Source organism: Agelaius tricolor, unplaced genomic scaffold (assembly GCF_023055355.1).
Source record: "Agelaius tricolor isolate 1412-34295 unplaced genomic scaffold, bAgeTri1.0.p SCAF_1, whole genome shotgun sequence".
NCBI classification, from domain to species: domain Eukaryota; kingdom Metazoa; phylum Chordata; class Aves; order Passeriformes; family Icteridae; genus Agelaius; species Agelaius tricolor.
Genome location: NW_027269261.1, coordinates 108,275,738 through 108,347,826, shown reverse-complemented (window position 1 = coordinate 108,347,826; position 72,089 = coordinate 108,275,738). Strand labels below are relative to the sequence as shown.

Below are 72,089 nucleotides of genomic sequence, written 5' to 3'. Positions count from 1 at the left end.
CTTTAAATAGGCCAAAGATCCAAACCAAAAAATTTTCAGATAAGACAAATTTGGGTTTTCATCAATGCTTGAACTCTAGTTAATGAACATTAATGAATTAGGATGATTATATTATAGACTGGTCAAAAAATAAGAAAGATTTTAGTAATTTGAATGCAAAGCCCAGCATCTCAGTCTCAGGCAATGATCAATGTGATTTGTGAAGTGAATGTAAAACATATAGTGATGCTTGGTACATTCTCCTGGTCTACTGGCATTTAAGAGACAAAGTTGTATCCAGGACTTGGTGTTTAACAGCCTTTGGCAAACTTTTTTTCCTAGGAACTTGTTTAGCTGCTCCTCTAACTCATTTCTACTTTGTGTTAGTACAGTGTCCTGTGTCAATGAGTTCTGGTTTCCTTTGTGCTGTCTGCAGTAATCCTTCCTTTTGTTTATATTGAACATACCTGGAAATTTCACTGATGCTCGTAATCACTTGGTTTGCACCTTTTCTCTGCTATTCCTGACTTTACAGAGATCTATTATACATTCTTCCTCACCCCCAACTCTGTCTTTGGGTGTTTAGAAACTCCTCAGATAGGAGCAGTTTCGTAACTTTGACTGTCCCTGACATACTTTTTCACTCTTTCTGAGCTGGGTGAGGAGGCAGAACTGCCTACAGTGCTCAGTGGTGCAATGGCATTTTCTATTTGTTCTTTATTTTCCATTGATTTACCAAGGAAGATGGATCATGCTTCCATGTAAATACCATGAAAGAGATGATGCCTGCATGAAGGTAACACCTAGTGGGAGGCTTGACGTTCCTTCTACCATACCCAGTGTGGATCATCTGCTCTTCAAAATAAAATGAAGTCACATTTAATCCATGAAGGAATTGGCTTACGAGTCATATTAATTAATTAACAAACTAGTTAACTGACACAGCAGCCAGTAATGGCCCTTGTTTCTAAATGAGGGTTGCCATATGCATGTCCTATTGGAAATGGTTCCTGCCCTTGGACAGCTCCTTAGCTATGACTGGGAATTGCTTGGGAGACCTGTGCCTGGGTGAGACTTTTCCAGGGACTCCTTGAACAATTTAGCAGTACAGACACCTTAGTTGCAATGACCAGCAACAGTCCTAGGCACAGACTGACTTGTAGAGAGAGAAGCATGGGGTGGATAAAATTGGCACTGTGGTGTATGTTAAGAGTGGGTGCAAGTCCTCTCAAACCTCTGATGTTGCTTCCCCGTGCATTTGCACTGTATTTGGAGCAGAAGGAAAGCGTTCAAAAATTAGATGAGTCCAGCTCTTTTCTTCTATAGTAGACCTAGAATGCCTAGAAGATATAATATTGTAAGAGAGAGATGCTTAGGAGTGAGCAGTGCTGAGGTCCTATTTATGTAGAATATATATTTTAAAAAGGAGATGATTCATGTTAATAAGCCATTAAGTATTTATAAGGTAAGCCAGGAATCAAGATCAGGTGTTGCACAGGGGAGTAGAGGATTTTCTGCGATTTAAGATTAGGAATAATCAGGATTAGATACGGACATTAAACCTTTGGAGCACACAAGTTCTGCAGAGTTAGCATATCCAGAAATCCAGTTTGCTTAACAGCAGGTTAAATAATTTTTAACATACATAGCCATGTATAAATCAGGTCTTGCATGGGGAGAGATACCTCCCCAAAATTTTATTTAAATATTACACAAGGGTATAATTTGTATGTAAGTAGATCAATACTAATTCCTTTATGGTTAGATTTTGATTCTCTTATTCACAAGGAATCTGATGCCCTGGCTATATATAGAAAACTGGCCAAAAATATTATTCAACTCCTGTTCCAGTCTTATTGATGGTATTTTTTTGAAAGACAGAAAAAAATATAGTATTTCTCTTTTATATATATATAGCTGAGTGTAATTTGTAGATTAATATGTTTAGATAATAATTTTTGTTCCTTGTTAAATTATTCAGGTGCAGTACAAAAATCAAAGATTCAGCTATCATAAAATAGCTATCATCTGCTTTTATGAATAGCCAAAAACTAGGTCATTGCAAGAAGTGGAAACATTGCAGTGGTCTGTCATATTCTATATTTTTACGTGTAGGTAATACAGTATATCATTAATGTGAGATCTGGCACGTCTTATTCTGGAACACCCTAAATTAAGTTTTGTCAGCTGTGAAACTTGCCAAGGGAGGTAGAAGCCAAGCACAGTCTGTGGGTGCTAGGCTGTCTTAGCAACTTTTATGTGACAGCTCAGAAAGTCTCTTGACCTCATGACCTAAATATCCTTGCATATGACATGAAAGTTTCAAAACTCTGGTTTTCTGCTTTGTACGTCTGGGTCAGCTCCACAGCGCATGATCTTGGTGCTCCATGCAGCCCTACAATTAATCCAGGATGGGTGGCCTGAACACAGGGCTCTGCTGGGAGAGCCTTGTTCATGGGAAGCTCGTTCCAGCCCCTGGAAGACAGCAGCCATAAATTAAACTCCCCTGTAGTGCTTATCCCCTGCAGCCTTCTGCTGCTGCTGTTTCCTGTGCATTCCTGTCTGCTTGTCCCACGTGGCTGCCAGCACCGTGAGCAGGGTGCCTTTGCTCCGTGCTGCCAGGTGCCCTCTCTGGCACCCCACGCGTGTTTCAGGCAGCAGAATGCCGGAGGGTGTCACTTTCCCTCGCTTCTGTAACTCAAGTTACAGAGAAACAATGTACGAGTAAACTTCACCCAACAGTCAGTGGCTGTGTGCCACTTTTTGGCTATGGCTATGGTTTCTAGCACTTTGTAATAGCTGTTTTTATCACGGCTTAATTTTCCATAAGTTAATCTTTTTATACATACATTGTCTTCAGAAAAGCTGAGCTGTAATTACGGAGGGTTTGTCCAAAGCATATGAAACAGACAATTCATCCCACTGATTTCTCTGAGGTGGCCCCAAAGAGCTCAGGGAGGGAAGTGAGTAACAGCCTGAGATAATAGCTCAGAGTGATGTAAACCATTCTGCTTCTTGTCCTGCAAATCCCTTCCTTTCTTCCCAGGCTTCACACCCCCTTCTTGCTCCAAGGAAGTTATGCAGATGATAATATAAGCAAGTGTGACAAGACTGGCTATTCTATGCAGTTATTTTTCCCAACTGTTTATATGCTTTAGATTATTAACTCTTCACTTACAAAGTTGCTCTCAGTTATAGAGCTGAATTCTTTGACAACAGGCACAGCCCAATGACACACTTCTCTGAAAAATAATAGGAATTATAAGAAAGAAAAAATACTATAATAAGAAAAAGTAATAGTGTTGATATATATGATCATTATATACTTGTGTTCTAGTGTGCCTAAAGTTTGTCAGGTGTTTTGAAAGCAACAGAGCAGGAATGACCTTCCCTCTCAAATGTGTAGATGTCAAATCATCCTTTAAAACTGACTATCTCCTGGCCCATGTTCCCAAGCTATGGTACCAAACAAAGATCTACCTACAAGATACATCCCCCAAACTAAACTGCATCTGTTTTCTGGATCCAGAATCCCACAGGCCAGGTCCAGCTGCAAACCTGAGTGATCAGTTCCCAATGGCAGGGAGGACAGGGGAGGCCACAAGGTTCAGGAGCACCCAGAGGTATGTGCTGTAAAACAGACTCCCCAGCTACAGTTTTGCCCCTCAGCAGGTCCCTTGTTGCACAGGAACCTTGCCATACATCCAAATTCAGGGAGTAAAAAGGTGAGTGACAAAGATGCTGAGAGGTCTGAAAATTTCAAAATTCAAATATGGGTTTCATGCAGTACAGGAAAACACACACACACACACACACACACACACACACACAAGAAATCTGGAAAATCATATTTTTAATAAGTTTTTGGAAGCTAAACCCAGGATAACACCCCCAATCCTATCCTTCCATAGCCTTGCCACAAGGTTTTAAAAAGACACCTTATCTTATGGTACACAACATTCCCATTTGCTTGGCTGGCTCTTCAGGCACAGTCCTTAGCCCCATCCTGCCCTCTGGAAAATGCTCTAGTGCAAGGAGAAAAGTGAGACAGAGGACTGGTAACACTCATCAGGTCTGGGTTGGTTTGTTTTCTGCCTGTGTGTGTTTGGGAGGTCCCAAGAGATACTGGAAACTGATGCAGGGTAGGTGGATGACTGTAGTGGTTATGGGTGGGCAAGTTTTTAAAATAAAAGTGGCAGAATAGAAGATAAGGAATGTGATGGGCAATCTTAGGAATGTAGGGCAGGAAATGCATTCTGAATTAGTGTCTTGCCATGGGGGAAGGTATACATCATCTATCATCATCACTGTCAATGGTTAAAACTGGCATTGACAGAAGCATCCATCTGTGACTGTCGTGGTTTAACCCCAGCCAGCAATCAAGCCCCACGCAGCCACTCACTCACTCCCCCACCAGCTGGGGAGAGAATTGGAAGGGTGAAAGCCAGAGAACTCAGGGGTTGAGGTGAAGACAATTTAATAGGGAAAGCAAAAGCCGAGCACACAAGTAAAGAAAAGCAAGGAACTAATTCATTGCTACTCATGGGCATGCAGATGTTCAGCCATTTCCAGGAGAACAGGGCCCCATCATGTGTAACGGTGACTTAAAATAAAAATGCTACCACTCCAAACAGCCTCCCCCACTTCCCTTTTCTTCCTTCCACTTTATATTCTGAGCATGGTGTCATATGGTCTGGAATATCCCTTTGGTCACTTTGGGCCACCTGTCCTGGCTGTGTCTCCTCCCAATCTTCAATGAATCTCCAATGTCCTTTCCAGCATGGCAGCATGAAAAGCAGAAAAGGCCTTGGTTCTGTTCAAACCCTGCTCAGCTATAACAAAAACATGTCTATATTATCAGCCCTGTGTTCAGCATAAATCTCAAACAAAGCCCCATACCAGCAACTATGAAGAAAATTAACTCTACCTGTGCTGAAACCAGCATACAATTCCAGTAATTCCTGAAACATACAACTCAAGTCATAGCTTACAACAGTTTAAAAGCACATCCACTACAATCTCCACCCCTGGTCCCCTGTGGGGTCACAAGTCCTACCAGCAAACTTGCTCCAGAATAGGCTTCTCACAGGGTCATGCCACATCCTCCTTCAGGCATCCACCTGCTCCAGCATGGGGTCCTCCATGGACTACATGTGTATCTTTGTTCTCTTGTGGATTCACTTGTCGGAACCCAGGACATGCCTCTGATTGCCATGGAGAACTTGAGACCCTGGTGAGGGGCTCAGAGACCTTGGCACGGAGTCAAAGACACCTGTGCCTTCAATTTCAACCCATGGAGAAAATTGCCAACTGTGTGTGAAGATTTACAAGCCAAAAGAGTTTGAGTACAATAATAGTTAACTTGTCACAGGGTGAAAAAGTTTTGGGGATTTAGAATGGGGGTTCAAGAGGCAAGATGGAGGAATCTGGGCGTGTCCTGTATTCTTCTTCTTCTTCTTGTCCTCCATCTTCTGCTGTGATGGTGACACTTCTGGATTGGTTTAGAGTACAGACAGACTGTCTAACAGAGGTGACAGGTATTGCAAAATTATTGTAAATAAAGTACATGTAGTTTTTAGTATAAAAAGCTAACACTGCCCCAAGGGTGGTCAGTGTGCCACAAACCGACCTGCTGGACTGACCTCAGCGGGCCAGAGAAAGAATGTATTAGATAAGAGAAAATAAACAACCTTGAAAACCAAAGCTGAGGAATCTCGATTTCTTCTTCTGTCATGGGGCTGGGAAAAAAGACTCTTTAAAATCTCAGGAGCCATTTCATTCACTCACCCATCACAGTCCCTTCAACTCAAGTTCACATTGGAGCTCCAGCCTGTCCAGCAGAGCAGCACAGAACACAGCAGCAATGCCTGGCCACCTGCCAGCCCAGGCGCATCGCCACGGCTGTTATCAGAATGTTCCCAGGCACAACAGAGGGAGCTGATAAGCAGTACAGCAGCAGTGAAAGTGAAAAGCAGCCAATAACCAGCACAATACAGTCAGGAAGGCAAGCCCATGGAAGGAAAGGAGCCTGCTCATTACTAGCTAAACAGCATTATCAGATGTAAATTCAGTCTGCCACATCCTAATCAAATCTACCATTATCTCAAAGTCTTTGAACCCCACATTGGGTGCCAAAATAAGACATGGTTTAACCCCAGCCAACAATCAAGCCCCATGCAGCCGCTCACTCATTCCCCCACCAGAGAGATCAGGCAGAGAATCTGAAGGGTAAAACCAGAGAACTCGTGGGTTGAGACAAAGCAATTTAATAGGGAAAGCAAAAGCCAAGCACACAAGCAAAGAAAAACAAGGAACTGATTCACTGCTTCCCATGGGCAGGTATGTTCAGCCATTTCCAGAAGAGCAGGGCCCCATCTTACTTAACAATTACTTGGGAAGACAAATGCCATCTCTTCAAATTTCCTCCTTCCTTCTTCTTCCTTCCACTTTATATACTAAGCATGATGTCAATATGGTATGGAATATCCCTTTGGTCACATTGGGTCACCTGTCCTGGCTGTGTGTCCTCCCAGTCTTCAGTGAATCCCCCAATTTCCTTTCCAGTGTGGCAGTATGGAACACAGAAAATGCCTTGGCTCTGTGCAAGCCCAGCAATAACAGGAACATTTCTGTATTATTACCCCTGTGTTCAGCACATATCCAAAACACAGCCCCATAAGAGCCAGAGTGAAGAAAATTAACTCTGCCCCAGCTGGAACCAGCACAATAACTTTGTCTTAAAATGGTAAAACCAGAAAAGCACATCCTGAGAAGAGTGAGCAAGAAAATATCATTTAAGAAACCAATTAAGCATCAGGCAAGGAAAGAAAACTCTCTATTAATGGAGTACAGTAACTCTATTAGCTGTCTTCAATGAAACTTGAGCTTGGGTTATACTGACTAATGTAAAGATACCCATGAAACCAAGTGCTTCATGAGCTTCCAGTGTAAGGGCTGGGGTGCTACACTACTTAGTCTTGTGACATGAACAAGATTTTAAATGATGAATTCTAACAGAGTGTGTTTATACGTATTGAAAAATATAAATATTATTATCTGACTAATCTGAAAATTGATTTTTTTCTGTTGGAAGCATTGGACTTTCTGCAGAAATTATGTATGTTAGATATATTTTTAGATAAGTTCTGAAATTTCATTGTCTTGCTGACATTTGCATCGCTCCAGTGGTACTCACTATAAAATAATTGATGAGCACTAAATCAATGTAAGTTAACCTCTGAGTCTATGATTCTGCAGCCCTTGTGACTGTGTTACTGGCCAATATGTCTAGCTGCTTTCCAGAACAGAAAGTACACAGGAATGATCTGATTATGAACCAAAAAGTAGACAAGATTCCAAGCAAATTATAAGACAGAAGTTGAGAGAAACAAGAAAAAAACAGGTTTTCATCCTTTATCTTTTTACTTTTAATATTTGCAAAGGATTATTGTAAGTAAAGGATACTGTTATAATAAATTATGTATAAGGAAAAAGCTTTAACATCCCAAAACATTTTCCCTCCTAAATTTTGAAACATCCTACTACAGCCCATTCATTTTACAAAGCACAGAACAGATCTCAGCAGAACATGAATCATCTTTCAACCAGGCACACAACCTACGTTTGCAGCCATGCTTGTCCCAGATGGCAGGAGACTTTCAGCCACGGGACGCAGGTTCAGACAACTGGAGGCTCCACATGAGAGCATCATCTCCCTTCCTGCCCTGTGTGAGTGCATTTGGTATGTCCCTGTTTTGGGATTACTATTAGGCAGTTGCAGAGTGGTGTCTCTGCTCTCTGTCATCTTCTCACCACTGAGAAAACCAGAGCCAAACCCCACAGCACCTTTAATCTGCATATTAGGATGCCTGCTCTCATCAGAAAGCAGAAGAAAATGCCCCAAGGAAGACTTGCAACCATCAAAGAGTGCATTATGAAACCTGAAGATACAGAAGGGGAATTAAATTTTAATAAAGTAACTTTAGTAAAATTGCTTTCTGTTAATAGCTGAATGCCAAGAGTCGGTGAACTTCAGTCAAGTGGTTTGTAAGGCTGGAGGTGTGAGGTGCAGGGCAGGCTGGCAGCCTTGGGGAGGATCCCATAAGATGGCCTGTCTGCAGTGAGCCAGTGAAGAAACCAAAGATTCCAAGTTTAATTTCCTGGTAAGTGTTGTGGTGCCTTGGGATATTTCAGCTACAAGATGATTTGTAAGGGGTTTAATTGTGTTATGGGCAACCTGTCTGTGATTGGTGAGGAAGCAAATGCTGCAGCTTGTCATTGGATCTCACAGTAAAGGAAGCAAAAGCAAATTTGGGTCAAAGCATATTTTGGTGTTTTGTCTGTATTTTCAGAATCTGGGAAAGATCCTGCTGGAAAATTGCCTTTTATCGCTTCAACTTTTCGAGCACAACTGGAAGATTGTATGGACTGCAGAAATGAAGGGTTGAGCAGAGGCACAGAAGCAGACAGCAGTTTTGCTGCAGATCAGAGCAGAACAAAGCATCACAGTCTGAACAACCAGCAGAAACAACAACTGTGACTGCTGGCAGTAGCTAATGGTAAATCTGGTGAGCAAACAGGTAGCAAATACAAGAACAGTGCTGATGTGAGTAGCAAGAGGTAAATAAGAGTGTCCCTCAAAATAACCCCAATGTAGAGCACAGCTCCTTTGTCAGGGCTCAAATGGTGAACCATGAGGGAATGGATTGTAAAGTATTCCAGGAACAATGATCAATACCTGTCACTTGGATGTATCTGAACCTGGACTGGAAATGGAGATTGGACTTTCTTATGGTCTTGCAGACATTCAGAACTGTTGGATTAGAACATGGTCAAGACTATTAGGAAAACAAAAATAGCTTTACAGAAAAAAGCCCGAAGTCTATATAGTCTGATGAAAGACGCTTGGAGAAAATGTGTGGAAAAGGGCAAGTGGGGAGGAACAAATCCCTGCTATGTCTGTCCTGTGAGTCCCCAGCAAAAGGGTTAAATCTTCTCGAAGAAACAAATATGCACAGGGGATATATTTGGATCTGATCGTTCATTTTCATGAATATGTTTAAGACTATCAATATTATTCCTATATCACTTCCTCCACAAATATTTCAACACGATCAATAGTTTTCCCCTGCCTAGTTACTTACCAGAAAGAAGCCAATCAGAATAATCTGCTGTAATTCATTAACACTGACATCTTGTGGCTGCTTTTAGGATGACGCCTCCTGCCCGAACTTAGAAAAGACTGAATTTATCCCTCGGCTTAAACAGCTACTGTACATCCTCTCTATGTTACTGAGGATGTATTAGACACACGATTCTGAAAATTATGCAGTAGCCCCACCAGGGACCTGAGAAAAGAATTAATGCTGTATCAAAATTTAATTATCTTTTTTATTTCCCCTGCAGAGCTTTATGGTGTTGAATTGTTAATGCACAAAAGCATTCTTATCACTGCAATCACAGTCTCTTTAATCTTGTCTCTGTTTACGTGATAATATTTATCATCTCGAATATTTTTAGAATTGTTAGTAATCCTATCCTAGAACACTGAGCAAACTTCGTGGCATTGGCTAGAGTAACAATGGGGTCTCCTTTGGTTTGAAAGTCTCTTTAATGATGTTCTGTCTTTTGTGAGTTAAAAGTTACCATGCCCAGCAGAATGTGTATAGTGAGACTTGCCTTTTGCATATATTGAATCAAGACAGTTTCTGGGACTCAGGTGTGCTCTCCAAGGTTTCATCATGTATTTTAGTGTGATGCAAGGGTAAAAGATGCACATCCTGTCTCTGCAAAATAGGATCCATTACAGAGAATACTATTTTTGCCAGTCCAAAGACTATAGAAATTTCCACATTATTTTTTTAATCTCAGGGATTGTGTTAAGAGGCTCAATATTCACAGTCTTCTAAATTTTAAAATAGAAGTTTCTTTCTTCAACAGATGTTTGCAACTGGCAATGTGTTGATACCAGGCTAGAACATAATTGGGACGTTTATCTGAAGCTCTGCAATCTTTTATTGGTACTTGATTAGCTTGTTCATAGGCATCAACAGTGTCTGCAGGAATGCTTTACATGAGGTCTGGGATATCAAGGGGAGCCCACCTGTGTAGCATCAGCAGCAAGAAACAGAGAAACAAGCAGAACAAATACCTTTAGTCACTTTATCTGGTGAGGATAGATCAACCCTGTGTATGCAATTAATTCATTTATTTATTTGCTTGAGAAAAGAAAGGAGGTTGCCTTCCTTTGAACTTTTCTGACTGACAGAATGCTTCTTTGTCTCCCAACAACTATAAATAGCTAAGTTTTAATATACTCCCAAGATGAAAATGAGCTGATTAGGACCAAATTAATAGATTTTGCTTGTCCTTCAAAACAGAATCAGTTCTAGAATGACAGCAAATAGTGTCAGCCTGAATTCAATTTTCACAGGGTTAACAAGGACCTGAAACAGGGAGAGATAACGAAAACCTCAGTATAGCACAAACTCAAAATTTGCAGCAAGTGGAGCAAAATAATGGTTCCACTGTTCATTCAACATTTTTATGTTGTTGTTCAGGATGTAACATAGTATTTCAGCATTTTTCACCTTGCAGGTTTCCTTCTGATCTCTGCTTGAGTGTAGTGGTGATGAGTTACAGACCTTAAGTTATGTTTATTGTTGAAGAATTGTAAACATGCATGTTCTAAAAACATGCATGAGAGAATATAAAGAAATGGCCATCATTATGTGGAGAAAAAAAACTTTCCTAACATCTGCAGAGAGCTCCTGCTGCACAGAATAAACAAACACAACTAACCAGAGAAGTGGTAGGAAAAACATGACAGCCAGAAATAGTCTTGCAAGAACAACATCACCAGTGTTAGAGAGACAAGGACAGAATGGTTATTGATTTTTTCTTGGCCAAGCAGGTGTTTAAATACTTGGCTCTTCCCTGATTCCACCTAGACTAATACTGAGAGAATCATAATGATTAGCAGGAAAAAAAAAGCCTTATGTTTATATCTTACTTGCTCTTTGGTATTTTTTTTCTTAAAAATGCTTTGTGCAGATGGGTTTTCTAAAAGAAGAGCAATGATATTTTTTATATATGAGATACAGTTGTGAGCTTTTCAAGCTCCAGTAAAGACAATGCTAACTTCAGGGCTTTGACATTATGAAAATAGTTCAAAGTATTTTCACTCTAATCCTTGAGCACTTTGGATTTGTTTTGAGGCACATTAAAGCTTCCTTTTGAAAAATTAATGCAAGGGAGATGTAGCACAAATATAGCAGAAATAGAATTGGTAGGAGCTGCTTCAGACCAGGAGCCTGGGTGAATTAGACAAAGAGAAAGTTTAAAAACATATCTTCAAGCCTGGACATATTATTTTTGAGAAATATCAGCAACCCAGTTTTAAGGAAATGTAGGTAGGCGTCAAGTAGCATTAACTGCTCCACAGAGGATAGAAATGGATGCTGCACAAGCTGTAATTGATGGTCCTTTAGTTTAGAAATTTTCACAGTCTATGTAAATCATGTGGGTCATAAAAATAGACAATAACATTTAAAAACTTATTTAAAAAAATTATACCTCTTTTTCAGCAGTACCATCATTTCAGAAAGAGAAACCAGGACATAGTATAGTTTATGCAGCAAAGCAGCAAAGAAATAAAAGGCAAGATAGTTCAACAAGGCAGATAAAATAAAACCAGAAAAAGTGATGGGGAATTTTTGTGATGTCCTGAGCCATAACTGCTGACCTGTCAGTTGGCAGAATCAAAGCAGCTGTGGTGCTTTCAGGGCCTTCTCTGAGCAATTTTCCCTCCTTGACAATTTTTTTCATCCTAAAATGAAAAAAAAAAAACCAGTAAAAGTATATACAGTTAATATTTTTCTAGAGCATGGTTTCCAGTGTTATCTAGGGCACTAAGTTTGTCCATTAAAATAATATACTAAAATGACTTCAAGAAATCCCATTAAGTGATTATAAAGCCAGCATATTTTTACATAGGATCATATTACTTAAAAATAAGACAAGGCATAAAAATAATAGATCTTATTTTGTGAGTTTTTAATCATTATTATTATAATGAATTATTGTTAGCATAATAATCAATAGAAAATATTATTTTATTATTAATAATTAATGCAGCCTCTATTAGTATTGCTTTGGCATCTGTAGGAGAAAAAATGAGGATCAGAAATCAAATCTGAAATCAGCCAAGTTCACATTTCTTTTGACAGTAGAAATAAATGTAGAGATAATCCATATTACTGTAATTGACTTTTAACCCTATTGACAAAAAAGTGGGGTTGTATGGATTGTTTTTAAGATAGATATGCAAATTAAAAATTGATTTCCAGTACAAATAACACATAAAAATTAAACAGTTTAAAGCTACATTTTCTTACCCTCAATACTAATGATAACAAGGTGAAATGTAGATTTTGGAATCCAAAATACCTCTGGAAAAACAAGGATTCTTGTATACATGTATGAAGCTTATCTATCCAATGATGAAAAATGTTGCCTGAAGTTTCACAGTGGTAGCATTTTACATGGCCAGATACAGTAAAACACAGCTGCATGAATTAGTGTACAGGACAGACATGTAGCTGTGGTAGCACTGGAATTCTCAGAGATAGGTACAGAGCCTCTGTTACTGATTTCACTGGGATTATGCACAGTTCTCTGATTGCAGTGCCCTTGATCTAATTTCCTCAATCCCAAAGAGTATACATCCAGCAATAAGAATGGATCATTTTTGGGATCACTGAATGGATCACAGGGCTGGAACACCTCTCCTATGGAAACAGATTGAGAGAGTTTGGGGCTGTTTGTCCTGGAGAAGAGAAGGCTCAAGGGAGGTCTTCTGGGGCCTTGCAGCACATAAAGGGGGCTTGCAAGAAGCCTGGAGAGAGACTCATCACAAGGGCATGCAGTGATAGGACAAGAGGGAAATGGCTTTAAGCTGAAAGAGGGCAGGTTTAGAATAGATACAGGAAAAAATTCTTTAGTGTGAGGGTGGTGAGGCACTGGAACAAGCTGCCCAGAGAAGCTGTGGAGTCCCATCCCTGGAGGTGTTCAAGAGCAGGCTGGATGGGGCTCTAAGAACCCTGGTCTAGTGGAAGGTGTCCCTGCCCATGGCAGGGTGCTGGAGCTAGATGACCTTTATGGTCTCATCTAATCCAACCACACTTTGATTCTATGAAGACAAGCCCCCTCAAGAGCAGAGGAAAAGCACACATTTCCTGTGAACATCTTATGTTCTTTGATGGTAACATGGGGAAGAGAAAGATAGTTGAATATCTCTGTGAATTAAGTTGATCTCCACTACAATTCTGCAAAGGTCCTCAGTTCTATAGCTTCATCTTCATGGCAGGCAAGTCCCAGCACAGTAAATGAGGGCAGTTTTCAACCTTAGTCTGCTGGCATGTCCAGAAGAAGCTGACTCAGCCCACAAGGAGCACATGGCTGTTGGGAAAAATGGCTCCAAGCCACACTCCAAAGATGTGCTGACTCCTAACCCTGCAATGCAGTGGAGAAGAAAATCTCTGCTGGCAGAGCTCCTTCCAGGAAGAGCTCAGATTGCACTTAGAGCTCACTGCTAGGGAATAGAATCAAGGCAAATGGAATTGCAGCAGGAAGAACATTGGCTCATGCCTGTCTATCTTGGGTATCCCTTAAAAGTATCATATTTTTTTCAGATTTTTAGGGGATTCCTTTATGAAACATGGACTACCGTGCTATCTTGGCTTGTATCAGAAACAGTGTGGCCAGCAGGACCAGGGCAATGATCATACCCTTGTACTCAAAAATGGTGGGGCTGCACCTTGAATCCTGTGTTCAGTTTCAGGCCCCTCACTACAAGAAGGACATCGAGGTACTGGAATGAGTCCAGAGAGTGGCAACAAAGCAGGTTAAGGGTCTGGAGTACAGCCTTCTAAGGAATGGCTTAGGGACCTGGGTTGTTTAGCCTGGGGAAAAGGAGGCTTGGGGGGACCTTACTGCTCTCTGGAGTAATTACCTGAAAGGAGTACATCAGGCAGGGGCTGGTCTTATCTCCCAAGGAACAAGAGATAGGATAAGACCAAATTCAAACGGATCCAAGCTGAATCAGAGGAGGTCTAGATGGGGTATTAGGATAAATTTCTTCACCAAAAGGATTGTCAATCACTGGAACATGCTGCCCAAGAAGTGGTTGAGTCACCATCCCTGGAGGTATTTAAAAGTCATGGAGTACTGGTACTTAGGGACATGGTTTAGTGCTGGACATAGCAGTGCTGGGTTAATGGTTGGACTCAATGATCTTAGAGTTCTTTGCAGGCAAAATAAAAAATTATGCTCTTTATCTATTTCTAAGTATTTACTGATATTTTCCCTTTCTTCAGAGATTCAATATTTTTTCAAAATAGTCCTGTCTCACAGGACTTCTTGTAAATTAATAGGGCCTGTTGAACTGAATCCAAGCAGAAACCCCTTTTATTTTTTTCGTAGAAGGAGACCACAAACTATAGATGAAATGCACTTTCCCACATATTGAATTTGTTCCTGTATTTTAGTGTTCTGTGATGACAGAAGGTACAGTTTAGGACTGGATGCTTGAGCTCAGCACTGTCCAGAGAAGGCTCTTTGTGAATAACTAGCAATCTAAAGACAGAAAAAAACTGAGATCCAAAGTTTACTAAGTCATTGTGCCACAAATTTTTCTTGGCATTTAAACACAGAAAAAATCAGTATCAATTCCTCACTTCTTGCTGTAGGCTAACTAGCATAAAGTTCTTCTAATTTTGTATGTCTTTGTGAAAAATGTACAGAGGAAAAAACAGAGTGAAAGAGCTGAATGTTTTTAGTTTTACACAGTACTGCATTCCATTTCTGACAACAATCTGTGTTCCTCCCAATCCTGAAAACAAAATAATTCTTATCTCTGAAGAAAAGTTTTCTTGTAGAAAAAAAAAAATGCCATGAGCACCAGAGTTCTAACTGTAAAGGATGGTATTATCTTTTTTGAAAAGAGACAGTCTACCTCTAGTCCTTCCTGAGGCTGCTCACAGCAATGAAATTACTCTACACACATAGCAAGGACAGTGTTTCTTTCACAGGGCTGATAATTGGTTTGATTTCATTCACTGTGAAAGACAAGTTTGACCAATTACTTGTAGGCAGTTGAATATGACATCTTCAGATATGTAAGTGCAAGGAACAGATACATTGAGGTCCCCTTATCTCAGTATTGAAGGGAACTCTGATGACTGCATTCAATGAGCAAATGACTTAAACCTTAGGTGGTAACTTGGGAACCTTAATCTTTCCTTGAGATGTCAATTTTTTCCTTGACATCAAGAAAATTAATAAAATTTAGAAATATTGCTATACCTGTCATAGTATAAACAAATTAATCTAATTTTACTATTTTCAGCTAATTTTGCTCACTTAAAAGTTCTCCATTTAAGACTTAGTCTTACTACAGATGTCTTACAAACACCTCCAAAAGTGTCCAATTCTAGTGCAATACCCATTTCTAAACTGGACAGAATTAATTATCATGCAGAGGTGCCAGTTCTCCACAGCAGTCAATATAGGCATGGACAGCTGCAATACCACTGGAAAAGCAAACTGTTCAAGTAGAAATTTCCTGGAACATACTAAAAGCTCATAGAGTCAAGCTGAGACGTTTTTGGAATGATGAAGTGTACTACAAAAAAAGTGTACTACAAAAAAAAAGAGAAACCTTAGCCATATATGCAGCCCTCAAACCCAGTGGGTGGATCTGGAATTAGATCATCCTCTGAAAGGGATACTGAATGTTGTGACCATTGACACTGACCACTGAGATCATGTCACCCCTACCTGGATTGCTCTCTGGCCTCCACTGGATTTTCCTTCCTTGAAGTTTTATTCAGTCATCAATTAAAGCAGTTATTGAACATTGTAGATTTCTTCATGCTGTAGTGGAAAGAAAGAATAAGGCTACAAAGCTGCAAATGCCCATCCATATGTCCTATCTGTTTGGGAATGTCTTGGCAAGTAGAATGAGTTTGTGCAACAAACCTGAAATAGGAGGGAGAGAAGGCAGGGATGTTCAGAGTGATGACATTTGTCTTCCCAAGCCATCACTACACAAGGTGGAACCCTGCTTTCCTTGGCATGGCTGAACACCTGCCTGCCCATGGGAAATGGGAACAAATTCCTTGTTCTGCTTTGTGTGCAGATTTTGTTTTACCTTTTAAACTGTCTTTGTCTAAGGCTCTGTGCAGAGAGGAGCCTGTGCTGCAGCAGATTTGCTGGCAGGAGCTGTGACCCTGTGGGGACCCACACTGGAGCAGCCTGTTCCTGAAGGCTGCACTCCATGGAAGGGACCCATGCTGGAGCCTGTGGCAGGGATATATGTTGGAGAAGTTTGTGGAGGACTGACTTCTGTGGGAATGACTCCACACTGGAACAGAGGAAGAGTGTGAGATGTCCTCCCTCTGGGGCAGAAGAAACAGCATAGAGAGTGTGTGATGAACTTACCACAGCCCTCATTTCCTGCCCCCCTACACTGCTGGTGGGGAGAAGGTGGAAAATTTAGAAATTTAGGCATGAAGTTGAGGAAGAAGGGAGTTGGGGGGGGGGGGGAAGAGGTGGGGAAGGTGTTTTTTTTGTTTTTTTAAATTCTGTTTTTGTTTCTCATTAACCTACCCTGATTTGATTGGTAATAAATTAAATTAATTTTTTCCCCAGGTCATATCTTCATGACATTCATTATTTTTCCACTTCTACTTTGTCCTGTACAGTGTTTCTTTTCCAGATAGCAGAGTCCAAGTCAGCTCTCACTTACATGGAATCCAATTCACAGGGCCTTTTGCAATAGAACAAGAGGTCATGGTTTTAAACTGAAGAAGGGTTGACTTAGATTAGATATAAGAAAAAATGATTTTTACAATGAGAGTAGTGAAACGCTGGGACAGGTTGCCCAGACAGGGGGATGCCACAGACCTGCAAACGTGTAAGGTCAGGTTGGACAGTGCTTTGAGCAACCTGATCTAGTTGAAGACATCCCTATTCATTGCAGAGAGGTTGGAATAGGTTACCTTTAAAAGTCTATTCCAATTTAAACTATCCCATGATCCTTGATTGTCCTTGTTGTCCTTTCTGAACCCTTTTCAAATCTTAGATAGCTTTTCTTCATTTTTCCAAGTCAGAGTCATTGGAGCATTTTACAGAATGAAACAATGAAAGCATCACACAGAACCAGATCACAACAGATCCCTGTGGAGTCCCATATACCTTCTTGCATTTGGAAGTTGATCATAAATAAAATCTTGTTAGGGTATGTTTTCTTTACATTCAATTTTTACATATTTTTTATTCTCACTTTACAGCATTGTTATGTAGCCCATACTCCTCTGGTTTGCCAAGATTATATCAACACCTGAAGCATCATTAAAGCCAAAATACCCAACACTGAATGCTCCTTCACGCCTGACAACATGTATTATTGTCCTAGAACAAGAAATGAATTGACAGGCTCATGCTGGTAGTTGTTTCCTTGCACAGTTCCAAGTGTCTATAGATTTTGTGCTGGCACTAGAAGGGCAGTGAAGCTGGTGAAGGGTCCTGGAGCACAAGTCCTGTGAGGAGAAGCTGAGGGACCTGGGGTTGTCTGGCCTGGAGAAAAGGAGGCTCAGGGGTGACATTATCACCTGAAAGGAGGTTGTAGCCAGGTGGGATTGGTGTCTTCACCCAGGCAACCACGACAGGATGAGAGGACATAGTGTTAAGCTGCACCAGGGGAGGTTTAGGCCGGACGTTAGGAAGAAGTTCTTCACAAAAAGGATGATGAGGCATTGGAACGGGCTGCCCAAGGGGGAGGCAGAGTCACCATCCCTGGAGGTGTTTAAGAAAATTCTGGGTGCGGCACTTGGTGCCACGGTCTAGTTGACATGGTGGTGTTCAGTCATAGGTTGGACTCGATGATTTCAGAGGTCTTTTCCAACCTGATCGGTTCTGTCATTCTGTCCCGCTTAGGTGCGTTTGCAGCCCCATTCCCTGCCGTGCTTCCGGGGAAACGAGCCCGCACGGGCAGGATCACCGGGCAGGGGTGGCTTCAAAAGGCATCACATTTTTATTTTTATTTATAACAAGCAGACGTTTAAAGATCCATTTTCCATGAGTTTGAAAACCCATCGCCCACACCCCTTTCCTTCCTTGGGGGAAAAGCGAACTGAGGGAATTCGCCACCGCCCCCAGCTCCGCCCCGCGCATGCGCGCAGGATCCCGGGGTGGCGGCGGCCTGGGCGGCCTCGGCGCCGCCAGCGCCGCGATGGGCTGAGTGGGGGCGGGCGGTGGCAGCGAGGGGTGTCCGCGGCTCCGGGCTGGCCGCTCCGAGGATGGAGAGAGCCATGGAGCAGCTCAACCGGCTGACCAGGTCCCTGCGCCGCGCCCGCACCGTGGAGCTGCCGGACGGTAGGAGCAGGGCCCTGACAGAGCGGTCGGTCCAGGCGGCCTCCGCGCCCGGGCCGGCGGGGATGAGTTGAGGCGGCTGGGGAGGATGGAAACGGGCTCTCTCCGCCTCTGACGGGCTCCGTTTGTTTGTTTGCGGTGCTGACAGCAACAGCGGCTCCCCTTCCTTCCCCCGCTGCCTCCGTGGCGGGCGCGGGGGATCCCTGCCGGGGCTGCCGCCCTGAGCCCGGCGAGCGGGTCCGCGGGGTGCCAGACACCGGCTGCATTCGCTGCTAAATCCTTCGCCAGGTGCCTCGTCGATGACAGAGCAGCGATGAAAAGTCTTCGTGGGGTTTTTTTTTGGTTTACTTTTGTTTTGTCTTTTAGCGGTGCTGAATTTTGTTTGAAAAGGTATTGTAAGTCGCTGTCACCCGTCACCGCCTAATTTTTTTTGGCTCTAAACCACTTCTACATGGGTGCTGGTCCCCCATATCAGGATGGATTTGAAAGCAGAGCTTCAGGCTCTTACGGCAAGTGGTTTGTTTTTCCAGCCAGGTCCAGTTTTTGGGAGGACTAACTGTAAAACTCTTGGACGTGCAGAATTCCTGTTCTTGTGAGTCATGTGCGGTCACTTTGCTTTCTTCAGTGTTTACTTTAATGGATGAGCTCTTGGCTGCCTGTCTGCCGGCTTTCATCTCCAGTGGTGGAGGACAGGAAGTCATATTCTGGTTTTTCTGTGTATTCCCTCTTTGGACTTCCTGGTGTCCTGCTGAACTGTGCTACTACACCCTTCACTTATTGTCACCTGTCAGTTCCAGTGTCTTGCAGTGCAGTTGCTCATAAATTTCACTTGACAGGCAAGTTTCAGGCAGATTTTGCTGCTGCTTGCAAGCCTTTGAATGGCAGCAGTGAAAATGGATGTAATACTATTAACTTAAGCTTAGACTTACAGAAATAATGGAGTAGCACCGGTTTAACTGATTGAAGATGCTAATATGAATAACACTTTGCACAACCTGTATCAGTTGGAGCTGCTTTAAATTTACTTCAGTACTAATGTAGGCAAATTGATTATGAATTTTGTCTGTTTTCTTCACATCTTGGGAAATTTTATCTTACACTTTATAGGTAGTTATGTCTGTGGAATGGCAGTGCAAGTGCAAGCCTTGAGACCTTTGGAACAAGTACTTCTGTCATCCTGTAGTGCAAGTGCAAGCCCTGAGACCTTTGGAACAAGTACTTCTGTCATCCTGTAGTGCAGAAGGAGTGTGAGTTCTATGCATTCCTTAGGAATTGCATGAAACGAATCAGTGGGACTGATATAAGGAGATAAATGGCCTTAAAGCTTTCCACACTGAAGTGTCAAACTGCATTGCAAGAAGGTCTCTGTTCAATGGCCATCCAACTTTGGGTCTGTCTTAGCTCGTTAGGGATTTTCTTTCTTGACCTTGGTGTTCCTTAGGTTCATGCAGGTCTGCCCAAACTCTTCTTGAGAAGCAGGTTTGGCTTGTAGTATATTGTTCCAAACATGTACTGACAAGATCAGCTTGGAATATTCCACACTGGTCTAGGATAATATGTAGTTTGGTGGGTTGTTGTGTGCTGTGTCTGGCTTCTTGAATTATGACTCCCCCTCTTTACCCCCACTGTATTTGAATAACTTTAATTTGAAAGATACATTGTTTACCCCTCCATCCTTAAAGTGAGAGTCATGGTTCTCTCGCAGGAAATTGAGATGTATGTTTGAATTTACTTATGCTGAAGAAGGCAATAAATCCCAATAAATGGAAGTATTAAACTTCCACTGCATATGCCATAGCCACTAGGGTATGATGTGCACAGTACTGACATTTCTCTGAGATTGTGATCTCTGCCAACTTCATGATGGTATCTCTGAGGAAATAAAGTAGTCAGTGTATCTTGCCAGGGCAGGATTCTAGAATGATGAATTTCTAGTGGTTTTTTTCTTAAAGCAAGTCTTAACACCTGAGTCCAGTGCCAGTGAATACCCTGAGCTTCCAAGTAGAACTTTTTTTTTTTATCACTCTCCCAAAGTATCCTTCAGCAACTGTTTTGTGGACACGTGAGAGGCTGCACACAAATTTCTGGATGCTACTATTCAGGCTCAGTGCCTGAAAACTAGGTCTTGCAGCCCAAAGCTGTGACACTATGCTTGGTGTACCTTTTTTTGGTCTTTATATGATCAAGATTTGAAAAGCAAGCAAATAAGTTCGGTGAGTCCATGAGGTGTATAATGCTTTTTCTCTACCTGCTGTCATGCAGTTTGTGCCATTTGGAGGTTTTTTTTTATTACTAGAGAAAATAATCACCAAAGATAGCCATAAAAGCTCCTTAGTCCCACACCCTCTTAATTACTTCTTACAGAAAAACTCTGGGAAAGTCTGCATGTGCTCCACAGTGTAATTTCTGTTAATAGAATAGCAAAAAGCTTGGTTTTGTAACTCTGCCATAAATGCCTGTTATGGCCCAGCTACACTTGTATTTAACTATTGACTTTTTCTAGATCACTGCACTTGCAATATAGTTAAATATAGTTCGAATCAATATTAAGCATTTCAATTAAGTGTGCTGATATATTTAAAATTTTTTTTCACCCTTTTTTGGTGTCTTGTATAGGGCCTGGTTGTGGAAATATATAAGGATGTAATGTTTAAATTTAGTTGATGTTCTTAAGTTTGGTTTTTTGTTTCGTTTGGAAAGCTTTATCTTCCTGCCCAGAGCTCTTTGAAACAGAGCTCGAGATTTTTTATTTTTTTTTTAGTTTGTGTATACTGGGAGCTAATCATGGATAGATCTCGAAAAAGTGCTCTAATATTTTTCACAATTGATATTTATTTAGCATCTATTTAATTTTGTTTCAGGATTCTTTCTCTCTGTGTCCCCTCCCTCCCAGCTTGTTCTTTCCCCAGCAGTCAAATTCCAGGAGTGTGTGTTGGAGATGGAGTTTTTTGATGCTCACAGAACTCTGCCATGAAACAATTTGTAGATAGTTCAAACTTGAGCTTGGTGATGGTTGGTGACTCTCTGCAATGTTTAATCATAACTTGGTGTTTTGAGAGGCTTGTTTCTCTTGCACCATGTGTTTGCTATAAGCAATGTTGATTTTTTAAAATTTCGTTTTAAAAATTTTATAGCTGATGAAATGTGATTTGAATTTGACTTATCTCTCTCCAGTGTTCAAAGGTAATAATAATAATAATAGATTGTTAGAAAGAAGCATTGCTTCTTTCTTTTGTTAGCTAGGGACACACAACTTCAACTAGCTGATAGCAGCAGTAACCTTGAGACAGTGTAGAACAATAATAACAACAAATAGCACAGCTGCAGCATGATAACAACTTCTTGGATTCTACTTCATAATTCTGAAGAATCTTTATTTAAAATAAATACAGTAAATGTCACCTTGCCTACCTAGTGGAAGCAGTGAATATGTGGAGCATGATCTGTAAAAGACATGAGGTACTATGCTTGTTTGGGACTGGTTTAATTCTTCCCATTCTTGGTTGCTTTGTAACTTTCGATTGATGAAGGTGTTGAACAAAAACTTGAAAATAAAATTTTGTGAGAACAGTCCTGTATTTCCATATCCTGAAGCCATATACCTGGGTTATCAGAAAGCATAGCCCCTCCTGTCATAAGTTGGTATCTACATGAACAATCTATGGAGATTGTACTCTCAAAAATGGGCAGCTTGTTGAAGGGAAGAATTACAATAATTGTCCATAATAAAAGAAAAAATTAATGCACATTAAAACCATTCATAATTATTATATGTTAAAAGATTTTAAGTTTTGTCAAATTAATCTTCTAAAAATAGTATTTTATTTCAGGAAGTCTGTAAGTGACCAAACAGGCTCATCACAGCCATGCAGATAGCTGGCATTTGCAGCAGTAGTGATGACAGAGTCTGTGTGGCTGAATGTCAGTGTGTTCCCATCACTGACATGGATCTTTGTCTTCTGGCCTTTTTTTGTTCCTTTCAAGTGTGAAATATGAAACTTATTAGAGATTAAAAAGTAAAATGAAATTTATTGCACTCAGGTATTCAAGTATAGAGACAAAATGAAATGGTTATGAAGTAATTAAGAAAAGTCACTACTACAAAATCATAGTCTCAGGACTATGGAAGTCACCTTGGAAGACAGGACACTTCCTTCTTTTTAAAATTAAATAGTTAAATAGTTTTGTTTTGTTTGGGTTTTTTAATGCACATCTCTTAAAAATTTGTATTTAGTTAACAGAATTGTCAATTCAAAGAAACTGATACTCCACTGAAAATTCTGTATTTTTTACTTTGTAAAAGAAAAAAAGCCACATTGGTATTTCATATATTACGATTCTGTTAATTCTCTCTTTTATCTAAAAAAATGTGATTGCTTTTTCTTTATAATGAAACTTTGTGTGTGTAGAATCTCTGTAAAAAAATATCTATTTCAAGTGGACACTTAAAAATGTAAATAAGTGTTGCTACATACATTTATTTTACATAAAAGATATCTTTATGGTAACAGAGTAATTAAATTTCTTCCCAGATAATGAAACTGCTGTCTATACACTGATGCCGATGGTTATGGCTGACCAGCACAGGTAAGAGATTCTTTAAATTTACCTTTTCTTTTTTTTAAGGTCTGAAAAACCCAGCCTGTTTGCTGAAGTCCTAGCTCCTAAAGCACTCTCAGAAGTCCAGCTGCTGAATTGCTGAGTTGTCACTGACTGTGTGCATCCCAGCTTAATTTTACCTGGTTTGATTTATGCCATAGATCGGAACTGGGATTTGTTCTGTTGAGGCACATGGGAAAATTTGTCATAGGATAAGAAAAAAAGTGTTGTTTTGTAACTGTGTCTTAATTCTGAGTGTTTATTTATGGGTGACATAGAAGCTCTTAGTCTCATTAGACATCTGGAATTCCTCAGCTGTTTCTCTTACTGAGTTGTCCTCAAAGTGCTTGGAACCAGAGGCTGTATAATGCAGCTAAGTGATGCTTCCTTCACATGAATTTTTGTAGGGAAGCAGTCAGTAACTCTTACTGCAAGAGAAAGCTGCTTTTCCAGCCAGGATAAACATTTGTTCTGCTATGTAGTATTTTGAGATCCCATGCAAGGGTTTTAAATTATGTGATCAGCCCATTACTGGAAGTTGAAAGGTCCTATTTAAATTTTTTATCCTGATCTTATATCCTTCTACTTCATCATCATGATTTCACATACCAGTGTTCCCTCTGAACTTTGCCTATGTTTGGGAAAACTGTTGGATATGTGGTTGGGATGATTGTGATAAGGGGGAAAATGGGAATTTATATTTTGTTTAAACCAAAGCTGTTGAAATGCTTGTTTTTAGTATTTGTAAAGAAGCTATTTGGTTGTTTGGTCTAATTCTTACTAGTTTACATACTTACTTACTAGTTTGAAACAGTTACCCAGTGTCACAGTTCATTTTTTATGTATAGTAAGAAATGGAAAGGTATTCTTTATCAGCAAATGCTTAAAAACTATGTGATCTCTTAGTAATTAGTTGTATGGAAAAGAAATAGTGATTAAGTAAAGAAATAGAGTACTTGTGTACAACTTAGAGTATGAACTTTGCTTGAATACTGTGAGCTATTTTAAAATTAAAAAAATATTTTTCTATTTGAAGGTCTGTCTCAGAGCTGCTGTCAAATTCAAAATTTGATGTGAATTATGCCTTTGGACGTGTGAAGAGAAGTTTGCTCCATATTGCAGCAAAGTAAGACTTACTTGAGTCCAGTCCAGAAGTTAACAATGAAAATATTGCCACAAATCTAAGGCACCAATGTAAGCTGGAAAACTCTATAGTGTCAGTTAACATTTTGTTTTCACACTTTTTGTATCTTGTTTGTTCTTCCTAGTAATGTCCCTGCCTCATAAGGAGGATTTTACACATGGTATCAAATGGCTCTCCAAATTCCAGTGAAGGAAGTCTGGCTAGCTTTTTTACCTTTCTGTGAAATCTCAAGTCTTTTAAAAAAAATGGAGCCACGATGTGCATCCTGTATAGCTGGGTTACTCTTGCCTTTGTAGAGGCCTGAGAACTCTCATTTGCAGGTGCTGATTGTTTTTGAGGTATTCTAAAACAGTGGGAGGTGTTTGGATGTTTGTTGGGAAGCAGCTGATCCAAAGTACTTCATGTGACCATAACTAAAGGGAATATAACTCAGGAGCTCACTTCTAATAAATTTTGTATCCTGGCTAGAGGGCTTCAGTGCAAATTTTGATCTACATTATTTATTGTTTGTATAGCTCTTCAATGGGATGACTCCATTTAAATGTAACTCTGCCAAGAAACAGACAGGTTACCATCATATAAATAGAAATTAACCAGATAGTGTTTGACATGACCTTTCAGGAAACTAAACTTTAAACTGATGAATGAATGCTCTGTATTTATCTCCCCTTTTAAATATATTGAAAGTTCTTACATTTAAACAGTTGAAAAAGTGCAAAAAACAACAAAAAAGGAAATAGTAGTAGTACTGCATATATATACCAGTATTTGGTCACAATAAAGGTGGAAATTCCAACTTCTTAAACAGACTATTAGAAATAGCTGTTTCCCAACTATTTCATCTAAGAATTACATAGTGCTTATATAAAATTTACTTAAGGAAGTACTTACAAAAATACAAGCAAATTTTTAGCATATCTTTTAGAATTATATTTGAAAATACATGGTAGTTCCTGATTCTAAAGATACAAGAAGTTGTGTTACACTTAGTTTCTGGATTGTCTTTTATCTTGATTTAGTTATTGGGTCACAAAGGGGTCATCAAGCTGCTGGTTTTGCAGCATACTGTACAGTTAGTCTTCAGTTTCTTTGGGTTGCTGTGTAGCAGTTCTGATGTTGGGAAGATTTGTAAAAATTGATTAGCTGGTTGCAACAGATACAAAAGTACTCTATTTATCTTTTCAATCAGCTCTTCCTCTTCAGGAGCAAGATAAATATGTAATGCAGAGTTTCTGTCCTCTTAGTGGCATTGGTTATCCTGAAAAGCTGCTATATTATGTAAAGTAAAAGAGTTCAGCTCTTTATTACAGGTTCAAAATTGCTAGCAAAGAAATATTTGTACTAGCAAATAAATATTTGTACAAGTTTTAGAATTTTCCTGATATTCAAACTTCTAAACATAACTTCCAGACACAGAAGCATAATAAGCCCCAAGAATCTCTAATGGAAAATTCGGTCCTGTTAATAGATTAGGGATGAGGGAGGTGAGAGGAAATTGAAATCAAAACTTAAATAGTTTTGTTTATAGTTTAAAGAATTAACAGTCCTAAAGACTCACTGTTGTGTTTTAAAGTCATTAAAATCAAAGAGAAGGCTGGCATTTATTCATTGCTACCAGTTATATTTGGTCACTTCTCACTGCATTAAGTGACTATCCTTTAGCTTTGTGTAGCCTGAATTATGAGGGTGTAAAACAATTTTATGTCAAGATGTTCTAGTGAGTGTGATCTGTACATAATATTGCTGTTGTCTTTATGCCAGTATCGATTGGTAAATATCCTTGTTACAGTTTTACCCTTTCTTATTTTCTTTTAGCTGTGGATCAGTTGAATGCCTTGTTCTATTATTAAAAAAAGGAGCAAATCCAAACTATCAGGACATCTCAGGATGTACTCCACTCCATTTAGCAGCAAGGAATGGGTAAGTTTTTAAAATCTTTAAACTCTTAAAAAATTTTTGCCTAATGCACTTGAGCTGGCATGTTCTGTAATATTTTTGCATAGTTAAAAAAATGCCTTTGGTTTTCACTTTTGAAAATAGAGAACATGGAGGTTAAAATCCTTATTTTGAGTATTCACAGAGTAATATTTTATAAATAGTAAGTCATGTCTGAAATACCAATTCCAGTACCAGTCATTTTAGTGTTTTCTGTTAATCAGGGGTGTGGTGGTGTTGAAAGGGGTCCCAGGACCAGGGAAGAGACGAGAATGTTGACTCCATGTTTCAGAAGGCTGGTTTCATTATTTTATGATATATATTTTATTAAAGCCATACTAAAAGAATAGAAGAAGGAATTTCATCAGAAGGCTTGAAAGGAAAGGAAAAGAATGGAAATGGAATGATAATAAAATCTTGTGAGTGACCACACTGTCTGAGACAGCTGGACTGTGTTTGGCCATTAATTAGAAACAACCACAGGAGACCAATCAAAGATGCACCTGTTGCATTCCACAGCAGCAGATAATTATTGTTTACATTTTGTTCCTGAGGCCTCTCAGCTTCTAAATCCTAAGGAAAGGATTTTTCATAAAATGTGTTTGTGACACAGGGGCATAATGATTCTTACAACAGTAATTGAACAAGGGATCCGTTCACCTTCCAGTTAGCTGAGTAAGAAGAGGTTTTGTAGGGCTTGGAGGGGGTCAGAGACTTCTGATTTTTCTGAGATAGTGTCTCTAAGAAAATTTTTCCTGCAAGAAAAGGAATACAAAATTGGCACAGTGTTAGGAGAGAGGCAGAGAAAGAACTCTAAACCAGCAAGCAGGTACCTTTTTAAGATCCTACTTCTGGAACTGTAGTATGTGAAAACATGCAGCTGTGAAGGTAATGTTCTCTTTTTTCTTTTTAGGACATGTGTGTGATACAATAACTGAATTGTATCACAGCTGGTACTTCAGGTGAGGAGGTGGTAGTGTTTAGTGGCTTCTGGGTATGTGTGAGGTCTATTTGTAGGAGGGGAAAGAAGCAGGCAAATGGTTTATGATGAAATGCAGAAAAGCACACAGGAGACAGTTATGTGGAAATGAGTTATAAGAAGGGTGTGAAAGGTACCAAATAAAAAGGAAAAGCAAAATAAATTTGTAAAGGTAAAGCACTTAGAGCATTAAAAATGTTAAAAAACCAAACAAAACATGAATTAGGAAAAAATACCTCTACTTTTATTAAGAAAGTGCTTGTACTTAACAAGGATTTGCATAGTTTTACAACGACTGTCTCACTAGGTAATGATTTAGTGGCGTACTGTAACAATGTCCACTGACATGTACAGGCAGCGGTGAACTTCATGGACTTCTATTAGCTGAACTCAAGCTTTTTGTCTTGAAAGGGTAGTTCATGCAGAGCTGAAACTGTTAGAGTAGTGGTTAAGTGCTTCTGCACTTTCCACAAAAGCAGCTATGATTTTAGCTCTATGTTGTTGTTTGCTACCCTTGCACTGTCTGAGACTCTGTGAAGATCAGTTCTCTCTTTCACAAGCTCAGTACTGTACTCTTTATAAATTGGAACCACCTGTTATGCTTAGAACAATCATAAATTAGAGTTAGTGGAGCTCTAAGAAGATATTTAGTCTTTGTAAGTGATTTTCCCTGACTGGATTTTAATGTGTTCTTTTGCTTACAGCCAGAAAAAATGTATGAGCAAGCTGCTGGAATACAGTGCAGATGTCAACATTTGTAATAATGAAGGCTTGACTGCAGTAAGTGCTATTAATTATCACGATGTTCATAAAATGAATGAAGAACTTGGAGATTCTTGGTTTTTAAGCTTTTGCTATCTTACACATCAAACCAAGCTGCTGTGTGTCCAGTGCCATCAAGAATCAAAAAATGTGATCAAAATACCTAAGCATATGATTGTATTGTTCAAAGCTTCTCCTAATATTATGCAAAGCTTCTCTTTGTGAAAGTGTTGACAATAATACAGCCAGGCTTGAAATAATTTTTATGGTATATATATACACCATTGCTAAAGGTGTGTGTCATCATTTTGTATTTAGATTCATTGGTTGGCTGTCAATGGACGAACAGAATTGCTTCATGATCTTGTTCAGCACGTCAGTAATGTAGATGTTGAAGATGCCATGGGACAGACAGCCCTTCATGTAGCTTGTCAAAATGGACACAAGACAGTAAGTTTCTAACCTGTATGAACACAATTGATTTGTGAAGAACTTGGTAACGCCTCAAAGTTGTTGTGGTTTTGTTATAAACTTCAGAGTAGTAATGCACATGATAATGGCTACAAGTGTGAAGAATGCTGTTGTTTGTCTTAGTATTGACTGCATGCACTTCTTTGGGAGCAGTTTATTCTTGTGGAGCTGATTGATCTCAGTGCCTATGGGAGTTGAGATGACTTACTGTATGCTGTTCAGCTCTTCTGCAGTGCTGTTATTGGCTTGTTAATATCAAGTTTTTATGTAATGTTAAGTGTTTGAAAATGTTTTGCCTTATTTTTCAGAATATGTTTAATTCATAATTGTGTAAGCTATTATGTGATTTTGAAATCTGAAATATTAATTTACTGTGAATAAAAAATGAAAACAGAGTTGGATCAGTTACAGTTTAACTTTAGAAGCAAACAAGTTCAAATAAACTCTTCCATTATTGATCTGTGTGAATAATTTTTATGTCTGGCCTTGCATTAGGGCTGACTATTTATATTCAGAGTATAAGTTTGGATACTTTACTTGAACTGCATTAGAGCCCTATAGAGTTATACAGATTGCCACTAGAACTATTTACTACTAAAAAGAATAAATTGTAATTCTGTCTAGATCCTTTCTGTTGTTTGTCATTGCTGGATTTTAGAAGGCCAAATTCTGAAAAACAGTTACCTATAAATATAGAAAATTTATGTGACTGAAATACAACACAAGTTATTTGAGAGTCTGGTCAATGTTTTCATATTTTAGACATGCACTAAATATTTGCAAGCCAGCAGGGTTTTCCACTGCTCTTTTTCTAAAGGTGATGTTTTGTTCTCTTGTAGACAGTGCAGTGCTTGCTGGACAGCGGTGCAGACATAAACAGGCCGAATGTTTCTGGGGCAACTCCGCTTTATTTTGCTTGCAGGTTATATACTTTTAACTTTTGAATACTAACCTAAACATATTTTTTACCCTTTTGCAATAACTGATTAGAAGTTACAAAATACAGGAAATATAACAGCTGACTGGTGTTTAATCTTGTCTCATTTTTGAGTGTAGTTTAGTGTCTTATCAAAATACTTAGGTTAGGACTGCATGCTTATGTACCTCTTTCTAACAGACATGTTAAACACATACCTGTTCAAGTTCTAGCATGAGTCATAAATTGATGACTGCTGAACCCTTTTCTGAAAAAATGAATTCTGCCAACTTAGATTATTTTGAGTACAATAAAACCAGAACCTTTTATAAGGCAAGTTTGGCTATTCCTTAATGTACGGTATGGTATTACAGTATACATGAAATGTGCATATATGTGTCAAAATTACAATATTGAATTAAAATGACATTGTTGCTTTGATCAATTATGCTTTCTTGATAGTTATATTTCAAAATTAAACACATATGATAAATGATCTTTTGTTTAATTAGAGCATTTCTGCAATTTGTTAGAAACATGTACAATTTTTGCAATCCCTGTGCTTTGATTACAGGTTAAATGGTTCACATAAGATTAACTGTTACTATAAGCAAACGGAGAAATGGACTGACCTGCTGGTCTGCAAAGAGTTACATTCTGGGAGCTGTGGTCTCTGGAGTGTTGACTTGTGGCAGTTAAGAAGGGAAGTGGAGAATAAATAGCTGCTAGCCTTGGTAATTGATTTAGGGACTGGTATTTGTACACACTTTAAAAGAAGTAAGCAGCTTGTCATGGCTTGGAGGTTTTTCACAAGAAGGGAATGTGGCAAGTACAGGAGTTATATTCCTTAGAAATTACCAAATAGAGCATTTGGCAGGATAGAATGAACAGGGTGTGTGCTACAGCAAACCTGGAAAGAAAGGTTGTAGGTTCCTGATGACAGGGAGGGCAGGATGTGGTAGCAGTGGCAGGTGGTAGCTGCAGGGAGGGTATCAGTATTCAAAGTCTGAGTCTGAAGCACCTGTTTTGTCAATGTGTTGGGTTGTGCCCTTAGTCTAGAGAATTACAGTGAAGATGCTGCAAGCAGGCCATTAGTCTTAGCTCCTTTCTGACCTTTAGTGTTTATTTGCATTGGGATAAAGTCTGGTACATTAGATTAACCTGTTGGCTTCCTGGGCTGGAAGGACAGGACTGAGGAGCACTCATCTGTGAGTTAGTGAGAGAATATTGAGTGAAGCTCCCTCTTGGCCCTCAGCTGTTAGTTGTCACTTTACCTGTGCACTTTCTGAACTGATAGGCTGCACCCATCAGGCTGAGGATGCAGGCAGCCTCTTGTATGTTCCAGGATGCCAAATACTCGTATCCATTGGTGTAAAGGGTGTACTGCAAACAAGCTTGAGGATTAAAACTTCCCTGAAAAAAACTGTATCTCTAACTTTAATTGCTATATCTTTTTTTATCAGTCTTTCATTTCACCCTTTAGATGCTTCTCTGTTATGTTTGGCAGTATGTGCACTGAATGCTGGTGAAGGCAATATTCAAGTAATTGTTCCATGTGTTTTTAATGAAGTAAATCTCTGATCACCAGTACTCAATTTCTCATTTTTTCAGAAGAAAGGATTTGGGAAAGTGTTGAGAGGTATAAATAGTTGGTTTTTCTTTTTTCTAGGCAATGCTGGCATGTTGGGAATTTTTTTACTCGATGGAACTAAGGGTCCTATACAACCTATAAGCAGATTAGTGAATAGACTTTGAATGCAAAAGTAAAAATCATGACTTCTAGAGGCTATGCAAGACATTATAGATAGAAATTAGAGCCATTTGAGTGATGTATTTATCTCTTGTACAAAAATAGAATTATCAATAAAAATATGTTGCTAATATTTTATTGATGATTAAAGCACAATTAGATTGTTTTCCCCCACATATGGTAGAAGTGAGCAAAGAACTTGGCAAAGATAACTTCCTCTGTGAAGTAAATTAGGATGTAAATTGAGAAAGAGCTCTCTTTTTGCAGGAAATGCAGCTCATAAATATTTGAGGCAAGGCTAAGATGAATCATTTCTGAATGATGAGAGTGACTCTGACTTCATAAATAGCCTGAATTTTGCACTACTCTTTTGCAGTAACTGTTTTCTTCTAGCTTATGTTGGTTTTGTTTGTTAGATGCAATAAAGACAGATTTATGACTCAGATCATAAATGCTCTCTTAACTGTCTTTCTTCTCTTTTGAATAGCCATGGTCAGAGAGACACTGCACAAATTCTTTTGATGAGAGGAGCCAAATATTTACCGGACAAGAACGGCGTTACTCCACTGGATCTCTGTGTACAGGTATTAAGTTAGCAACAATTTTTCAGTGAATTTTTCTGACTTACTACAGTGTCACCTGATAATTATTACTTTTTCTTATTCTTAAGGCCTCTAAAAGATGGTAGTCCTTTGGCAAAACAAGTGCAAAACGTAATTTTAATAATGAAATTGATCCTATAGGCAGGTTCATAATTTCTACCCTTTGCATAAGTCAGATGCAAGAATCATGAGAAAGAGTTTCCAGAACTCCATTTGACTAGAAAGTTTTGGAATCCTTGGTATAATGGTAATACACAATTTAGGTGCTTACCTATTAACAAGAGGTAAAGGCATGTAGAAATGAGTGATTTTTTTTAATCTCAAATAATAGATTTTCTTTTCTCTTGAGGAGATGTTGCTATCAAAAACAAACAAAACTTACATGGTGATGGCTCTTACTTTTCAAAGAAATTTCCATATCTGAACGAGGAACAAAATTCTTACATATTTCCAAGTAATGTGACATTTTCAACTGCAAAACAATTTCCTCATCACCTACTGCTTGTACTACTTCCTAAAGTGACTTTTTTGATTTGTGAACACTTACACTTTTTTCTGTCAGATCAGTTGCAGGTCAGTGGGTAAATAACATGATTGAATGGAAGCCTTTGAACCTTTGCTAGTAATCAGACTAGAAAACTGAACTGAAAGCTGAAAAAACTAAATCACTGGAATGAGTGGACATCACACTACCTTTGTGCATGTCATTAATTTGTCAGGATAAAATTTTTATTTTAATTTTTTTTCTGTATTTTCAGACTATTTCAACCTCAACATATTTAATTTCTGAGGTGTCCTCATGTGCCTTGCACTTGAAATAGTTGTGTGTATGTGCAGGAGTGTGTGTCTCCAAAAATATCTGTGGGATATTTTTGGAGTGTTTAACTCTGAAAGCTTTATTTCATAGGCTGTCTGAGGAGGACCTTGATCCAGTTAGGTTACTTACAGTCTTTCTCTTTGCATATAAGAAACCAAGTCCTCAGCTCTGGTCACTGAGAAGTGCCAGACCACTATACTATTTCAGTGCTGACTTGATTGTGAAATTCCATCAGATGTTTTTTTCTTTGCTATGGCAGAATGACTTACCATTACATAAAGCCACATGGAATCTGATCAGTTTCAAGGTTTTCTGCAGCCACAGACCTGTAAGACAGTATATGGCAGGAGAGGTTTAGATTGGATATTAGGAATAATTTCTTTGTGGAAAGGGCTGTAAAGCATTGGAGAAGACTGCCCAGGGAAGTGGTGGAGTCTCTACCCCTAAAAATGTTTAAAAAAATAGTGGATATGGCACTTGAGGATGTGGTTAAGTAGCATATGTAGGGGTGGTGCCAGGCTAATGTTTGGTCTTGATGATCTTAAAGGTATTTTCCAACCTAAATGATTCTATACCAGTGTGTGCTTAATGGTAGAGCTGTTATTTTTTATGATTAATGTTTTGAGTTTCTGCTTCAGTCTCCAGTTTTGCAATCCCTAGGGCACATTTTTACACATAAAACTTATGTTAATTTTTTTTAGGTGTGAGTAGTGACACCTGGTGTTTCTTTGTAGTGATGATCTTACTGTGTTTGAGATCATGCAGTATACAAGTTCATGATGCCAAGCAAGAATGGGGAAACAATATGTTTTCTTTCTTTTTACTTTGTTGGTTTTATTCTATGCTTAAAAGTTTGTTTTTCAAACAAACACATGCTTTCAGAAGACTGAAATTATAGACTCATACACTTCTTGCAAACATTACCTTGATCTTGAAGATTTGACTTTCGTTAATTTTTACAGAATCTGGGTGGGTTTATTTTGAATACTTAATTTCTTGGTACCAGAAACAATTAAATTAATCTTTTTAATGTAGGGTTTTCACTGAGATAATGTCAACTGTCATTCACAGAGGAGTCCCTGAAGTTGCAGCAGTTAATACATTACATGGTCATCTTCCCAGAGTAGAAGTTCATGCATTTTCAGGTGTTAGGTGTCTGCTTAAAAATGCAGCTGTGTTAAAGAAGATTTGATACAAATAAATCACAAAATCAAGTTATTTTCTTTCCAGAAAACATTTTTTCTCTGAAGGGTGGGAAGTTAGTTTAAGGCACATTCTAAGGAATTATACTTGTGTATTGATTTTAAAGTTAAGTAACCCTTTCATGGGTTTATCCTATTTCTTCCTGTAACAAGTCAGATATGTGTCCTATGAACCTTTAGAAAATGTTTGTTCTGAATAATTAGATTCTGGGTGTAATTAAGTAGATATCAGCAGGAGGAAGTGAAATGAAGTATTGCACTGTTTTTAATCTCTGGTGATTGCTAGCTGAAGTGCTGTTCAACTGTACGTTTATTTTGGTAAGTAGGAAAATGTTTTAAGAAACAGAAAAATGGGAATGGATATATGTGAGCCAGTATACTGAAAAAAATGGATTCTGTCTTCTTCCAAACATTTTGGGATACCTAACTTCGCTACATTTTTTGAATTTCAAATTATTTTAGAATAGTATTTCTCCAGATAAAAAAACCTGTTATCCTTAATAGATGTTATTGCCTGTAATAGTCTAACTCTCAATTTTAATGTTCCTTTTAATTAAAATGTTTTCATAGGGTGGTTATGGAGAGACTTGTGAAGTCCTAATACAGTACCATCCTCGGCTTTTCCAGACAATAATTCAAATGACACAGAATGAAGATCTGCGGGAAAACATGGTAATGTGAGATTCTGTGTGTTATAGCCAGGATCTCTCTGTGGGGAGAGCTTAGTGCTTAATATGAGTGGCAGTCAGTACCACAGTAGTTGACCACTAGGTATCTTTCTTCCCTTGTGGAAAATGGGCACTCTTCACATAATTTTAAACACAAGAATTTGGAATTAAATGTAGGATCTGTTTTCATTTATTGTTCTAACTTTGGCAAAGTGATCTAGACAGTTTAAAGAGCAGACATTCAATACAAAGGTACTGGTAGGAGCATTCCTAGAGCATCCTATATATACAGTTAACTTTGTGTAACAGGGCCTATTTTCCTTCATTTAGTCATTATCTGCAGACATCCATTCTAGGATATGTCTTGAGGCTGAATCATCTGGAATTAACTTAAAAGTCTGTGGTATGAGCACTCATCTGTATGAAGTTGTCTTGTACAATTAGAGTGTAAAAGATTGCAGCCACAATTACATTTGATTATTATTTCTGTAGATGAATCTACTCTGTTTCTTTTTTAATGGTTCTCTTACACCTTGCTTCTTTGGTTATTGTGGGGCAGTACAATCTGAAGCAAAGAAAAATCAAGGAAAAAGGTTTTGTTTCTTAATTGTGTAAGGGAAGTGAAGCATGGGATGCCTCTTCCCCCTTGTAAATTTAGCTTGCTGTGGACTTTTAATACATTAGTTGTTTTAAAATGACTGTAAACTACCTTACAGGCTGTAAAAAAAAAAAAAAAGATTTAGTAAGGTGTTGGCTGCCAATTTACTTAATTTAGTTTGCTAGATTTTTGATGTTTTCATTTTCTCTATAACTCAATTACTTCCACTATAACACTGAGGATTTCCAAGTCAGTGTTTAAATTTCTGAGGCAAGGTTGAGTTTTACAGAGTGAAATGATGCAGGTGAGAATTCTCAAAGTGTGTGTTAGATGTGAGGGGAGATGTTATAGATGATTTAAATTGAAAGAGAAAGAACTAAAACAATGTAACAAAAAGACCTTTTGTTTATTGTAGAAGTGAAGAAAAAAGTGAGAAAAATTTTTCATCTGTCTGAGTAATGGTGGAGCTGTGTGCAAAAACAAGATCTTAATGAGGGTGTATATAAAATATATTAGCTAATACATGGTATAGTTCTGCCTCATTGCCAAAATGTGATCATATATTGAAAATTATTTTCTGTGGCCAAGTCTGAGCTGTTCTGCTTAATCTTGGGTAATGACCAGTGCATATTAGCTGGAAGGGATGGCATAAGGAAACTGGATATGTGTTACAAGTCAGGACTCACATTTTAAATGTCATAACTTGTTCTTATGAATTAATAATACAGGGTTAAGCATTCAGTGTTTGTAACATTCTGTAATGTTAAATACCCTGTAGTACATGCATTGACACTAGAATGTGTACCTTTGCACATCTGTAATCTTTGTAAATGATAATGAAATGTTCACTGAGGCTAGATTAGAGGTTGTACAGTATACATATACATTATAATAATGCTTGGGTGATGGTGTTCTACATAATGGATAAATTATTGTTGATCTGATGCTCCTTGACACAATGCAATTGTTTTTGTTTGAATCCTTCAGTTGCGGCAGGTTCTGGAACACTTGTCTCAGCAGAGTGAAAGCCAGTATCTTAAAATCTTGACAAGTCTTGCTGAAGTTGCTACAACAAATGGTCACAAATTGCTCAGGTAAGTGTGAGGTCACAAGTTGATAAACTATGCCACAGTTAGTGCCACTTAATAGTTTTAATAGTTCAAACTATCTGATGCTCAGCACATGCTGGAGTAGATGGATCTCAAATCTGATTTATATGATAATGTCTGTTTAGATCACTGTCTTCACAAAGACTTCAAGAGAAAAAGTTGGTCCTTGTATAGCTGCTGGTATCTAGAAGCTTGAGTTGCAGAGAAGTGTATTTTTTGTTTGGTTATTTTGGCTATGTCAGTCCTAGGAAGGGAAACTTTTCAGACAACTGTCTTCCCTTCCACAATTTTACTTTTTTACATTCTTCTTTAGTATGCTTGAGGAGAGTTTTGTTACTTCAGACACCTGTCTCATGTTTGCTGGCTCTGGTTGCCTTACATGGCTACTAATATATATGAGATTAAAAATTTCGTCTATCAGTGTGCTGTCTCAGCAGCAGTAGCCTGAGGAGATGCATGACACAGGCAAGCATATTTATCTGGTATGCTTTCTTAGTTTTTGTGGCATCTGTTTGAGTTTGTGCAAAACACTGTCTGCAATTTGTTGGAGCATCTTACTCTTTTCAACATCCAACAGATTTTGGTGTAACCTTTATGCTTTCCTAGAAAATCTTTACTGAAAGAGTCAAGGGTCTGAAAGCATGAGTGAAGTTCCTTATTAACATGTTTTAGATGGCATTTTTGTAAAGAGAGCTTTGAAAGTGTTCTGTAATGAGAGAAACCTGTCAGCATAGGTTGTAGAGGATTATGACTTGGGAAGCTTTTTTTTTTCACTGGGGCTGGGGTCTGAGGAGCCCATCAGTGAGATGGAAAATAAGTAGTATATTCTTACTCCTAAATACTTTATTTTTCTTCCCCATTAATCATGTTCAATTTAAATGGAGCTTCTAGATAGCAGGTCAGAACTCCTGGATGATTGTAGGAAATTCATTACACCATTAATAAATCTTCTTCTGGTGGCTGTTCACTTTGATGAATTAATGTAAAGGTCTGAATCCATTTAAACTTGGGGGTTAAAGTGTGTAGACATTAGTGGAATTTTGTTGCTGCAAAAATAACTTTCTGAAGAATTTCTGCTGTTGCAGTGTGTATCAGCTTAACTTGTAACACATTCCTTTTTGTCTCCAGACTTCCTTAGAGCCAATAGATCTACCACAAATAAACTGTGGTAAGGTGTAAAACCATAGTGCAGGAAAGGGTTTCAAACTTGCTCTGTATAGGGACATTATTGGAAGTTGTGGTAGCTGGATGACATCATAGAGGTAGTATTTTGTTGTTTAGATTTGATTTGTTACTATTACTGCTCTTCTGATTAGAGCAATGCTCCCTCAGTGTGGCTGTAGAAACAGTAGCTCTGTGCCTCTACTGTCTCTGAGTTTGAGCCTCTGTGTGCTCCTGTATGACTGGGTATGGGTGGGCTGGTGGAGGCTGAAGACAGGATCAAAGGGTTGCATTGCAATGGCTGAGAACTCAGTTCCAGACATGCCAGTACTTGGAGTGTCCTATGGACTCTTACTGGCCAGCTTCTCTTTGGTACTTTGTAATACAGAAATGTGATAGCAAAAGAAAACAATTCCAAGACAGCTTCACAGATGCAGTTTTGAAAAAACTGTGTCTCTTTTCTCTCCAGTTTGGTTTCCTGGCAGAAGCAGTGAATTACTACTTCAAGAAATATTTCTCAGTTGTTTTTTTATAAAAACAATGGGGATTAACATAGTACTTGGTAGTACTGTGAGCATGGGCCTCTTTCCTCTCTCTCCTTCTTCCAACAAATGTGTAAAATGTACTTTGTACTTGAAAACCTCCAATAGTGATATTCTTGCATGGCTGAACTTGATATAATCTCTATTATTATTATTTCCTGGGTACTAACCCACAACCAGTTGCTTTTGGATTTGTCTATTGTTTAGTTCAAAATTATCTAAAATTGTCTCTTGTAATGCTTCTAGCAAGTATCCAGGAGTGCCACTAAATTTTTTCCTGAAGACTTTGGCCTTGAGTACAAGCAAAGACCCTGTTTTACTTAGCATTATCTTCACCAAGTATTCCCTTTTTCCAAGAAAATAATTGACATGTGACATGATTTGGTCTTGCTGGTGCAGGTTAGGACTAGATGAATGTTTACAAATGTGCCAGTAGAAGTTTCAGTAAACTATCAAAAGCCCTCTAAGGTTTTTTCTACATGTGTGGGTCCTTATCCTGGGCACCAGGAAATTTCACCAGGAAAACACTGCTGCTAAGACATGATAAACCTCACTTGAAATGTTAGAAGGTTTTATTTTTTTTCCTCTTTTCAATAGTTAACTTCTTGGGTTAGCTTAGCTTCTTTTATTCATAGATTCTTTTGGTATATAAGCAAAGATTTTACAAATGCTAGCTTTTAGCTGTGATGTGAGCTTCTGGTAACACAATTGTAGACTGTCAGTCAGGGGATTTTCTTTACCTTTAACTTAACATTCTTACTGTAGCACTGTTCGCTTTCTCTGTTCCTTTCTTAAATTGATTTACTGAATACTTACCAGGTTAAAGTATAAATTGTCACAAGAAAGTTGTGCTTTGTATGGTAGTTTGGTAGAATTCTTAGTACATTGCTTTTAAAAGGTAACTCACAGTCATTGAAATGTAGTGCTGAAAACAAATAGGTATTTTGCTGATGACATTGGGTGAATGAGATCATAATAAAGCTATGCTAGCTGTTACAACTATGTTTCAGCTTTGTGTATTAACAGATTTAATTTCAAGAGAGGTCTACAGCACCATATAAGATGTCAATTTTCTGGTGTTTACTGATCTGTCTGGGAAGCATGCTTTTAAGTTGCAAGTACTTTAAGGATAGAACTGAGTATGTGCTCACTTCTATAGTATTTATAAGTTAGTAGGTTTTGATAGAAAAATAATTAATTTCTTGTAGTTTGTTATGCATTCAAAACAGAAGAATTCTTACTTCTTGGGGTTTAAGAAAACCTAGTTGAGTTTGGTGGAGAATGCTCTGCTTGTGCATAAAGTAATGAATATCTCATATTTTGCACTGTTGGTACAGAGTTCAATGTTTGCTGGTTCAATTAAGGAGACATAAAACTTTTAGTGTATTTGTTGGATAAATAAATCACATAGTAGTGGTTTTGTTTAGTATCTTTTAAATTACATTTTTCTTGAATAGAAAAGTGGCATCCTTACCATCCTGATCCCTTGTCTGGTTGAGGTAGCTAATGGGCATCTAGAATAATAGCTGGTGAGGGTGGGCTGTGGCAGCATATCTGATCAGTCAGTAGGCTTTTACTGTTGGATGCTTTCTTTTCTGGGTTGAGAAACATTTTCATCTGGATATCCCAATTTGCTTCATGCACTGAGATCCTTAGGAAGTTGGATTTCCTCCCAGGGGTTCATAAGAAGTGCATTAAAAAAAAGGAAGTATTTTGAAAGATCTGAAATTTGCTGTTCTTACTTCTAGTTAAAGTTACCTCTACATGTTAGTAAAATCATAATGCTTACATTTGACTTCTGGGGCTGGTGCAGGAAATAAAAGTTAGAATTTTCTAAGGTTTGAAGCTTAGGGTTTTTTTGCAGCATATGTATCAGACCCTGCCTGACATTGCTTGCTCCTTATTATACTAAATTGTTTCATCTAGGAAAAGAAACTTAAACATGCCATTTTTTTCCCCCAGCTTGTCAAGTAATTATGAAGCTCAAATGAAGAGTCTCTTAAGGATCGTGAGGATATTTTGCCATGTCTTTCGCATTGGCCCATCCTCTCCCAGTAATGGAAATGACATGGGCTACAATGGAAATAAAACTCCAAGAAGTCAGGTGTTCAAGGTCAGAAAAGTATATGATGTTGTTAGGAAGATAGACGTTAAAGAGATGAATTTCACAAAGCATGCATTCATTAATCAGACATCTCATGAACAGGAAGTAAGTTTGGTTGATGTTCCCTTTTTAAGTTAAACCTACCTCCTTCTCCTGTATTTTTTTTTCCCACTGAATTAATTAATTTAGCCACTGATGCACATCTCATGTTATGATTTCTGTTTATTTCTTATTTAATAGATTGTTTGTTAGGTGTTGAAGGTTTAGCTACCCAGATAACCTTGGTAAATTTTGTTTTTACTTCTGTTAAGAGTATAGTAATATCAAAATATAGTGATATTAATATAATAGATTATATTAATGTAATTTCAAAATGGTAGTTGGAGATACACAGATGGACTGCTGATCAGTAAGCTTTATCCAGCTTCACAAGACAAATGGAAACAATTGAATTCTTGATCTGTTTGTTGTTCTCACTGTGATCATGAAATCTTTTCCCCAGTTGTTCTTGGTTTTTCTTATTACGTGCTTTGAAACATATCAGCTCACTACTACCCTTGCAAAGTTACTGATTTATTGCTGCTTTCAAACACATGATTTGGTAGTGGCCATTTAGAGGCTTAGTTCCTGAAGGTGTTTGGTACTTTTATGTTTGTTTATTAATGAATCTCTCTGTAGAAAGTCAAAGATTGCCTTTTTGTAAAGATGCCCCAGTTTCCTGTGTGCCACTCAGTCTTCATTGGATATACAACAGCCATATTTTTCACAGCACCTAATAAAAAAGAACTGCAGGGTAATTTTTCTTATCCCATCTTACTCCATACTCTTACACAGCACAGCTCATACCAAGAAATTTAGATGCCAGTAATTGAGGATTTTTCTTTCTTTTACATTTCTTCCACTGTGTTGTGAAAACAGTATTTTGAAATTGCTGCAATTATTTGATGATATATGTTCATCAGGTTACTTCTAAGGGGTTTTAAGACAGAGCTATATTGATAAGATTGTGGAAGATGATACTCTTTATTCCTGTTTATTCAGTGAAGTATCTGAGTTTTTGTTTAAATTTCTTCTCTTGGAAGGAAGAAAAGGAGTAGACTGTTAAAAAACGTGCAAGCACAAGTGTTTGTTCTTCTGGTAGCACAATAGTTTTAAGAACAAATTGATTTATATAATGAATATAAAACTAGTACTTGAGTCTGAACAAAATGTAATGAGTCTGTACAAAATGTAATGCATTGTACAGTGTGCAGTGTAATAATTATCCTTTGGAATTGTTCATCAAAATAGGGCAATAATGTGGGTTTAACCAGAATTCTGTTTTTAAAAAACAAAATAGTATCTGTTTTGTTTTTTAAAAGCTGTACTCAAATCACAAGAATTATTTTATTAAAGGTAGCACTTTCTAACAGTTTTCATGACAATTGTTCCAAGAATACCACATTAAATAACAAGCAGATGTTAAACACACTTCATACAAGAATTGTCTCCAGTAAGATATTCTGCTACCTAGCCCAAAAAGGAAAAAAGGGAGGTTTCCTGCTTTTCAACTCTACATAATTTCAGAAGTCAGTATGAAATAAACAAAAACATTCAACTGCAATTTGCAAAGGAAGTGGTATATCAGTAAAATCACTTATCTGCATGTCCAAATTGCTTCATATGATAAAAGAATTTTCTTAAGTTACTGTGCATTTAAGTCTTGTGCAGTGGACTTATATTAAACAACTGCCCCACTTGTCCCAGAAAATATCAGTAATTCTTTCACACTTGTGTGAAAACAACATGTATGTTTTTAGTAAATAAGTAAAATGTATACTACTGTTCCATTACGTAACAAAACAAAAATTTCAGGATGTTTTAAAAATTATTATTGCAATTATTGTAATTTATATAGAAGTCTTATGAGTGAGGCAACCCTGCAATAGGGTCACTGTTGTGTCCATGGTATTTTAAAGGTTGATTTAAATTTCAAACTCAGAAATATAAAAGTGCTGAAGAGAACTTAATTTTGTTTGGGAATGGGCACACAAGTCTGGCATTGCTAAGTTTATCTACAGTTGTGGTTGGTTTAGTCTGTTCTTCCCTGAGTTTAGAGTAGTCTGGATAGTAGGAGATTAGATATAGTGCTGAGTGAATTGGATGACTTTCAGTTTTCTCTTAGTGCTACCTTTCCTTCTGCTTTTTTGGCCTTTCTTTGAAAATGTGCTTTTGATGGTCTTTTTCACCTTCTGGGAGGAGATAAAAAAGACTTGACTTTTTGTAATGCTTCATTAAATTTTTCTGTATAAATGTACTGATTGAACCTATTTTGAAGAGTTGTCACTGTAATGTAGCTGGGAAGGGATTAAAAATGTGAATATTCTTGATCTGAGCCTACAGGGGAATGTTATTTCTTGATGAGGTCAAGAAAATCACAGGGCTGTCTGTGCTTTCGTGGAATTCCCTCTATGGGATTCAGCATATCCAGATGTTTTAAAGTGGAAGCACTAGCTAATGATAACACATTCTCATACTGATCCTGAAAGATACAAAAGAATCATTGAATTTTGTCTCCCAAGCCTGAAACAAGCTGCTAACTCAAATGAGATCTTCCCAGTGAGAAACTCTGAGTAGTAATTCTTACCAGGTTTATGCTTGTTACTTTTCCACGTATGGCTCTTCCAATTGCTGTTCAGTGTGATCGCATTAGCGAAACTTGCTGCAAAATTTCTCTGTAATTGAACAAGGTTGGGAAGTGCTTAATGTTTTTTCCTTGTTTCAGATACTGTTCTTTTCTAGAATTGAGGTAACTTCTCTGCTGTGACAAAGTCACTTCATGGATTAGTGATCTCCTGCACCCTGTGTCTTAAAAAGCTATCTGACATCTGCCAAAAGATTTTGCTTCAGTCTTGCAGTTTGAATATGGATTTGGTTACTGGTCTTGCTTTCTAGATGAGTAAAGAGGAAGGCATTGCATAGGTAAATTCTTGCATTTGGGAGGTAAGGTGTGCAGCTGTAAAAGCTTGGTACTCCATCAGACTTAGCTATATAATTCTAGAGAAACTTTTCTTCACTGTGAAATATGACAACTGTAGTTTAAGTGGAGGTCTTTGTTTAATGTGAGGTTCATGGTAAGAATTAACTGAAGAATGCTGACTAGTAGCTTGAAAAAAACATTGCTAGTGGTTTGATTGAATAGGTCATATGCCACTTGAAAAGGTCAGTCATGGATGACAACATGAAACGCTGACAGTCATGGGTATAGAGGTGATGGGCACTATTTAGAAGTGTTTTATATCCTGAAGTTGGACTAAAAAGAAAGAATATGAAATGTTTAAGCTGCTGTGCTTGACTAGACTTTTAAATGAGTTTATGATCAGAAGCTGTGAAGAACTAGCTTTGGAAAAACAAATTGGGTGGAGAAGTTCTGAAAGGTATGCTAAATCTGTTGGAAATAAAAGATGAAACACAAGATAGTGGGGGAATATGGTGTCTGGCAAGCTAAACATTGACAAGTTTGAGGGAAAAAAACCTAGATTTTAGTATTCTAGTAAATAACTACCTAGTTTCTCCTGAGTTATGGGGTGAGAGTACATCTGCATTTTAATTCTTCTGTGTATTCAAGTAATCCTATTTGCCATTAGAAAGTTTCTTTATGTTATGTTTTGTGGTAAAAGCCTGGCAGATGGGTCTTGGGAGGAGGATAACTTGATCCTTTATGGCAGACATTTATGCAGAAAATGCTACCTGTGCTGCAGGTATTCAGATCACCATCTAGAGAAATGTGTGGTCACTAGGAGCACAAGCATTAAGTGAGTCACATACAAAGTACTCAGCAAAGCCTACCAGTATTAGTGATCAGGCTGGCTTCCCCCCACACTTCTATTGGGAAAAAATGGAAGCATAGTGGTAAATTTTTAAATTGTAAATTTCAGCAGAATCTTTTAATACAGAGCTCTTATGAGAAGTTATTTATTATGTATTGAGAGCATGTCAACTATGAGGTGCAACTGACAGTGCTCCAGATATGGATGCTCCAGGTACAGATGCTGTGAGCAGCTCTTTATTTTCAAAAGCAACCTGAGAATATGAGAACATAACTCTCAGTGTTTGCTAAGTCTTTGAATGTTTTCACTGAAGAAAAACCTTGATGCAGCAGTAACATATGGAAAAAGTAATCCATATAGAAGTTCACTCTTACTTTTGGAATGCTATGAAGTACTTGAGTCAATTACCTCGCTGTAGGATTCATATCCCTGTGGTCACTACACTGTGGGCTTGTGAAACACCATTAAGGGGCCCTTGTGGATTTTATTATGCTCATGAGAAAGCAACAGGTCTTATCCCTGTTATCCCTACTTAACCTCTGTAGTAGGCCTGCAACTCAGAGTAAATGTGTAATGGGCGAATTGTACAGGATTTCAATTATATTGGGGTTTAGCAGGTGGTAGTAAAAAAAGCATGTCTTTGTTAAAGTAAAAATAATATGTATAGCCTTATAATTTGATATGGAATTCTGCCAATATTGTTTCTATTTAGTAAAGCTAGATGTTAGTGACCCTTACTCTGAATCATCTGAGGTACTATCAAAATGAGCTGTATGAGCTCACATTGTGCATAAAGCACATTCTTACTAGACATGAACCTGAATCTGTGTGGTGTTCATGGATTTCCTCCATCTTCTTGGTAGAGGAAGCTCCTTTGACCCGGTTTTTCCTAAAGAACTGACACTCTCTTACTCTAGAAACTGTGTGTTCCTGTTTCCCTGCTTGGCTGCAGTGGTTAGGCAATAGTGTCCTGTGTGAAGCCAAACTTTGTGATATAGTTCTTCTGTAGTTCTTTCTAAATGAGTTTTTCTTTCTTCTATCTTCTGCTTGATTTTTCTTCTATATGAAATTTTCTCTTTGTGCTGTTTGGCTACAAGTGCAGAACTTTTTATGAGTATTTGCCTCTTATCTCTAACATGACCTCTAAAGGATCATTTAAAGCTTTAAAATGTGCATGATATTTATTTTCCTTAAGAGGATTATCACATTATTAATATTATCTGATGTCAGCATGTTTCTTTTTGTCTGTTTTTTCATGTGTTTATTGCAGCCGCTGGAACTGCTCTGGCATTCTCTGGATGAATGGCTTGTTCTGATAGCCACAGAGCTGATGAAAAACAAAAGGGACTCTGCCAACATTACTTCTATTTTATTGAAGCAAAAAGGACCAGATCACCAAGATGCTACTTCTGCGCCTTCTTTTGCCACTGCAGGAGCTGAGGGAAGGAAAGAGCTGTCCACTGATGCTGTTGAGTTAAAAACATATGATGTTGCTGGGAAGCAGGAAGCTTGTGCTGATTGTCAGGATGTTATCTCCATGACAGCAAACAGGCTAAGTGCTGTCATTCAGGCCTTCTATATGTGCTGCTCCTGTCAGATGCCTCAGGGGTAAGGAGACAATTCATTTTTCTTACCCAAACTATTACCATTTTAAAATCATACATACATTCTTGGAAAAATGTTGATACTGACCACATTGTATTAGTGACAGTCAAGGCTTTGCTGTTTAGTGCTTTCACTAGTTCAGTTATTTGAATGTTTTTTTTTTTTTTTTAATGGTTCTAAAGGCACTGCAAGTTTTCTATAGTGCTGCTGTCTATGAATGTAGCTGCACTGGGGCACTTTTTGTTTTGAATGTCTAATGGCTCTTGGTAATCATGTAGTATACTTGTAGATAGTAGGATTTTGATATTTTGAAGCTTAGCTGTATTTGCTGAATATTTGCTGAATTAACCCTGAATTTAATGTGATTATCCAACAAGAAGAGCTATAAGCTCAGAAAAAAAAAAAGGGTTATCTTTGTGTATGAAAATGATGGCTGGGGCAAAACTTACTTGCCTATATGATATATAACAAGGAGAGTTCAGTCTCAAAGTAATGCTCACTTGGAATCCTGTCCCAGGTTGACAAACACGTAGTTTTGTGTGGAACATGCAGTTCAGCTTAGGTAAGCCTAACATCATTGAGGTCTGGTTTAAAAAGGAAACAAGTGCGACCACTTGTAACTGAGGTCCTAGTCCAAGATTGTTATGGATTATATTTATGACTTTTATGGATTATATTTATGACTAGAAGATTAGGCAAGTATGATGGTATTACAAGCTCCCTGAGGAATCTGGAAGCAAGGGTCCTACTACATGTCAACTCTTGATTATTCCTAATCACAATAAGGGTTTTTCTTTCTCTGCCAAACTGAGTTGAATAAAAACTTTCAAATTGGCCAGTAATATTTGTTTATTTATTTATTATTGGGGCATAGTTCTCTGTGGATGTTCTGGAAGATGATTGGTTATTGACATTTTTGCCTTTTCTATTAGTTCGTTATGAGATCTTAATGCTGTTGAATATTTAGTTTCATGATGACTAATTAAACAGCATCGGTTTCTATTTGTGTAGTATTTATTTTAAAAAAACCCAACAATTTATGTAATTCAAATTAGTTTCGATTGCACTAACCAAAAACATCTTATGATTTTTGAACAGGATGACATCACCTCGTTTTATAGAATTTGTTTGTAAACACGATGATGTCCTTAAGTGTTTTGTTAACCGGTAAGCTTCAACAAATATGGACCTTGTAGTCCACCCCTCTGTTCCTCCCCAGCAATAATTCATTTTTTTCTTCTTGCTGAGATGTATTTTTAGATTGTTGCTGTGATATATGAACAATATGCAGTTTAATGGTCTTGCTGAACTCAACAGTGTAGATTAATGATTCAGAGCTCAGACGTAAATGAACTCTTCTGCATATTTAAGTGATCTATTTGTAAGATTTGTGAACAAACTCTATTTCACAGAGCAACAGAATAATTTGATGAATGGATTCTTTCCTTATATTTGTTCCAAATAAGGCCTTCCCTTTTAAGGTCGATGAAAACTTTGATTCTTCCTCAAATGTGTGATGACTTAAGGGAGTCTAAACCCTCTTTGTACAGTTGGCTGTTTCCAGAGTTTCTCTGGGACTGACAGGTTTATAACCTTCCTTCTGTGTGGGGAGCTGCTTCTAATCCTCCCATGTTTAAGAGATGAGGTAGTATAAGTTGTTTGGGAACAAGAGTTAGAAAAAAGTGATAAAATAGAAGAATCTCATTAAACTTGTCTATACGGTTAATTGCATTGTTTCTTTATGTAGGCTTTTTGCATGGTGAAGCATTATTATTAAATCTCTAACAGGTTTCTAACCTATTTTTCTTTCAGAAATCCCAAAATAATTTTTGATCACTTTCATTTTCTTCTGGAGTGTCCTGAACTAATGTCCAGATTTATGCACATCATAAAAGCTCAGGTAAATGTCAGGAGGTGCTTAGTTACAACTTCTGTGAATATACAAAGCATTTTTAAAAAAAAAAAAATATTTAAAGAATTTCCATTTGGGAAGGAGGAAAGAACTAAACATGGCCTCCAGTGCTTCTGAATCTCTAATGTGGAAAGATCATATTAAACAGACATGGCAGCCTGATTTCTGTATTCATAACTCTCTAAAATACATGGGTGAGTCCATTTGAGATAACCAATGCTGGATGTGTCTTACAAGTCCAACTTTCAGTTCAAGAGTGAAATTTCTCTTTGTAAATCTACTTGTGCACATCTAATAGATTGAACTTTAAAATGCTTTACTTTCCCCTAAATGACTTTTATTTTGAGACAAACCAGAGGATAAATACATCACTATTACTTGATTTGGTTGTAGTTAGTGGTGGCTCCTTTAATGAAACACCATGTTGTCTTGTTGTCTGTTCCAAGAGCTTTATTTCCTAAGATGTGAACCATACTGTGCTTTTATTTTTAAAGATAAATTGCTTTTATTAATGCAGTTTCATTTTTGGGACATGGTGTAGGCGTATTGTTTATTCAGTCTTTCATTTAAATGTGTGTTTGTGAAACTCAGTACCTATGAGTAATGTGGAGACCCCGAGAACTGATTTCCTGTTTGTTAGATCAACTCATGTACCTGCTGTGAATTGCAGGGGATGAGAAAGGCCATACTTGTGTCATATCTGTCTCAAAAGAGTTGCAAAATGTCAATATAAACACTGAGTCAAACAACTTAGAAACTTCTCACCTAGGAATTGCTTTGTAAGGTTTCTGGTGCCTCTGGGCTGTTTTATATTGCCAGTGAACCTTACTGCAAATAGGGCTGGTTCATATCACTTGTGCTTCTGTGCTCAGCTGTGGTTGATTATCAGTAGTTTTACAGAAGCCAGTGACTTATTTCTTATCTAAGTTCCTTCATGCTCTCCCCTAACCTGTAAGGAGTTTTGTGCTATTTTTCTCTTCTGTGGAAAACTTAAATAGCTATTTCTGGATAGCTGGTGGTCCAGTCTTTCTGCAAGCACTCAAGTGCACATCCAGTCCTTTCTTCTTCCCAAAATACTGTATAGCATGCTGGGGTGACTCTGTACATCTCAAAAATTAATTGAGAACTATGCATAACCGTTTGCTTAGGGGAGAGGAATTATTCAGGGGAATGCATGTGTGTAATATGGTTTGCACCTTGTTTTGTAGCCATTTAAAGATCGCTGTGAATGGTTCTATGAACATCTGCACGCCGGGCAGCCGGATTCAGACATGGTGCACAGGCCTGTCAATGAAAATGACATACTTTTGGTTCACAGAGGTATTGTGTTCTAAATGGAATTAGTGTGTCTTTGAAAGGTGATGAATGAAAATGAAAAAATTAATTGGTATTTTGTATTTAGATTCTATTTTTAGGAGTAGCTGTGAAGTTGTGTCTAAAGCAAACTGTGCAAAATTAAAGCAGGGGATTGCTGTGAGATTTCATGGAGAAGAAGGAATGGTGGGTAAAAGTGCATGGAACTTTTATGTTTTTATGGCATTTTCATATGGAAATATTAACTCTCATTCACAAGTGTGGTTTTGAGCTAAAGCCTACTTTAAAATTACTTAAAAAGAAATGTGTTACTCAGCATAACTATTGAGTGAAAGTTTTGTGTACTAATATGATTTATTCTCTTGACATGCAGGGACAGGGTGTGGTGCGTGAATGGTTTGATATCTTATCCAGTGAAATAGTTAACCCAGATTATGCCTTATTTACCCAGTCAGCTGATGGTATGTCTCTGCCCTTTTTTTTTTTTCTTTTCTTTCCTAAGTTTAGGGTGTCATTTTTTATAAAAGCATTTCTATAATCCAAAAAATCTGTGTAGAGGCACAGATTATTTCATGAAACCTAAAAGGAGAGGTTCAGGTCTGCCTGTTTGAAGTAGTCTTCTCCAAGGAGGCCTGGACTGAACTGTCTCCTGCCTGCTGGAGACATATGAGAGGAAGTAGATATATTCTCATCCTTCCTTTGAGCATGTTCACAAGTTGACAGAAACCAAGCCCATTAGAGTGAGTAAAACGTGTATAGCAATACAGTAAGATGGAGGACCAAATTTAGCAGTTGGTAATTACCTTTTTGTTGATGATAATTATTTTAGAGCAGTGCTTTGGAGAATGGCTAAGCAGTATCAGTGTAATAAGATGTTACATTCTAAGACATTTCTTTCTGACATCTTTTTTGAGTAACTGAAAAACCCCAAACAGACTTTCAAAACTCCAAGAAAAAACTCTTGCAGTGTTTTCAGATGCTTAGAGTATTTGATAAATAAAATCTTAATTAAAAAAAAAGTAATGGAACATGATAATATTTTTGTTTTGTAGGAACAACATTCCAGCCAAACAGCAACTCTTCTGTAAATCCAGATCATTTGAACTACTTCCGTTTTGCAGGCCAGATCCTGGGGCTGGCTCTGAATCACAGGCAGCTGGTGAACATCTACTTCACAAGGTCATTCTACAAACATATTCTTGGTATGGTTTTATTAAAATCCTGCTTATTAGTCATAACAGTTGGCTGAGTAGTACACTTTTTCCTTTTTTATTTTTGTGTGCGTTAAAAATGAAAAAGCCTTAGAAATTAGTGTCTAGGTAGTCTTTTATGTACATCAAAGTCACAGCAATTCTTTGCATCACAATTGTGAAGTTCATTTTCTCTTCTGCATAGTGTCATTCTGGAGAAATAAAAATAATTGTTCCCTAGTTAACTTCAGATAGACAAAGTTGAGAATGTTTGTGAACTCTGGCAAAAATCCATTAGGCATTATTGATCATGTCTGAAGTTTTTCACTTTTGCAATGGTTTTTAAAAAGGAGAAGCCCTACTGTTGAAAACCTCTCTGTCTACCTATTCCAACAAATACTACTTATTTCCCAAAACAGGGTGTCAGAACTAATGCAGGTTCATCCTGTCTCCTTAATGAGAGAAGTTAATTGATATGCTTTTACTGTAGCATTCAAGAGGATTGGACAGACGTTTTTATAGAAATATAACTTTTCTAGTAGGATAACCTCTGTTAGCTGGTGGTATCTGTGGTCTAGGGCTTTTCTCTGCTCTTCTTTAAGAGCCTTTGTGCCTCTTGATTGCTGAACAAGATGCCCCTCTTCTGCATTGTCATGAAAAAACTTCTCTTGAAAGAAGATGTGATTCCCTGTGCATTCTTGTAACTCCTCCAAGTACATACATTTATTTGCTGTTGCATGCAGAATTTCCTTGGTGTTTAATCACTAATATTTGGAAGTATAAGATAGCTTGATGGTTTTTGTCATCGTGTTGTCTACCTGCAGTCTTCTGTGATCTATCCTGAGTCCTGGACAGATTAACTCTTAACCTCAGATTTGCTGTTTATCTTCCCTGGAAGTGTTCAGAGAGCACTTGCAGTTCATTGAAAGTGCAGGCTCAGTCATCTTATCAGTCATCCTGTATCAAGATCTTCTTCACAGGGGAGCATATTTTACTCTTCTCCCTCAGTGTTGCTTTCTGTGAGAGTGACTATGCTGGGCAAGAGCCAGTGGAGCACAGCCAGTCTGCAGCACCATGCTGGCAATGCTTCCTCAGGCTCCCCTAGTCACTGATCTTCACACAGGAAAGTGGTTCTAAAGTAGAGGTATCATTGCACAGTTTGGTGCTGATTTAAACCTTGGCCTCTGACATCAAGAGTGAGCAGAAAAATCATGAATGATTTGGGTTTGAAGGGATCTTAGATACCTTGGGCAGGGACACCTTCCTCTAGACCAGGTTGCTCAAACCCCTGTGTAGCTTGGTCTTGAAACACTTCCAGGAATGGGGCATCCACAGCTTCTCTGGGCAGCCTGTTCCAGTGCTTCATCACCCTCACAGTAAAGAAATTCTTCCTAATATCTAATTTAAACTTACTGTCTTTCAGATTTAAACCCTTCCCCCATGTCCTGTCACTGCTTGCCTGTAAAAAGTCCCTCTCCAGCTCTTTTGTAGGTTGCCTTCTGGTACTGGAAGAGTGCTTGAAGGTCTCCCTGGAGCTTTCTCTTCTCCAGGCTGAAAAAAGTCCAACTGTCTCAGGCTTCAGTCTTCACAGGAGAGGTGCTCTGGCCATCTGATCATCATTGTAGCCTCATCTGGAATTGTTCTGACAGGTCTATGTCCTTATGCTGGGGCCCCAGAGCTGGCTGCAGTACTCCAGATGGGGCCTCATGAGTGTGAGGTAGAGGGGCAGAATCACTGCCTTTGACCTGCTGGCCATGCTGCTTTCATTGCTGTGAATAACATTCACAGGCTAATTTCCTTGTGAGATATTCACAAAAAAGAAAATCTTATTTTTCTGTTGTTCAGTGTTACCTTGAGAATAGTGTTGTTCTTGTCACCTCTTTTGGAAATGGCTGCTAGTGATTTTGGGTTCCTTACTGGTTTTGACTTGTGATGATATGCTTGATTGCTGATTTCTGAATTGACAAGATGGCCTATTACTTACTTCTTTCTTTTTTTTTTTTTTCACTTTGCTAGAATAAGTATTGCAAACCCAGCAGCAGTCATTAGTCTCTGTTAATAAGGTCTAACTGGTCTTAGTAAGGTCTTGTCATTTCAACATTCTGTTTTACAGGCATCCTGGAACTTTCTAGAGGTTTATACACATTAAACTTGTTTAAGGTCAAAATGCTCACAATTCTTTATCACTTCTTATTACTTATCAGAGACAAAGAACTGGAAAAATTATGCCTCCACTTCTCAAAGTAGTTGCTTTTTCTGCCTCAATCACTGTGATTTATTTAAACCTTTCCAAGGCCTTTTCCATGAACTTTGCACATCTCCTATCTTCTTGTTTAAGGAATCAGAGTTGCTCAGCAGTGAGTGCTCCTGAGAATATTTGTTTTATTTTTGCTAGCTCTTGTTCATGTCAAATACAAGTTATCTGGTTATAGACATAGAAATTCCCTTTAGCTTCTTGTCAGGCCTTAAATAAAGGAGTATGAATTCTCTTGCAGTCTAAGACTATTTTCATTCCTTTGGTTTTTCACCTTGCACTGAGATCCTTATTTTATTATAGTGAAAGTATACCCATCTGCTGATGGCACTGAAACCACCAGTTGTGTGCTAAGCCCTTCTGTGTCTGAGGAACACTGTGACTCTCTTTCAGAGAGGAGCTCCTCTTTTTAGCCAATAGACATGATGTGGAAGTGACTTAATTAGAAGCTGAAACCCGTATGAACAAATGTTCATACATTTCTTTGAGACTCAGGTGGGTGCATTACCTTTTTCCACTGTGGTGAGTTGGGATCCTCCTGCAACAACATCTGGTAAGTGAGGAAAGATCATTAACATATAGCTGATGACTCAGCTAACAATTGTGCTTTATAAGGTATTAGGTATGTAGTGTGCATGATTGCTTTTGTGTGTGTGCTGTGAAACCAAACAGTGTTCCATAGGTCTGCATGTTTATTAAGGCTGCACTCTATTCCAGATGTAGTACAGCGAGAAATAGTCAGAAATTAGTAAGACCTCTTAGGTTTACTTTTCTCACACTTCTTATCTATCAGCCTTGTGCTTAAACTGGGGAGGAGCAGATGGTTTCTCTAGTGCTGTTTTCTAGTTATTTTGTATTTCTTTACAGATATGGTTAATTTCCTGTTAATCTCTACCTTCAGCTTACAAAGACAGCATATACATTCTTAACTTCCTATCTACTCTTGCATTCTACTCTTTAGTAGAAAGTAGTCCTTGAAATGGCATAAACAAAAGTGAAAATTCATTTCTGGCTCAGTGTATTTTGAACTGGAGGCTTTAAATCTTGAATAATTAATAATCTTGTCTCAGAACTTACCTGTATCTCTTGGAAGTTCTGTGTTGCACAGAACATACCTGCTTCTCACAATTATACTAAGATAGACTTCTCTTCAAAGGGGCAGGGGCCTCAAGGGTATACAAGAGAAAGATAGATACATAGTATTTTGTGGGATTCAAATTTTTCATGATAAATCTGGTGGAATTTTTTTATAGCTGCCTGCTTGAGTCTATTCATTGGTAAAATATCTGCCAACCAAATGACTGAGCTTAGTGCTTTGGTCTCACAGCATGCTGACTATGAGTGTACTCTCATCATAACACGTGTTGAGTTTCTTCTCTAAAGGAGCCTCCAATTCCTACTTTCAGTCTTCTTTTCCCACATTTTGCACATATCCCTCAGAGACATCATTATTTCTACATTACATGTATCAAATGCTTGCTAGTTAGCAAAAGTGAAAGTCCTCTGGAAACTACTAGACAGCTGTTAGCTTTTTTATTTTGAGAGAGGTGGCAGTGATATTTAATTAGTAAGTTATCTTTCTCCTTAACTGGCATGTTGATTTTATTTGAAAAACAAGGCCTTACAGCTGTGTACACACCATTGCACTGCTTGTCAGCTCTTCCAGGGAAATACTGTAACATTTTTTACACTTGGATGTTTTGCAGTGGCTGCTAACCTTTGAATTTTGTGTTTCTCTGGGGTACTGTATCCACAATCCATAGTGTGCTAAGGCTTCTCCTAATGGGCACCCTTATGACACTGCACAGTGCATGGAAGATGGTGAAGCAAGGACAGTACTTCCCAATAACTTGCTTTTCCCTAAACCTACTGCTACCCTCACCCCCTGTCCCTTTTCACAGATATTGTATCTGTCTTGGTAGCCCTGAAGTATCTATCATGCCAGAGTTAAAATAATGGAGGTCTGCTTTCTTGTGAAGAGGGTGGCTCTCTTGCATATCCTAGGGTCACTTTTTTCTGGGCCCATTTTCTCAAATGTGCTTGAGTGCCATGCCTGTGGAGGGGTTTGTAAATAGGCACTTTCTGTTCATGGTAAAAGTCAGACTTCTAGCAACTCTCCTTTTAATGCTTCTAAATTACTTGCAAGTTCAGTTTGAAATGTAAAATTTCTAAAATAATAATTTTAAACTGTATCATAGATGTCATTTCAAATATGATTATAGAGAAGAACACTGAAGAGTAATAGTTTTCTCGGTACAGGAAGGTTGTCTCCCCCTCACCTCCTAAATAGTGCTCTGAGGGAAAAGATAATATTACAGAGAAATATGGTATTTGCATTGCTAAAATTTAGGTAGAAAACTTTAAGACTTTGTAGGAAACATTTAACGTTTTGTGTTCAGAACGAGTAGATGCTTTTACTGAAATCCATTAGTGAGCTAAAATGGTGCAAATTGGTTTTTCCAGAGTGGTATGTCATTTGCTTCACTAGGAGGAAAAACATACAGAGGAAACTTGATTCTGTAGTATTTTAAAAATACACTGTGCACAGTTCTGCTGTAGATAGCAACAGTGCATCCCTTTTTCTCTTTTGCTATTACTGCATTATTCTGGTTTCTCTCTAGAGGGCAATCTTCTACCATGTATTAAGTTAGAATCCTTTTTGCTTTTCCTATTTATTTGAGCTGTTTTGTCTCTTTGTTTGTTTTTTTTTTTTTTTCCTAGGCATACCTGTAAATTATCAGGATGTAGCATCTATTGATCCAGAGTATGCAAAGAACTTGCAGTGGATTTTAGATAATGATATCAGTGATCTGGGTTTAGAGCTGACATTCTCTGTTGAGACTGATGTGTTTGGAGCAATGGAAGAAGTGCCATTGAAGCCAGGGGGTGCAAGTATACTTGTTACACAGGAAAACAAGGTGAGTGTACAGGTTTATTCAGAAGATGGTAGTATAGTACAAGCCATTGGACTGACTTTCTCAATAAATGGAAGCACGAATGGTATACCTGTTTTGGAGAAAATACAAAAAGATTGCAGTTGCCAACACTCTTTTCTCTTTTTCTAAGTTAGCATGTTACAGAAATAGTACTAAAATTTTTTAAAATAGTTCAGATTAGAGGTTGTTCTGTCTGACAGAACTGTGGAAGGAAAATAGGATCAATTTAAATGAAGGATTTATTTTGAAAGTTACAAATATTCCTAAATTTAAGTCTTGGGTATATATACCAAGGAAGTAAAACAGTAGCAATTGCTAAACATAAAATTATAGGTAATGTTGCAAAGTGTGCTGCCTGCTAGGCCGGTCTGTAGCACTGTATTGCTCTAATTAAAATGCAGATAATGGACAGAGTAAAAGTCTGCAGGAAGATTCTTCAGCCATTTATGAGTCATTTGATGTGTATTGAAATAACCTACTTTAAAAATTTACTTTAATAGTAGCAGGTTGAAAAGCCCCTGATTCCTCTGCAGCATTAATTCAAAAAAAGAAATACAGGAAAACACAGATAGATTTGAAGATTGTCTAGAAATTATGATAAACACAAGTCTAATTGAATCCTGCAGTTCCTGACTAAACACTTCTGAGTTTTTACTACCACTACCACTAAACATCAGGAGTGTCATGGGGTAGACCTGTATTTTTTTTATAACATTGGCTCTTGGTCCTGATGTCTGCTTTGTGTTTTGATTTTTATTTGTGTTGGGCTGGCTGAGCCTGTTCTCTGTGCTCAGTAAGCATCTGGCTTCAGGAGTGGTGCAGCAGCTGCTGCCCTGGGGAGCAGCCACTTGGTGTCAGCCTTTGTTGCAAGGACATTGGAGTTTGTGTTGGAGCAACTGGCACTGGATTCTTGTAGCCTTAATCCTCATTTTCATTAAGGCAGAGTGTCATTCCAATAGCAGGAATACATCTTATTAGCCTGGTTCTGCACTGGTTCCTGCAATACAGTCACTTGTGAAAGAATACAGATGGTAAAAGAAGTCTAATGGTGAAGGTAGTGGATGCTTAATTTCTTTATTATCTGTTGGAGAAAGCAAGAATGTTGATTCTTGTGTCTGGTCAGTCTTAGCTTCTCAGTATATAAAAAAGGTGTATTTAACATAAATTGTAGTTTCATAACAACTATTTAAAACTTGTTTTCAATTAACATAAAATTAGAAGTTTGCCCACATGAGGCTACTACCTGTTAGCAGCCTTATTTGCTCTCTTAATTTTAGAGCTGGGGCACAGTCTAAAAAGGGTGATTGAAAATGTGTAGAGGAGATGCTTCTCTATCTCATCAAGCCTTTGTCAGCGTGGCAGGAGGGGACTAGCGTTGGTGTAGCTTTACTTTGAAAGGTGGTAAGAAAGAAGTGCTCTGGTAGTAACTTTGAAGCTATTAATATTATTGCATTTTTTGAATTTGAACTTGCAAAATGTGAAGTCAAAAACCATCTGTAAGATGTCACTGTTTTGTTCACTGACAAAGTTGTTGACAATGACTGTGATGTTGAAAATCAAAGATATGTATTTTAGTGGTTTTGGGAATTTTTTTCCTGTTCATCTAATGTAACATAGTTTTGCAGTATGTTTTGGCTTAGCTGTTCTATCAGTTTAAATAGGAATGTGTCTACTTTATAAACAAAAACCTCTTTTTCTCCTGCAAGTGATAGCTTGGTTTTTTTTCCTGCCTTTACCCAAGGAATAATAGATCACTGTTTAAAACTCATTGTATTTATTATAGCTCTGGGAGAAGAAAATTCACCTTCTAAAAGAATTTGCTGTGTATGCACACTAGCAGATTACTTGTATATGAATGAATCTTTATCTCTTAAAAAACCTAAACAACAAACACATGCACAAAAAAATCCCCGTGCCAAAACCAGAATAAAACACACCCTTGCCCCTCCCTGCACAGAAACCACCCAGCAGTCCCTTTCTCTCATTGAAAGCTGAAACAGAGTAAATGCATTACCAGTAAGAGCTATTTGTAAAGTGTTATTTTCTTTGAATGGGGTAATTTTCTTTTCTTATATCAACTGTGTAATAGGTGAATGGTTGTGGGACAATTAGATGATGCAAATATTCATGTCTTGCAATTGCTGTGTCCATGTAGCCCAGCTGAAATACAGTTATAGCTTGGTTCACATGCCTTTTGTCATGGTAATGGAGAGACTTCAAAGGGAAAAGTCAGACTTTGTCCTGAATTTATCTTTGCTCTTTGCTGTGTATCGTTTTGCAGCTTTCTACTTTTTAGGAAAAAAATAAAATCAGGTGTAGTCAAGATTTAACTTTATGTTATATTAGAGAATGGTGCAGATCTCCACAATCCTGTGGCTTTCTCAGTCCTCTCAGAACCTGTCTGTGAGCTTGCCATTGTTTGTCAGTAAAATTGCAGGTATTTTTTTTTTCCAGGCAGCTTTAAAATGGAGCTGCTCTCTGAATCTGAAAATCATCATAACCATTGATCCTCGTCTCACAGTATATGGGATTGTGAAATCGAGGAAGCATGATCTCTGCTTTATTTACCTCAAAATAAAATACAGAACAACCCCTCACCCAAACTAGACTTTGCCATTATATTTGTGATGCCCATCTAATGTGTGTTCAATCAAATCTCTCTTCCTTAAAGAAGCCTGGATCATAACTTTATGTACTATGTAGGAATGCATATGTAGATCTGAAATGATGTAGGTATTTCTGTTTTGTAATGTGCTCCTAAGGCTTCAGAGGGGAAAAAATGTAAATGAAGTGCACAGAAAGCAAAACAAATTGACCAGGTTGTTTACTGACATGTATTATGTAAATTCTGTGCTACTGGTCTTTCATCACATGCCAGTGCTGATAGCCAGGATGCTTGGCTGTTCCAGGCTATTTTAAACATTTCTTGTCACACCTAAACTACAGCAGCTGCTTTCTCTCATAATTAAAGTGTTCAATGTAGTGTTTTTGTCAAGCATAAAATAAGTAATTTTTTAAAATGGATTTTTCAAAATAAGGTTGTGAATTTTTCTTTCCGCAGCCCTGTTTTTCTGGGTTGCCTAATTTACAAAAGAACAGTTTAAGAAATGTAAAACAAGCATTTCTGATCATTGAAAACAACCAGTGTTAATATTGTTTTGAATCCTGGTATTCCAAAAATTTCTGATTTCTTCTGTATTCACAGAATGATAATTTTGTCTAGTGCACTTAATTTCCTTTGGCTGTCTCTCAGTCCTCAGAGAAGGGAGCTGTCTTCAGCTCCACTGATAGTAGGAGCAACCTGGGGAGATTACTAGACTGAAACTAGATTTTTGGGACCAGTTCTGCAGTTGAAGATATTCTTAGGTCATGTTCTTCTTCAGAACATTTCACAAATTAATTGTTCTCTCAATCTAATAAAATGGTGATAATTCATTTTAAAGTATCTTTCAACTGCAAACAACCCCTCTGTACATCTGTGAATGTAAGGAGCTGGGTTCAACAAGTATCCTTCTGTTTTGAAATGTTGCATAGTTTATTCTCTTTTTCAGAAAGGGAGGAAAGAAAAAATGCTTGGTTGCTTTTGTGCAGGTTCAGAACATATAAGTTTAGGTTGAAATATTTTAAAATTAAAAATCAAAGTAGTATTTTTGTAACATTGGTCTCTTGAAGAAAGCTGATAGTTGAGATGGTTTAATTGGGAGATACATTTCATGATTTTCTTATTAAGAGTCATGATTACGAAGTCAAAACATCTCTTTGAACAGAGTACCTAAATAATCTAGGAATAAATTTTGTTTTCAAGTAGAAAACTATTTTCTTGAGTAAAGAAACTTTATTAAACTTGTGTAATTTGGTCAGGGTAGATAAGACATTTTTATAGAATTTTAATGTAGGCACTTTTCCCTTCAAAAAGTTACTTGTCTCCTTCTAAAAGCCTTCTTCCATTAACGCCACCTAGGCTTTTGTGTTCTTAACAAAAGCAAAGTTCTGGTGGATTCCTTTTCTGGCTGGCATCTTTTAAAGGGAAAGGAGCCCCCAGATCTCTAAAATATGTTATAATCTATTCCCTGGCTATGATGGAAGTTGTTTTCTGGTGGTTTTCTTTTTTAAAAACCAAGGAGATTTTTCAAGACTTTCTTTAAAAAAATGTAATTCTTATTAAGACTAATAAACTCTGCAGGCTTTATTATGTATTATTTTAGGCTTCAAGAGACAGGGAGGGGAAAGCAAGGAAGCTTTTTTGTTTCACGAGCATTCCTTCTGAAGTTAGCCCTTTTTCCTAGGTAATGTCAGTTTGCTTAAATAGAATATTTTTGCTTACAAACATTGGTGCTTATGCCCTTAATTGAGCTTAACGGAAGTGGTATTAGATGTGGGCATGACAAATTAAGTTTTGTTTGCTTCCTTTATCCTAGACTGAGTCCCCATTTTTGGACTTTGGTTTTTGTAACAATTCAAACACTTGTGTTTTGTAAATGTCTTAGGAAGGAAGGCAGAAGAGCAGAAGGGGCTTATTTTGGGTTGCTTCCACGTGAAAAACGCAAAGGACTGTTGCTATGTTCCAGTGGAAGAGATTTGTGATGCATTGAGGACTGCATTTGTGTGTGTGAGTTTGTTTGAGCACTGTGTGGTTTTGCTGGGGTCTATCTTAATATTATTTCCTATGTTGCAGGCTGAGTATGTCCAGCTTGTGACAGAGCTCAGAATGACAAGAGCCATTCAGCCTCAGATAAATGCCTTTTTACAAGGCTTCCATATGTTCATTCCACCATCTTTGATCCAACTTTTTGATGAATATGAACTGGTAAGATGAAATGCCTACATGTTTTTAAATGCTTTGTTCAGCATATTTCATCAGCAGTGTAAATGATATAGAAGTAAAGCTCAGTAACCACAAAATAAAGATTTTGTAGATTTCACATTGGCTTTGCTTCCTGGGCATCTATCAGTGAGGATCTCATTATTTGTATTCCTGCTTTTTCAAATTACTCAGGATTACCATCTTCCTGAAACTTCACATGGCAGTTAGAAATGCCCTAAATTGTAATTTCAGTATGGAATCAGTATGTTGTGGCCTTTAAGTCTTTGAATATTTTCCTTGAGGAGGACAGAAATCCTGTAAGAGTAAGGAGATGCTGTCTATTGTCTTTACATTTTCTGAGTCACAGTGTCAAATTCCAGTAAATGCTTGTTGGTGGTTTGATCTTCTGTAACCAACACATCTCAAATTTTCTCTGAAGCCATGGCAAGACTTGGAGGTTTTTTCTTGTAGGTTCTTAGGCAATAATTTTTCTCTCTTGCTAGTGCATACTTAAATTAAAGAGATCATGTGAAGTTTTCTGAATTCAAGAATCTTCGTGTATTAAAATTTAGTTGTGGGTTCCATAAGGTTGCAATAAACTAAAAAAGCACTGCAAGCTTTCTACTTCTCAAAGTAGCATTAACTCTTGAAATAGGTGGTTAGTCAGGAGGATTAATGACAATCTATGTGCTTCTCCTGAAGGAGCTCTTGTTGTCTGGTATGCCAGAAATTGATGTGAGTGACTGGTTAAAAAATACTGAATACACCAGTGGCTATGAGAGAGGAGACCAAGTTATTCAGGTAAAATTCTTTGTTTTCTTTTTTTAACAATGTAGACTATTTAATTAAAAAAATTTGAAATTTGGTTTTATTTTTGTCATTATGTGTGTGTGTTTGTGGAAGCTTATTTTGGCTGAAATTTGTGGAGGGTTTTTTATATTGTATTTCTACATTAATTAACTTTATTTATTTATTTATTTATTTGGTCAAAAAATTCCATAATTTAAGTAGAAAACTTACATATATTCCATTTATTGTTTTTTTCAGTATATTTTCAAGTACTACAAGTATTTAATGGAAAATACAAACTAATTTTTTTGTCATTTAGTGGTTCTGGGACGTGGTGGAAGAGCTAACTCAGGAAGAGAGAGTGCTACTATTACAGTTTGTTACTGGCAGGTGAGATACTCTTCTGTAAGAACAAATACATTGTCTAGATACTCTGAAATAAGACAAGAGACTTGAGACACCATAAAAGATCATCTAGAAACTGTTTTGCATACTGGTTGTTCTATATGTTGATGGAAGTAGACAAAGTGTGTGTTAATACTTTTGCTGTCTCTGTTGCCTGCAAAATGATTGATTACTTAATTATTATACTTGACCACTTTGCAAGAGGCCTTTGTTGCTGTCCAGGCTGTTCTTGACAAGGCTGTAGTGAATTTAAATGAGCCTTATATTCTTTTTCCTGTTGCATGTTTATGTAACTCTTGGCTTTTCCAGCAATCAGCTGAGGCTGTAATATATGAGATAAGTACATTCAGTAAATCTATACAGAATATCCTTCTCCTCAAGCTGAGTTGAATTTAACATTAGTGCACTGTGTCAAGATAAGTAAAGATGTAGCCTTATGGAAGACTGTCTGCTTTATAAAGGTTTTCTGTTCTAAATTCTGTTTGTTCTCTAGGGAAAGCCACTTTTATTTCCCTTACGGTTTGGGTGCAGTGAGGGAATATTTTAGCAAAAAATGCCCCTCTGTGCTGGGTGGGTTGCTGAGCTTGTGGGTACAGACATTTCACAAAGTGGATCCATAGACATAAATGTGACACCTGAGTTGTGCAGTCCAGTCTTTTTCTGGGAGCAGGCAGAGATCACAGCATCTTCTTGGTTTGATGTTCCCTTAATATTCTAGGATTAGTAGAGTAGTTGACCTTTTGTGTATAAGTTTTGTGGTTAAGCAAAGATAAAATACAAATTAAGATCATCAAAACTACCTTTTATATTAAGGAATTTCACAGTCACAGATGTATCATCAAATGGTCTGGTCTCCAAATTCTGTTAGTTTCACTTGTTTTATTATGAATTTCCTTGGTTCTAGGGATCATGGAGGATTTAAGAAGCTAGTTGTATGCACATTGATCTTTTTGTCCTCTGAAGAAATGATTCCTGAAGTTGTAACTGCACATGTGTGGCATGCCAACTGCTGGTCTTTCATTTTTAGTGGACCAGTCCATTTCTAAATCTAAACAGCAAATAAGGATCTTTAAAATGTAAGGTCATGTTTCAAATGCTTCTTAAAACATTCCAGATGATACTGAAGTGGCATTCAGTATTTTCATGGCATTTGGGATAATCTACTGGACTGTAAGAGGTGCTTTCTGTCAAGTAAACAGTTACACTGTCTGATTAATACGTGCATCAGCATTATTTGTTTTGGTCACAAATCACCTACTGTCTTGTTCTTACCCATTTGCTTGCTAGTAGGAAAGAAATTTTTGGTGTGGCTTTAAGAACTCTGGTCTAGAATTTAAAAACAATCTGTTTAGGATTTTTTTCCCTGTATCATCTAGGAGGAACCCTTTGTTTTTTCTTCAGTGTTTGAAATGCAATAGATGTATTTTCCCATAAATATTTAACTTTTGAAAGTTACCTCTAATAGTGATATGCAGCTGGCATTTTTGCACATAAATCCCCAGACAGTCCTACTTTCTTTTAAATGGAAGATTTAGATGCTGACTTTTCTATGAGCCTAGTACTACCTAGCCAGTAGTCAGCTGATATCTTAACTAAAATTTTACATTAAAATTATACCTGATTTCAAACTATGATGTTTTTCTGGCCTTAGTGAAGAATTTGTTTCTATGGGTACTGCTTTGCAGGCTATATTCAAAAGTCTTTTTTTCCCCCTCCATTTCCCTTTATTCTCTTCTGTACTTTCACTTACTTGATTTTTTTGCGCATGCGTGAAGTGAAACTGTTCTTTCTTTCCAATCAAAGACTATTAAAGTAATCAAGTGAATTAAATAAAATAGATTTATGATTATCTCTTCAGTGTTTCTCTGACATCTCTAAATATTTCTTAAACTTTTCCTTTTGCCTTCTTTCCCCATTTTTACATCTCTTTCTCTTTTTCTCTTATGAAGACTTCCTTTGGTGGTTTCAGTGGAGATAACATTGCATTTGTTGTTAATACCAATTTTGAGACTCTTTTAATAGTAAAGTAATTGTCATGAGCAAAGTTTGAACATATTTGGAGGTCTTAGCATACTCAAGAAAAGACTAATTGTTTTTGTGGCTCATGTTGGGGATCTGAAAGTTCACTTAGGATGCCATTTATTCTTTCTCATCTAACAGCTGCTTGAGATATTGCCAATACTACAAGCTTTTCTTATTTTTCCTCCTCTTGATCTGTTTGATATTTATAATAGTATTTGGCTAATTTATTGTTAATTTTCTACTGGCAACCTCTGATGGGGTTTTTAGTGAACAGTTGGAAGGAAGTGTTGACAGCTTGGTAGATTCTAAATGATAAATTCTACTTTATTTGAATTCTACAGCTGCAAAGATTGGATAGAACTTCTTTGGGGACTGTAGTTTTTGTGGAGCAATAAGCAATATGCTTATGCTCTTTTAAGGAAAATTCAGTATAGTTGTTAAATATGAAAGATGTATGTGTCTGCTGTCATATAAGGATAAGAAAACATAAGGAAACAAGCTTAAAATCTCTTCTACAGTGTTTTCATTCCAAGCAAATTTATGCAAAACTTGTCAGTGGCAAAATAGGTAGAAAAGTCGTGATTCAGATGTAAACGTAGAAATTTCCAAAGCTGTGAAATTGTATTGTTGCTCTTGCACACAGCTATTGTGATATTTCTTGCATCTGTTTAGAAGGTTTTCTTTACTATATTGGCAGTCTTTTGCTTGGAGAGAAAACTCATTCTTGGAGGCAAAAGTTGGCAGCAATCTCTTTCTTTTAAATGTTCAAAGCCTTGCCCATGCTTTATGATTTTCACCTGTTTTATGGAAAGTATTATAAGTTATATTGAAAAAACTTTTAGATAATAGTGGACTGAAAGAAGTTTTCAGCAGTTAGGTCTCTGTTTATTGCTGATTTGAATGTGGGATGCTTATCAAAGGGGAGAAAAAAAAAAGTCATTGCAGGCAAGGCAGAACTGTGTTGGAATGTGAGCCAAAACTGTGGTATAAGAGTACTGATGTACCATCTTTACTGCTGCTCTGAATTGTTGCTGTAAGCACAATTCCATTTGTATCAGAAATTATATGCTGCAAATAATCAGCACTTCTCTCTGTAGTGGTTACTTTGTCTAGCAGTGTTTGAACTATATGCTCAACATTGCTGTTGTTAAGCTGGGTAATACAGATTTATGTGTTGGATACTACAGCTAGTTCTAAAAGGTGTGTTTAAAAGGTATTACTCTGAGTTGTATCCCAGCTCCTTCACATTCAGCAGCAGCAGCCATTATGCTTGTGCATTTTTGCCAGGTAGTTTTACTGTGAGTGGAAACATTACTTCTTCTGTTACACTTGCTTCTGGCTTTTTTTTTTTTTTTGAGTTTTTCTTTTTTTTTTTTTTTTTTTTTTTTTTTTTTTTTTTTTTGAGGTTTTTTTGGATGCAAGGGTGGTGCTAGCAAGATGTTATCTTGTAGTGTATGTTGGCTTAAGTTGATATTATGAAAATATCTGAATTTTATTTTATTTGTTAGCCTCGAATTACAGAGAGGGAGTCTGAACAATGGGCAATTGCCCATTTACACCTGGAGTAATCTTTGAATAATACATTGGTAAAGGGAAAAAAAATGATTAAGTGAGATTGCATTCCTGAAGATGCTAGTGATTTTTTAGTGTGTTCTAGTTTTGCCATAGTTTGTCACTGGGCTGTAGTGTGACTGATGTAATGGTTTTATTAGTTACTTGAAATATTTGGTCTGAAGGAGTAAATGAACAGACATGTCAAGGACACTTTGGTCATTTGTCCCACAGATAGTAATCAGAGAATAAACTGTTTTGTGATGTAGCTTAAACTTGAAGCATAAATAGACATGTTTGTCTTAACTGAGATAATGCCACAATATAAGAAGGATATAAATCTGTTAGAAGGCATCCAAAGAGACCATGGAGATGGTGAAGGGCCTTGAGGGGAAGCTGTATAAGGAACAGCTGAGGACACTTGGTCTGTTCAGTCTGGAGAAGAGGAGCCTGAGAGGGGACCTTGGAGAGCTCATTGCAGTCTGCAGCTTCCTCAGGAGGAGCAGTGGAGGAGCAGGCACTGATCCCTTCTCTGTGACCAGAGACAGCACCCAAGGGAATGCTGTGAAGCTGTGTCAGGGAGGTTAGGTTGGATGCTAGGCAAAGTCTTTTCCCCCAGAAGATGGTTGGGCCCTGGAACAGGCTCCCCAGGGAAGTGGTCACTGCCCCAACCTGATAGAGTTCAAGAAGGATTTGGACTGCAGTCTCAGGCACAGGGTGTTGTTCCTGCAGAGTTAGGAGCCAGATTTCAATCCTTGTGGGTCCTTTCCATAGAATATTCTGATTCTATGAACATTCTGCAACAAGAACTGGTTATAGAAATGAGTCCTTCTTGCAGGCAGAATTATCTTAAATGTCAGCCAAAGAATATGGTGCCTATTGTCAGTGGACCAATGTATTACTTGGTCTTGTAATTAAAAACTTTTAAACAACAAGAATTTTTATATCAGTAAGAAAAAGGGAACTTTAGTAAAAGTATTAGTAACTGTCAAATTATCCTAAGTAAGAGATATTTTCAGTGTAAAGATTACATTATTTTGTCTTATAACATTATGGCACTGCTCTAACTTCTGTACATTTTCTCAGTTCCAGGGTGCCTCATGGTGGCTTTGCCCATATAATGGGTGGCAGTGGATTGCAAAATTTTACTATTGCTGCTGTGCCATACACTGCAAATCTTTTACCAACATCAAGCACATGGTATGTTAACTATTCCCATTAAAATATCTTAAAACCAGGGCTTTTTCATGTCAGTCACAGTCAAAAATACAGTTCTCTAGAATATTAAAAGGTCAAAAAAAATTTAAACAGTTTCTACAGTATTCACTCTCCAACATGAAAGTGGTGGGTTTATCTCAAAAGATGTTACATTATGTTTGCTCATTGTTTGCAACTCGAATTTGTCTAATTAAAGATGGTGAAATTAATAAAGGAATATTAAATTTAAATTACTGTATTATAACTTACTGAAGTGAAAAGCAACTTAATTTCCTACAATATATTCAAATGCTCAGTGGTACTAAAAGTCTGCACAGGCTTTTTTTCTTTCATACATGTGATCTCTTCAGGGTTTTTGATCAGAAATCTTTACTGTTGAGTTTTTTTCTGAACTGTGGTGTCCTTTTTTTTTTTTTTTCAGTATCAACATGCTCAAGTTACCTGAATATCCAAGTAAAGAAATCCTGAAAGACAGGCTTCTTGTGGCATTGCACTGTGGAAGCTATGGTTACACAATGGCATAATGAAGTCTAGAAAACCCATCTGACTGTTAATGTGCAATTTTGAGTGGCAGAAGTAATTTTGGAAACTGTCAATAGAGAAGCATCTTCAATGCTGCAGCCCATTGGCAGGGCTGGGTTTCAGAACAGCATCATCAGCTTTCCCTCCATTATTGTGTTCTCAAGGTAGCTCTGATACCATCATAACTAACTTCTCAGTATGCTGTATTTTCATTTTTTTAAAATTACAGATCTATATGGAAATCAGTTTACATGCTTTTCATTATTACTTCAATCTGAGAAAAGTTTGTCAGAATCTCTTTCCACAGTTTACATTTGATTTCCAGCTATGTGGGTAAATGACATTTGCATTGCAGTTTACTTTGCACTCAGATGGAATACTGCAAATGAAAAGACTTGTACTTTATGCCTTGCTGCATGTGAAAGTGCCATTTATTTTTGCAGACCACTACAGAAAGTTCAATTGGAATATTGTACAGTAAGACAGAGCTGATGTATTTTCCATTTCTTTGCATAGTAACAGAAAGAAAATTTTATAACTTTTTAGTATTCTAATGTATATAATATGTAAAGATTAGACTGTTATGACTGGAAAAACCCAACAGATTGAGTTTATCTAGTTTATATTAGAATTTAAACTATATTCTACTAAATATTTAAAGTATTTGTGACTTTATAGTCAACTTGCAGTTCAGAATTTGTAAATATTGTTTAAGATCTATATCCATTGTTTGAATGCCTTTACTCTTTCCTTGATATAATTGTATGTTCAAAAGGTATTAATTAAATTTTAATATTTTAACCAGACTCTGAATGTGACAAATTTGTCTGTCTCTCTGGGCAGATTATTCTTTTTTCTTTGAGGATTTTATTACTCTTTCTATAATTTAAATTGTCATGGAACCAGTATTTAAGGAGTCATTGTCAAAGTGTATGGATAGACATAAAAAAATGCACAAGGAAGTAAATTGAGCTTATGAGGGTAACTGACAAAACTGTGGTACTTAGAATCTCATGTCCAAAATTTATATAGAATTACTTATTGCTGGTTTTTTTTCAGATTTTATTTATTTTAATTTACAGCATACATAACCTCTCTGGGGGGAGTGAGAGAGAAATCCATGGACCATCTTGCCACACTAATTTCCTTCTGGACTAAGCTTTATACATGAACTTACTAGCTTCATTTCCTTTTTGGTTCTGTTTGTGCACATGTTGTATAAATGTTGGTTTAAATTCTGAGTCTGTGGCTGCCACATGAGGAGAATACCAGTTTTAAGTAGTGGAAAGAGCAGACACTTCAGCAGAACAGTCCAGGGAAAGCTGCTTGGCTGTTGCTTTCAGGAAAGGGAATGAAGTCTTGAAATGAGACAACAAAGTCTTAACAAACTCTGGCAAGGAGATATGACTAAAAAAAAGTGCAATTGAAAAAAAACCCAGAAAATTTGGAAATAGAGTGACTACAACCAAATGGACTGAGATGAAATGAGGGGCAATGAAAAGGTCTAAAACTTGCCGAAATTACTCAAATTAAAATCCTGAAATCAGGGAAGAAAGGTAAATAAACAGAGAGTAGAAGAAACTAAAGAAATGAAATGTTAAGGATAAAAAGGAAAAAAAAATCCAAAACCAAGTGAAAGCAATAGAAGTGAATGGGATGATAAGAAGTGCAGGGAAATGGACCAGAGCTTGCCCACTTAATCCTCATTGAAATCACAAAGATTTCATTCCCTTTCCTGAAAGGAAATGGGGAGATGCTGGTCTTCTCTGGCATGCTTGAGGAAGCTTAGGCTATTTGAATAGGTCAGATATTTGAGAATGTGTGGGGTTTTAACATTTAATCCCAGTTGCTTTGGATCCTTCAGTTTAGCAAAAGCACTTGGCTTTCTTGCACAGCTGGGCTGTGCTTGGTTCCCTGGTTCTATTGCTTATTTTATTATGTGCTTCTGCAAGGTACATTGATAGAGGACAGTGTTTTGAGCAGTACAAGGTATTTGTCAGGCATTGGGTATTTTCTTTATGCAAACTGGGATTTTTGTCTTTAAGGTTTTACTCTAAATAATGTTGGTTAACTGCTATGCAGTGTGTGCTTTTTTTTTTTCCCTTTCACATATTTTATTTACAGTAATATACAGCAGTTTCCAGGAAGCCAAAACATTCCATGCTCCTGCAGTGTTCAAAATAAGTTATACTGCAAGGCTGAATGAAGACAAAAAAGAATTTTTCTTTTTTTCACGTCTGTATTATACTGTAGGTGACAACAAGCTGAGTTTGGTCTCAAACAGTTCACCTAGCATGCTTGGCAGCTGGCTTTGAAATGTAAGGGAGAGCAGAATTTTAATGTTCTCAACAGTTCCCTATGACACATCTCCCTCTTCCAGCCTCACAGTAAATTATTCTTGTTGCCTCTGTGCCCTATGTTAGTCATGTCCCTTATGATGCATCTTGTAGGATTTCTTGTAATGTTTGCACTGCTTACCCCCCTCAGAGATTAGAATGAAATTCCTCTAAAATCCTCCTGTAATAAGAATGCATGATGTAAATATGTAGATAATGGGAAGAGAGCTGTTGATGCTGGACTCTTGGTATAACATCAACCTTGTTATTGCTTGTTTTGAACAGGGTTTCTCCCTGCTGAAACTGAACAGTGCTGTTGACTGCAGCTGACCATGTGAAGTTAGCAGGATTTAATTACTGCATTGAAAAACTGTTTTTTAGGACACCTGTGCCCTATTAGCAACAGGGTATGAAAAGCCTGTTGAGAAACTATAACTTAATATAGCTTATAGTTTAGAATGGTTAATTGGTTTATATTTGTTCTCCCACTGTGCCAGAACAAGGCAGGGTGAGTATTTTATCTTGGAAAGAACAGAGCAGATGTCTTGTCAGATCATAGATCATGAGTGCTCATTAGCTTTTATTATCTTTATGAAATGCTAGATAGCAAAGCCTAGTTTTTGATGCTTGAAAATGTATTGTGCATCTAATGTTGCAAAACCATTAAAACCATAAACTGTGAAATGCAGCTTAATGACTTCTACTGTATGTTCCATAGTGAAATAAGATGGAAATTGGAATGAGAGGAAGATGGTGATTGGCCTGAATTTTCCAGATACTTGGAGACTTTCACATGCACAGTAGAAAAAAATGTTAGGATCACCTGTGCTTTAGAAATTATGGTTAAGTCAGTAGTTTATGCAGCTGTTGTTACTGAGAATTTTTAGCGTGTCCATAGAAGAGCATTTGTCTAGTAAAGAAGTAAAACCAGTGAACTACTAAACTGATGCTAAGAACCAAAGCTTTAAATCAACTAGATTAAACCTCCTCAGGGATTCTTGAGTTGTAAAGATAAGTGATTTTCAAGTCAGAACATCTGTTTTTATCCAGACTTACTATAGACAAGAGACTGTGATACATGTTTTATAGACACTTGTCAATTCAACAACATTTTACACTTTAAGGACACTAACAGAGTTAATGTACTTTAGCTGTTGTTTAGAGGCAGTAGGAGTCACACCACATAAAGAAACCTAGTGTAAGGTTACTGGCTTAGTCTTTGGTTAATTACTGACTAGTTTCATTTGAAAATAGCTCTGTGCAGTTAGGTAGATTGAAACATTTCTGATTATGTGTGTAAAGCAGCATTTCTAGTTTCAGTTTTAAAAATCTGCATGTAATTCAAACTAATAGAATATATTAATCCAAATGGAATTAAGATAGATTGCACCTTTATTTTGGGTTTAAAAATGGCATTATTGCATGTCTTTCCATAAATGGTATATAATTTAGTTGAAGAACATTGTTTTTGAAATGCTCACTTAATACGTTTGAAATGCTACAAATTGGACTCCAAACACCACTAAGAAGGGCTACAGTGGTTCACTGAAATATTTCCTCTGAAATCAATGTCATTTGTGTGTCAATAATTTGTGTTAAGAAGTGTCTCATTGGAAAAACTTTGGTCTCCTTATTTTATTAACTATATTGATAGATTTTCTCTTATATCAGAGCCCTCCCAGATTTTTTCCTGATCTTTTTCTCTGAATGTAACATATAACCATTGGTAGGAATAGCAAATAACATCCCTAAATTTGTGTCAGGTTTTTCCTATGGGAAATTGTTTTTAAAAAATAAAATATGCTAATATGATTGGAAACTAATGCCAAAAGAGCAGAAGTTGATCAGGAGTACAAACACTATGAAGGGAAGTGTCCCTGAGCTCACTGTTTGCAGCTGCATATATTTGCTGCATTAAGTGTTTGTGACATTCTGTGCCAAGAGTTCAACTATTCAGTTTCATACAACGCCAAGTGATTCATTGGGATTATTAGGATACTCCTGGGATGGCTTTGCCATTCTGATTGCCTCTGACATACCAGTTTGCTTAGATTAAAAAGCAATTGTTGCTGTCCAGTCAAATTTATAACCCCCGGTAAAAGGAAACTGAACCCTAGTGCTGTCCAGTATATAAAACCACTTTCAGTCTACAAATTACATGGATTGGAAAGAAAACTGAATACTTGAAGAATGATCCTAGTTAACATGCATAGGGCAAAGATTCCACAGGAATCTAATCGACAGCTTTTCTGTGCTGGTAAGTTTATTCTGATGTATTTACATCAATGTATAAGCACTATTTTAGATTAATTCTTCTAATTGCTGTCTTTATTTCTACAAAGTGATGCAGCTATTGATTGGTATTTGGATGCCTGTGGATGTTACGACAGCGTGGCTTTTTGGTGTATGTCAGCTAAAAATGGGATTGCACTATGGGGAATCTAAATTTTGTACTAGATTAGGTCTGGAGAGGTGGCTTGGAGACAACTACTGTGCTTTACCCCTGATTTGTGGGACATATTAGGGATGCTCTTAGGTGTAGGACCATAAGCAAGAAAAAAGAGGAAATAAATGGTAGAGGTTCACTTCTGAAAGTGAAGAGTATCTTCAGGAGAGAGGTGAGTCGTGTCCTGAGTATAAATGTGGAATAACAGGGGTGTTTTGAGAACAGATATATCATTCAGCTGGCAGATGGGACGAGTGTCTGGGTCTCGTAGAAATATGATCCTTTTTTCTTCCCTGCCTGGTCTGAAGGCTGCAGTCTGCTGCCACTGAGATTGGGAAGACTGGTTGGGCTCAGCCAGGAGGGTTGCTGGAGCATGGTGGATTTTCTTTATGTTGGATGCTAGCTCAGAATGAGCTTACTGCTGACTTGTCATTTTGGTATATCCCCCCTCTCCACCCCATGCCTTAAGGCAGATTTTTTGGCAGTGTTTGCTAAAGTGAGTTAAGGTTCTGCTGAAAGGGCACCACTTCAAGTTTTATGTGAGAAGGGACTCCCTTCTGTGCAGGTGAGATGCTCCCCATTAAGCAAAGTGGCATGAATAACTGCTGAAATGTGTCTCCAGTTTAGGAAAATTCTAAATGTAAACTCCATGGGCAGGATATCTGGAGATTAATAGCCATAACTGTGCTTTTGGTCCTTAGCACCTTGACATCATTTTGAAATGCACTTTATTTATGTTGTGTGTTTGTTTTGGAAATGATCTCTGTGTGTCTTTGTTTAGGTTGTGGTTCTTTGTGGAAGTGTTTTTATTTTAGCGTATTTAGAATTTCCATCTTCACTGTTGACTGGATTGTGGCAATTTAAGAACTATCTTAGACCAGGCAAATGTGTTTTCAGTCTTTCCTATTTATTAGAGTTTCTGTGAATTGTGTGACAATCTCCTGTGTCTTCACTGGTAACGCTACCAGAGGAATGGACTGAAATAATACAAATGTATGAGTGAACAACTGTGATAAACTTTAATGTGAAGCTATGCTTTCTATAAAGTGCATTAATACTTCAGTTTAAACTGGCTGAAAGTCCAGCAGTGTGTAATTACAGCTCATAGCAATGTGCACTCTGTGGGTGTGTGTGTGTGTAAATGCCTGAAGAAAAGGTTTTTCTTACTGTCTTTTACAGAAAAGAAAAGAAAAAAATGCCTTTGAC

General features: G+C 37.6%; 1 protein-coding gene across 3 annotated transcripts; it reads left to right on the top strand.

The window, feature by feature from the left end:
• Positions 1-18,202: 18,202 nt before the first annotated feature.
• On the top strand, positions 18,203-66,907 carry HACE1 (HECT domain and ankyrin repeat containing E3 ubiquitin protein ligase 1). 3 transcript variants are annotated; one of them, XM_071446530.1, is made up of 24 exons: positions 18,203-18,414; positions 22,944-22,998; positions 24,047-24,136; positions 25,970-26,074; positions 27,773-27,848; positions 28,149-28,280; positions 29,141-29,223; positions 31,455-31,551; positions 34,159-34,260; positions 35,842-35,948; positions 39,629-39,779; positions 44,850-45,187; positions 46,283-46,351; positions 46,997-47,084; positions 48,305-48,416; positions 48,499-48,596; positions 48,784-48,871; positions 49,463-49,612; positions 54,576-54,772; positions 59,466-59,597; positions 60,297-60,395; positions 60,703-60,773; positions 65,448-65,561; positions 66,001-66,907. In XM_071446530.1, the coding sequence occupies exons 1-24, from the start codon at positions 18,339-18,341 to the stop codon at positions 66,101-66,103; spliced, it is 2,733 nt and encodes a 910-aa protein (XP_071302631.1). In that variant the 5' UTR covers positions 18,203-18,338; the 3' UTR covers positions 66,104-66,907. The 3 variants fall into 3 exon arrangements, with proteins under 3 accessions (XP_071302631.1, XP_071302646.1, XP_071302636.1); XM_071446545.1 differs by having other exon boundaries at positions 18,204-18,414; positions 39,629-39,875; XM_071446535.1 differs by lacking the exon at positions 18,203-18,414 and having other exon boundaries at positions 22,945-22,998; positions 24,047-24,204; positions 39,629-39,875.
• Positions 66,908-72,089: the final 5,182 nt, after the last annotated feature.

What these genes read in the sequence shown, in the direction of transcription:
- HACE1 (XM_071446545.1), top strand. Translation starts at nt 18,339, where the DNA reads ATGGAGAGAGCCATGGAGCAGCTCAACCGGCTGACCAGGTCCCTGCGC. An exon ending in GTTATGGCTGACCAGCACAG is followed by an intron (nt 22,999 to 24,046) that starts GTAAGAGATTCT and finishes TTCTATTTGAAG; the next exon opens with GTCTGTCTCAGAGCTGCTGT. An exon ending in ATTCTACAAACATATTCTTG is followed by an intron (nt 49,613 to 54,575) that starts GTATGGTTTTAT and finishes TTTTTTTCCTAG; the next exon opens with GCATACCTGTAAATTATCAG.